The 70,412-nt window shown below is 56.9% G+C and overlaps 2 protein-coding genes across 2 annotated transcripts; both read right to left on the bottom strand.

The window, feature by feature from the left end:
* Positions 1 to 12,067: 12,067 nt before the first annotated feature.
* Positions 12,068 to 43,673, bottom strand: LOC119091068 (Usher syndrome type-1G protein homolog). The gene is made up of 10 exons (XM_037213784.1): positions 43,561 to 43,673; positions 33,582 to 33,725; positions 22,935 to 23,160; positions 22,473 to 22,571; positions 20,215 to 20,382; positions 18,620 to 18,757; positions 16,203 to 16,320; positions 15,513 to 15,612; positions 14,113 to 14,246; positions 12,068 to 13,215 (listed from the first exon to the last, which is right to left on the bottom strand). The coding sequence occupies exons 1-10, from the start codon at positions 43,581 to 43,583 to the stop codon at positions 12,965 to 12,967; spliced, it is 1,401 nt and encodes a 466-aa protein (XP_037069679.1). The 5' UTR covers positions 43,584 to 43,673; the 3' UTR covers positions 12,068 to 12,964.
* Positions 43,674 to 56,387: 12,714 nt separating this feature from the next.
* On the bottom strand, positions 56,388 to 64,333 carry LOC119090994 (uncharacterized). Its single transcript, XM_037213718.1, has 6 exons — positions 64,277 to 64,333; positions 63,899 to 64,034; positions 62,986 to 63,523; positions 62,094 to 62,244; positions 60,013 to 60,192; positions 56,388 to 58,076 (listed from the first exon to the last, which is right to left on the bottom strand). The coding sequence occupies exons 1-6, from the start codon at positions 64,331 to 64,333 to the stop codon at positions 57,834 to 57,836; spliced, it is 1,305 nt and encodes a 434-aa protein (XP_037069613.1). The 3' UTR covers positions 56,388 to 57,833.
* Between the last annotated feature and the right edge of the window lie 6,079 nt (positions 64,334 to 70,412).

Below are 70,412 nucleotides of genomic sequence, written 5' to 3'. Positions count from 1 at the left end.
ACACGGGTCTGACCTACCCGGACGAGGAGGCGTTCAACGCCACCGACCACACGCGCTTTGCGGCAACCGCCGACGCTGGCGGCGCCGGCCTGCACCGTTGCCACCGAGGCCGACGACTTCGTCAGCTGGCGGGAGGCGGCCTGCAGCCAGCGACACGACTACGTCTGCCAGTACAGCGGTACGACCGGCCGCGGGGACGTGCTGAAAGAGGCGCTCTCCTTCGCCGGCGGACTCGCAGGGTGGCCGACTTGTGTGACACCTGACACGCGTGGTTCGCTTGGTTCTTGTGCGGGAGGCTGCCACGAGGCCTATCATGGAGTTTGGTCTTAAGCCGGCAGCATGTGGTCCCCACTCAAGCGCTGCAGGGTCGCGCTCCAGCGTCCGGTGCCCGAGCAGCCAGCTCGACAAGGCTAGTTGTCTAGCGTCGATGCTGCCTGAGTGTTGTGGATGGGACGGTGATCCAGCGCCCGGTGCCCGAGCTAGCCAGCTCGACAAGGCTAGTTGTCGAGCGTCGCTGCTGCCTGAGTGTTGTGGATGGGACGGTGCTGTGCGGGCGGGCGCCCTGACCGGGGGATCACCGCCAGGCCCGCCCGCCTGCCCCGCCGGCTACGACCCACTATTACACAGCGGCTACAACTGCGTCTCCATGAGCGAACACGGCCGACGGCAGCTACTGGTTGAAGCAGCGCGAACTGCCGGATGGCGGGCCCGAACACGGACCTGGTGCTGGTCACCGTCGTCACTCATGCACCAAGGCTGTGCTGGTACGAAATAGAGGGCCGAGGGTGGGAAGAGTGTGTGTGAGAGGGAGAGAGGGAGAGAGAGAGAGGGACAGAGAGAGAGAGAGAGAGAGAGAGAGAGAGAGAGAGAGAGAGGAGAGAGAGAGAGAGAGAGAGAGAGAGAGAGAGAGAGAGAGAGAGAGAGAGAGAGAGAGAGAGAGAAGAGAGAGGAGAGAGAGAGAGGAGAGAGAGAGAGAGAGAGAGAGAGAGAGAGAGATAGAGATAGAGGGATAAAGAGATAAGACATAGATGAAGATGGAGATGAAGATAGAGATAGAGATAGAGCTAGATATAGAAATAGTGTAGAAGGGAATAGGGTGATAAATGCAGGAAGGAGGAGAGGAAGTAGAAAAAAAAGGAGGGAGGAGGGGGAGGGACAGGGAGGAAGAAGGAGGAAGATAGATAAGGAGGGAGGGAGGGAGCAGGAAGAAGGGACAGGAAGGGAGGAAGGAAGGGGAGGAAGGGAGAGAAAGGTAGACAAGAAGGCCGGAAGCCATCACTCTCTGTACGACTAGCACACAAGCTGCCTCTGCAGGCGCGCCTGGAAGAAAACCATGCAACTCGCCCTCTGCCCCCGCCACAGAACCCTACCCAGCGCAGGTGTAGGAGCTGCTCGTAGATGGCGCTGCTGTCGAGAATGGTGCCTCTGTTGCGTCGCCGGCGGCAGCTACCCGCACCACGCCAGTCGGCTGTTTTCAGGGCTATGTGTTAAGCAAGCAGGGGGCAGAACAAAGCCCCCGCTTGATCCGCGACCGCGGGCCGCGTCGAGGCGGCGACGTCGAAAACGAGCGCACCGGGCCTGGCAGCTTGGACCGCTGGGGACGGCTCGTCACCTTCCAACACGCGCCGCAGCCAGGGAGTGCAGGACATGGGGGCCGGCGCCACACGTGAGTGGTCACCGGCCGCGTGCCGCCGGCGACGGCGGCGGCCGTGGATGTACTGGAACGACGCGTGCGCGTGCATGTGTGTGCGTGTCTGTGTGTGTGTGTGTTGTGGTTGTGTGTGTGTGTGTGTGGGGTGTGTGTGTTGTGTGTGTGGTGTGTGTGTGTGTGCGTGTGTGTGTGTGTGTGCGTGTGTGTGTGGTCGTGGTGTGTGTGTGTGTGTGTGTGCGTGTGTGCGTTGTGTGTGCGTGTGTGCGTGTGTGTGTGTGTCGCATGCTGTTGCGTACGTGTGCGGCGTGTGTGTTGTGTGTGCGTGTGTGTGTGTGTGCGCAGTGTAGGGTGCGTACGGTGTGTGTGCGTGTGTGTGTGTGCGTTGTGTGTGCGTGTGTGTGTGCGTGTGTGCGTGTGTGTGGTGTGTGCGCATGCATGTGTGCGTACGGGTGGTGTGCGTGTGTGTGTGCGTGCGTGTGCGGACTGATTGGCGTGGGCCGGGACTGTACGCCGAGCCATGCACCGAACGGCGGGTTTGTGGCTGTTCTGCCCAGAGAACCCAGTACGCAGGGTAGCGGGACGTGGAAATCGATCAGCTTCATCGATAGGCTCCTCGTGACCGTGCGTGACGTCGCCTCTCGCAAGCGCACCATGCTCCTCAGAGACCTGATGACGCTGTCGGGCTTCTGCGGGGCCTGGCCCGCCATCAGCTTTGGCTGTGGCTGGCTCTCCCATAGGACTTACGTGTTTTGGCAGCTATGAAACACTTGCTATGCGTATTATCCTTTGTCACCCGGAGGACGACTATCAATATGGCTATCAATATGTTTGCACTTTAAACACTGACGCAGAGGGCACTGATCGCCGAAACCCCAACCCTCTCGGTGCCTCGCCGAAAGTGTGACGTCACCGACACCGTCCCCCCTCCCCGCCCGCCGACAGAGGACGACATCTGGAGTGAGAAGTGTGCGGTGCTGGACACCACCGTGAGAAACCACGACAACTGGGTTCGCAAGGAGTGCGACGAGGCGCATCAGGCCGTCTGCGAGCACACTGGTCAGTACCACGACTCGAGCGACCCTCAGCGGGGGCGCGCCCCACTCCCCCCCCCCCAACCCCACACCACTACCTACTCCCACCCCTCTCAGCCCGCTGCCATGATCGAAACACCCGACCGCTCTCCACGACTCGTCAGGCTCACGCCTGGCTTGCCTCGCCCGACTCCGGTGCTTGTGGATGCTGAGCGCTGTGACGGCACGGCATCGCCTCCTGACACGCTGACGCGCCGACACGCTGACGCGCTAGTACGGTGACACGCCGACACGCTGACGCGCTGGCACGCTGGCACGCTGACACGCTGAGACGATGACATGCTGCCATGCTGCCATGCTGACATGCTGACACGCTGACACGCTGACACGCTGACACGCTGACATGCTGACATGCTGACACGCTGACCACGTTGACACGCTGACACGCTGACACACTGACACGCTGGCGCGCTGACACGCTGAGACGATGACATGCTGACATGCTGACATGCTGACACGCTGACACGCTGACACGCTGACACGCTGACATGCTGACATGCTGACATGCTGACATGCTGACATGCTGACATGCTGACATGCTGACATGCTGACACGCTGACACGCTTGACACGCTGGAGCGCTGACACGTTGACACGCTGACACGCTGACACGCTGACACGCTGACACGCTGATACGTCGTTGCAGCGTGCTACTCGGAGCGCGGCCGCCAGTGCACGTTCCCCTTCACGAACCCCGACGACGGCATCGAGTACCACAACTGCTCGTCGCTGAACCCGGCCGACATCTTCGAGCCCTGGTGCGCCACAGGTGAGGCCAGACCGTCGTCACGTGACCGTCGTCTGGAGCCGACAGACGGGCGCCGCAGGTCACGTGGGCCTCTCAGCCCGCCTGCTGTCACGTGACCGTCGTCTGACGCTGCGTGTCTGGGCGGCCAGAGGTCAACGGCACGGGCCACGCCACGCGCCTGGAGCGCTGCCTGCCCTACTGCTACTTCGAAAGACCCATCGTCACCTGCTACGATACGCCGCCGCGGCCGCCGCTGCAGGACGAAATGCCGGCCGACCGGTGGCGCGTCAACTGGACCTCCAGCTGGGACGGCGTCACAGACCTGCAACAGGTGAGACCGGCTGGCGCGGCGACGGTGACGGCGGCGGGCCGCTGCCGCGGCGCCGGCAGTGTGTGGACGGGCCGTCGGCGACGGCGGTCTCGCTGGAGGCCTCACTCGGCCGGCACCGCGATCAGCGCCGGCTTGGCCGTCTGACCTCAGAGCGCTAATGCGCCGGCGGCAGCCGCTGGCACTCCACAAAAACGTCGTGACGACGTGTGCCGCGTCCCATACCAGCAATGGAAGGCAGCGCGGAACGGTAGCGGTGACTCGCGCGGCGAACTGGACTGGGCGTGGCCCTCGCGTTGGCGGCGTGGGGAAGGGGGTGTCCGGGGGCGGGAGGCTTCGCTTTGGCCCGAGAGCGAACGCAGCGCAGTGACAAGGGCCGCCTCACCCGCAGCATCAATCCATCATCTACACCTGCCCCGAGGGATACCACTTTGACTTCAACAACACGCCGGAAGTGCAGGTCACGTGCGGCAACTGGACCTGGGAGGAGGCACCGCAGCTCAACTCCACCTGCCAGCGTAAACAGCTGACGCGCGCGGCCGATGGGGCGCCGGGCGGAGCTGGCGTATGACGTCATCAGCCCTGTTTGTCGCAACTACTTGTGTGTATTGTGCATCTTGCGTATCAGTCCCAACCACTTGTAGTTGCTTGTGTGTATTGTGTGTATGGACACGCTAGATTGCGAACTAAGTATCGTTGCCCAGTTTTCGTACGATCATGACTACGATTATTGCGTGGACGAGATAATCATGGGTATTTCATGGTGTGTTTGGCTATTCTCGCTGCCTATCGGACAAGAATTAACGCACAACACTTTCATCGAGACGCGAGAGCGTAGAGCTGTTAGACAGCTTATTTTCATCACAAATGTTACGTTAGCCATTAGGGCGGGGGTGCTGTACGTTTTTACTTGTTTATATTTTTTACTCCACAGCAATTTCCAGTAGGTTCATGACACCATTCGGCATGTTCTACGAAGAAGCCATGCTGGAATCATGGTCTCGTTCAGAACTGATCAGTTTTCTTCAGGCAATGAACCCTTATTTTTGAAGACCAAGCTGTAGACAGACGGCGTGTTTTTTTTAGTCATTCAGTATTTTCCATTTCGCCGAAGGTTTCTCTCATGACTGAATATGCTGAAAGGTTTCGAACCTGCACTAACAGAGGACAGACCAAATATGATCTGGTGATATTTTCACTTTGGCAGCAGCTTAGCCTAACAACATTGAGGCCGAAAGCCCAAACGTGTCAGTCTTAAATGTTTGAAATGTTTTCGGGCTCAAAAACGTTTTTTTGGGGATTACGACATTTCTTTGGCTGCACCAATCTATTTAAGTATTTGTCCCAATTTCTTAGTTAAAAAATTTTCCCTTCCCAAACGTCCCGCGGAGAACAATTGATTCCGTTTAGAGACGAACCCCTTGTGAAGCCAAGTGCGCGTGCCGGCGCCGACGGCACGTCTGGTCCTGCTCCCAGCGGTCCGGTGCCCGGAGGAGCTGCCCAGGGTGGCGTCCGACTCGGCCTACAACGCCTCTATCCTGGCCTGGAACGAGGAGCACGAGTACCTCACCGAGATCACCTTCGAGTGTCCCACAGGCACGTAATGGCCGGAGGGCTAGCCGGCGGCAGAAGGGCGGGAAAGGGTAAATGTTATCAACAGATGATGTTGGCTGCTTCAAACAGCGCTGAGATTCGATGCAGGTAGTATGTTGCTGACTGAACACAACACCATACATGACTTGCCAGTCAGTACTGAATCGGCATTGAAGTGGGCTGAGCGCTCGGGGCCACGGTTGATGAGGTGCGCTGTTGTTTGTGGCCAGGTCACACGTATGACATGTCCGTTGGTGTTGCCCAGGTCACATGCTTGAGGGGAGATCAGTCCACTGGGCCGCGTTCCTCATTGGCAAAGTACCTACTTGAGTTGCTACCGATGACAACGCAAGTTAATACGCCATACACAAGCGACTATTGCCCAAGCCGTAGCAGCAGTTGTGACAACACTTACCGCTGACGTCATAGGTTGCAACTTGTGGACAGCTGTTGGTAATGGAGAACGCGGCCCTGGTGGCCGTCAAGTCACGTGCTCGGGTGGTGCGCAGCACGTCAATTGGTGTTCGCCAGATCACGTAATGGAGGAGAAAGCCTGCCGCCGTCCTGTAGGTCAGCGTGTTTACACGTCCGCTGCCGTTGACCAGGTCACGTGTTCGAGGGTGAGCCGCGCCAGACGGAGGATGACTGGCAGACAAACCCGTCCAACTGGAGTCAGCTGCTGACGGTGCGGTGCGAGGCGTCGCAGAGCTGGTCAGCGGCCCCAGCTGCCCGCCTGCCAGCCCTTCGACTGCGCTGGCCCGCCGCCGGCGCCGCTTCTCGCCGTCTCCTTCCGACTGGGACAACGACACGCTCACCTACAGCTCCTCCGTACGTCACGCTCGCCTTCGACCCTTCCGCACGTCACGTTCTGTTCCGACTTCTCCAGCATGCATCGTCGACTCCTGCGTGCCTTCCGCTTGCCTTCGACTCCCGCGTGTCTTGCGCCCGCCTTCGACTCCTCCCCTTGTGACGCTCAACATCAGCTCCTGCGTATGCTCCGCCCACTCTAAACTCCTCCGCGCGTCAAGGTCACCTTCGACGCCTGTGCTCCTGTAAGGCTCTATACACTACATGCAACTATCACACCCTCACGCGCAATTAGTTGTGTTCATACACAATTACTTAAGTTTACACACAACCATTGTTGCGTGACTTTCACTTAATCTCGGCACGTTCTGCTAAAATGAATTATTCCGCAGTGCGTGCGCCATAGTCAGCCTGTATCCCTCTTCGTCAAAACCCTGCTTCACACTGGCGCTGTGTGTCTGGACTCCTGCGGCGTGCACAACACACACGCACGCCATCTCGGAGCCAGGTTCCGCGCGCACGTCTGCGCCACGAATCGGCCGGCGCCCGCGGCCGGCTCGTGCTCCGCGTGTGATACGTCACTGTCTGCGCGGCAGGTGCGCTACTGGTGCACGGCGGGTGTGGGCTGGGGCTTCCCCAGCGACGGTGCCACAGAGCGCAGCGTCACCTGCCAGGCGGACGGCAACTGGTCGCTGACCAGCGTCGAGGACTGCATCGGTGAGCCCCGGCGGCCGAGCGTCGCGCCGTCGGATGCCACGACCACCGGGCCTCGTGGTGACCTTCCAGGTTGTGTGCCTTGTGCTGTTGAATCATGCCGCCTTCGCCTACCGAGCTCTATGGAGGCCGTCTTGCCTGGTCCAGACCCCTATGCCCCCGATCCGTGCGTGCAGCCCTGAACCACACCACGTTCTCCCGGCGACCTCTTTGAAAACCTTCTGATGCTGGCCTGCTGGTACAGACGGGGTTCCGGCGCTGCCGCACCCGCTAGCCGTTGATGCGACCTCGGCAGACCAGCCGCCCTGCCTCGCCCCGCCCCCCCCCCCCCTGCGTGACGCGACCCGCGGCGTGCAGTGACGCCCTCCGCGCGCCGGCAGTGATGCCCTGCCCAGACCGCCCGCCGGCGCCTCTGGCCGACCAGCAGCTGTCGTACGGCATCATCGTCAGCAACTACACGTGCCCGCCGGGCTGGGAGTTCCCCGGCGGCGGAGCGCAGCGCTCTGTCGAGTGTCTGCTCGACACCAAGGTGTGGCAGCCTGAGAGCGTGCCAGCCTGCCGCAGTGAGTGAAGCCGACCGATGGACCGGCGGACGCCCGAGGCAGTGGGTAGAGCGATGAGGGAGTGGAGAGAAATGGAGGCTGGCTCTTGTGCAGCCTCGGGGCTGTCGGGTTTGGGGGACGGGCGTGATTAGATGCGCCGGTAGCAGTGGTGATATGTGCCGGTAGCAGTGGTAAGGTATGCCAGCAGCAACGGTGAGATGTGCCGGTAGCAGCAGTGAGATATGCCGGTAGCAGCGGTGAGATGTGCCGGTAGCAGTGGTGAGATGTGTCGGTAGCAGTGGTGATATGTGCCGGTAGCAGTGGTAAGGTATGCCAGCAGCAGTGGTGAGATGTTCCGGGAGCAGCAGTGAGATGTGCCGGTAGCAGCGGTGAGATGTGCGGTAGCAGTGGTGAGATGTGCCGGTAGCACCGCTGCGGCGGGGTGGACTAGACTGGTGACAGTGAGCGCGACCCATGACGTTAGTCAAGCAGTTTTCCAGCGGCAGTGTTCTGGTCCTCATGCTGGCCGGGAACGTGTCCGCTTAGCTGACACGGCCGGGCTTTGTTCACACCACTGAATGAAATGTGATGAGGACTAGTCACATTTTATGGTGAATAGATAGAGACGTATGCTGTAACGGACTTGCCCGGCCTGTAAAAGATCGCCGTGTATTGGTGACATGACGAATGACAGGATGGTAAACGTAACACTATAGCATTCTACAATCTCGTCGGGTGTCAGCAAGCCATCGGGTGTCAGCAAGCCAAACAGTTCCAACAATGCGCTAGCTTGAACCAGCTGTCCACCCGACTGTGGGCGCATGTCTACCCCGTTATGAGTGTAACCGGAGCCGCCGGTCAGCCAGGTGACGCCGCCGCCACCCTCGACAGAGCGTCGCTGCGAAGACGCGCCCCCGGAGCAGCCCGCCGACGACATGACTGTGGACTGGCCGCTGGTCGGCGGCTACCCGGGCCGACAGATGGACCACGTGGTCACCTACAAATGTCCGCGGGGCTTCATCACGTGGGACCTCAACGTCACGAATCAGGTGAGCGGCGCCAGGCGCGCGGCCTACGCGTGCGCCGAGGACCGGCCCGCTCTCTGACGACGCCGGGCGGTAATCACTGCCATCTATCGGAGAAGACTGACAGATGCCGTCGGCCGTATCACGTGCGTTTGCAGCGCTTCGTTCAGTGCTTCTCTGTTGGCACGCCGGTCTGTGGTAGCAGCGCCATCCGCAGCACGTTGACAGTACCTGAACGCGACGATCCGGTGGTCCTGCATGACTTCACGTGACCGATCCACCTCAGCGGGTTCGCGAGCCATTAGTGAAGCCGATGATGCGTGAGCTCAAATTCACGACAGCTGGTGGCGCTCTAAGTCGGCTGCTGACGTCACGTACTGATGCCACCGGCAGGAGGTGACGTGCGTGCACGAGCCGGCGAGTGACGCCATGGTCTGGACCCACCCGACATCGCCGAGTGTAACCGTGAGTGCAGCGGGGTTGGTCACGTGGTCCGGCCGCAGGTCGTGTGACGTCATGCCGTGCGCCGTCGGCTGGCGGCGCGCGCACGCGCGCTGAAGCTGGTCCGAGGCTAATGACGTCACGCTTCTTTAGATGATGTCATTGACAGAGGGTTCTGAATCTGGATGACGCTGCTGTCGATGACGGCTGACATAGATGGCCATATTGACAGCGTCTTCGATCTCTTTGATGCCCACGAGTGACATCTTAGACTCTCGTGGCCAAGTCTCTGTGGGCTTAAACGCGCCTTCTCCGCGGCTGATCGATCAGTGGATTGATAAGTTCTGAATGGCTTCCGCAATAAGGCGTGTTGCCAGTTGTCATTCCGCGTTGTACTGAAGGTCAGTCTCGCGATATGTAATTAACCCATCTGTCGGCATCCTCATCTCCCATGCCGCCGGAGCGAGACACCGACTCAGGTACGTGCTGCAGCTCTGTCATGGTGCTGAGCTTCAGCTCTATCGTGGCGCTGAGCTGAAGCTCTATCGTGGCGCTGAGCTGCAGCTCTATCGTGGCGCTGAGCTGCAGCTCTATCGTGGCGCTAAGCTGTAGCTCTGTCGTGGCGCTGAGCTGCAGCTCCGTCACGGCGCTGAGCTGCAGGTCTATCGTGGCGCTGAGCCCACCACGGACAATCAAGAGTTGTAGCTCTATCGCCTCTGGCTGAAACGTTGGATGATTAATCAGCATTGGCGTTGGGAATGTCTTGGTATAGTAATTCTAAGTCTAAGTAATTCCAGTTTGTTCGAACATATACCGTAGCATGTTAATTCTGAGCAGTGTTGCTATTGCTATTTTGGAGGAAAGTGTTAACTGTGTACATCAGTCGTTGTTATCCTTCCCCTTCCTGTCGCCACGTCCTGCCGAGAATGAATCAGAGTGGACGAATGAATGGGTGAGAATGAATCAGAGTGGTCGAATGAATGGGTTATGTCATGTGCTGACGAGTGCGCGCGTGTGTACGTCATGGGTACATGTGCACGTGCGTGTGCTGAGGGAGCGTTGGCGCGTGGGACGGCCGGTCTGCCGCGGACAAAGACTGCAACGTGAACGTTTGACGACAAAACTGACGAGACGAGAAGACTGGAAAGCCGCGGGAAGTGGCTCGCCTCCCTGTGATCAGCCGAAGAGATGGCCTCGGAGAACCTCGCGTTGGTTGTGGAGACCGAACAGCTACATGAACAGGTGAGGAGGCGAACAATAAGGGGTACCTGGCCATGTGAGTGGCTTGCAACCCATGTGCGGGCTGTTGGCGCGATCTCTTTTGGAAGAGTGTGTGCTTTGGTTTAATACCTATTGGTTAGGATGTGTTTGTGTAATGCGGCAGCGTACAACCAAACGCGTCCAGCAGATTAACACAATAGGGTTGTTGGAGTCTTGGATCTGCTTCCATCAACAGGTTCCATAGAATCTCAAAGAAACTTTGATTATTTTTCCGTCTCATTCTTCCTCGCTCGATTTTCCACGATCGGCCGGCACGCTTCGGGAAGGAGAACAGCCTGTGCTGCGCCTGCCAGCCGTGGCCGACTCTGGCCGGGGAGCTGGCGCCGCGGCCGAGGAGGGAGATCAGCTGTGGCCGACTCTGTCCGGGGAGCTGGCGCCGCGGCTAAGGAGGGAGATCAGCTGCGCCGCGAGTGCTGACTGAGCTAGCCAGACCAGACTGGCGTCAGCAGCCGAGCTACCCGCCGCCACAGACGGAGCAGTCCTGTGTGCTGTCAGCAGAGGAGGACTTCCGGCTGCGTAGCCCTCTCCAACGGCGAGGAGAGAGCCAGCACAGGTTCGCGACAGTCAGACCACGCTCCGGTGCTCCGTCCACACTGATCTGAAGTCTGGCTTCACCCCAGACACGCTTAACAATGTATCATTATGGGCCGCGTGATGTTTGCTCCCAATGTGATGGTTTGTGACGTGTGGCTACCGAGTCCGGGGCCTGGGAGGCGGGGAGCGGCAAGGGAGCCTAGAGTCAGAGTCGGAGTCGGAGTCTAACGCAAACTCCGTGTGGCCTGCCGGCCGGATGGGTGTACCTATACTGGGACTGTTAAAAGTTCTACACTTAAGGCTAAAGCGGAGAATCTGTGTCTGTTCCTTTCTTTTAGCCTGATTGTAGAAAAAACTGATGTGAATAAAGTGACGAAAGCGTTGCAGCTTGTTTTGGAACTGCTATTCAGCGCGTCTCTTGTTTCAGGTTTGATTGTTAGTCTAGGCTTGCGTCTTAACGGATAAGTCACGTACTCGAGCCCAATCAAGACTCACTGCCATGGCCGACCTCGGACGTCACACAGTGGCCCGACCTCTGTCGGACGTCACACAGCGGCCCGACCTCTGTCGGACGTCACACAGTGGCCCGACCTCTGTCGGGCGTCACACAGTGGCCCGGCCTCTGTCGGGCGTCACACGCGACGTGTCACAGTCGACACGTGACCCCGTCAGCGCCGTGACAGTGGCGTCACAGCCGGACAGACCGCGTCCGTCCGGTCCGGCGACCGCTGCAGGGACCGCCGGCGGCGATGGAGGCCGGGACCGAGCGTGGCGACACTCGGTACAGCCAGGCCGGTCGGTGTGGGGACCCAGAAGGGTCGGCAGGGGACGACCTAACGTGGTCTCGATTTACATAATTGATTGCACGGCTGCATGGTTCTCACTAGATTTTTTGCGTTTTCAGACGACGGCTATTTACGCACTCCAAATTTGGTAATTTTTAGCTTCTTCCGACCCCTTGGTATGACATTTGTTCCACTAACGACCTCGAGCCCAATGCAAGTTAAATAGGTCTTCGTATGCTCACATCTGTCCATCTTGCTTTCCCATGTTTCTATGACCAGAAGTTTCGGCATTCTTTCAGGCTGGCCGGTCGCACAGCGTAAAACAAACCACTTCAACATCACAGTGTCTATTTACACCAATCATGCTCATTCCTGCACCCGTTCATAATAGCGACCATCTCACGGATATAGTTACCCCATCTGTCGGCGCGCATACGAACCAAACACGCACGCTGCTTACTAAGCACGCTCACACGGGGACTAGTCGGTGGTTACAGCTAACTGTCGCGTTGCAGTCGCCATGAAGGCCGCACGCGAGCCCGAGACGCTCTGGCGGCTTGTCACGGGCGCAGGACGCAGGGCGCAGGGCGCAGGACGCAGGGCGCAGGGCGCAAGACGCAGGGCGGGACGGCGCTCGCGCGCTGGTCAGACCGATTACTCCGCAGCAATGGCATCATTCAAGTGCTGATGACGTCATCTCGCGCCGTGCCCTGGCTACTGCGGTGACCACACTGGGGGTCATGATGTTGCCATCGCATGGCAAGGGGGGGGGGTCGTTCCCAGCTCATGAACGGCTCCTCCACGTTCTGCAATTTGACTATGCTCCTCTGTCGGCTCGAAGCCGCGCGAACGCTTACGTCGTTTCGTCATTTCGCTTTACGCACCATAGTCATGGAGCCGGAGGGTTTCCGTGAATGGTGCGCTAACGCGGTAAGATGACAATGAAAGCAAAGGGATCGCTAGTACCGGGTTTTGCGCATCTGTGCGCATTGACAACGTCATTTCTCCCCGTCCCTTGAGAGATCTGCTTTCCCAACATACATCCCCGGAATGGTGGGGAGTTTTGCAATAGGGTTTGACTACTGGGGTCTGTGGCATACTGCGGTTCCGACAGGCCAGTTTCAATGGACTTAGTTACGTTTGTAACGTCGGTGACAAAAAGTGATCTAGCCAGAATACACCGCCGTCAGTCCGGTTCTGGCCGGCCGGTTTATTCGGGAACATTCCTCAATGGCCCGCCCAAGTCGTCAACGGCGGCATCGTGCTTCCAGGAGTCCTCACCGAGCGTCACACGACGCTACCGCACTGGCCCGGCCCATGCCGACCGCAGGCCGTGAGCTAGCTCACCTCTCGCCTCCTCTCACACACACGCAGCTCTCGGTTCCCGCGCCCAGCGCTGGCGAGAGTGCCGCCGGCGTCGCGCTCTCAGAGCGGCGTGTCGGTGATCTCGCCGGGCTGCGCCAGCGCCGCCTCCCGGTCGCTGAGCGCCTTGAGCAGCTTGCGGCGCGGCCCGAGCGGCAGGCCCAGCTCGGCCAGGTCGGCCTCGGAGAGCAGCGCCAGTGCCGCCAGGTCGATCTGCTCGCGCGTGAACGTCGGGATGAACTCGGCCAGGCCGGCCGACGTCAGCACCAGGTGCAGCGCCGACGTCTCCGGGTTCATCTCCTCCACCTCGTCATCTGCCGGCCAGCAGGGCCCAGCACGTACAGAGGAGCCGAGGCTGAGCTCAGCACGTACAGAGGAGCCGAGGCTGAGCTTAGCACGTACAGTGGCACCGGGGGTGGCCTCAGCAGGTACAGAGGCACCGGAGGAGGGGGCCTCAGCAGACACAGAGACACCGGGGGCGGGCTCAGCATGCAGTGAGGTATGGCGGAAATGTGTTTAGCTGCAGTGACGTAGGCCATAACTACTTGATAAAACAAATGAGTAGGAAACGTTGGACCTTCTCGATGTCTGTTGGCAGGGAAGCTGGCTGACTTCCTGACTTTGTTTTCCATCGGCGCGGCACAATGCAGCCGTCACGACGCCAGCTAGTGTGCCAGCTCTTCCTTTTAGTCCTTGCCGAACTAGTCAGAGGGCAGAGACTGAAGGCTAAGTAGTAAGGAAAGCAGGGAGAGGTGATATCCATAGGTTACAATATGAGCTCTACCGGGGGACAATTTGCTAGAGGGACGGTCACAGCGTTGATGTTCATAAGGTGTATGCCACTTTCCCAACGTCGTGAACACGAGATCTGCACGACTTTGTCCTCGAAAGGGCATTGTCCAACTCTGTACTGGCGCGATTTCAAGGATTTGGGGCTGTATTTTGTTACCTGTGAGTTCTATTGCCCTCCTCTACCGTCTCGAACTATCTTGTTTGTTATGAATGGTTGCCATAATTACCACCGGCACTACTGGCACTGGTCACTCGCGCACCACTGACCGCCTCTGGCGCAATCAGTGACAGCGGCAGACAGTGGCGCCGCCTGATGGTGTTGGTTTTAGCGCCTCCCATGTGCGTTCATTGGATGCACCTGCCATGGAAATAGTTGTTCTCTGACAGCATTAACGCCAGCGACGCAACGAAAAGCTTACCGCTTGGAAGGTCCTCTTCGTCCCAGGGGTTCTGCTTTCCGGTGAGGCTGCCGGCGGAGCCGATGCTGTCCTCCTGACCTGACTTGACCTCCCGGTCCTCGGGTAGCTGACTCAGCGCCGAGTTTATGTTTCTCCTGACAGAGTTCGACGCCTTAGTCAGTGTAAGTTTATGTTTGTCCTGACAGAGTTCGGTGCCGTCGTCAGTGCAAGTTTATGTTTCTCCTGACAGAGTTCGGTGCCCTAGTCAGTGTAAGTTTATGTTTGTCCTGACAGAGTTCGGTGCCGTTGTCAGTGCAAGTTTATGTTTCTCCTGACAGAGTTCGGTGCCCTAGTCGGTGTAAGTTTATGTTTGTCCTGACAGAGTTCGGTGCCCTAGTCAGTGTAAGTTTATGTTTGTCCTGACAGAGTTCGGTGCCGTCGTCAGGGCAAGTTTATGTTTGCACTGACAGAGTTCGGTACCGTCGTCAGTGTAAGTTTGTGTTTGTCCTGAGAGAACTACGTGCCGTGGTCGGTAAAAGGTTGCATTTGTCCTGACAGAATTCAGTGCAGTAGTCAGTGCAAGTGGCTGAGTGGATGAGTGAACACGAGGCAGGCATAGACATCGAACAATGGAAGAACTGACAGAAAGATACAGATATGTTACAGAAATACGTGGAGGTTGATGCCAACTCGACGAGCAGCTTTTAACCAGCATCAATGCCTGGCGTACCTCGCAGCGTATAAACATCAATGCCTGGCGTACCTCGCAGCGTACAAAATACATCGCGGCAAAATAAGGATGGATTTCAGTAGACGCAAACAGCTGACTTTGGTTTGCTGCTATTCGTAATGGCAGCACGGTGCACGGTGAAGTGGGTGTTCATACGCCGGTGTCATTACAGCCACGGCCAGCGACAGCCAGGGGAGCGCATGGAGTTCACGAATGACAGCAGCGTCAGACGACCCTGCGCTGACGACCCTGACCCTGACGACCCTGACCGTCAGACGACCCAGCAGCGTCAGACGACCCTGCGCTCGGATTGGCTGCAGTTTTTTGTCAAGTAAATGGTGCTGATATCAAGGCGGAATTAAGGCGTGAGCCAGTGGTCGACACGTGTTGAGAGAATGTCAGAGCGGCGGCCGCTTCTCCAGGCAGGGGTGGGGTGACGTCCCTGATGTGGAGACGGACGGCGCGGAGGCCGCTTCTCCAGACGGGGGTGGAGTGACACTCCTGATGTGGAGACGGACGGCGCGGAGGCCGCTTCTCCAGACAGGGGTGGGGTGACACCCCTGATGTGGAGACGGACGGCGCGGAGGCCGCTTCTCCAGACCGGGTGGAGCGGCAGCCAGGTTCAGCGGCCAGCATCGATATGGCGAGAGGCAGGGCCGTCTCCGTCCCCGTCAGACGGTTCGCCACTGACCTGAAGGCGACGTTGCCGAAGCCGGGTCGGTCGAACAGCGACTGCTCGGCAGCCGCCCCCGACTGGTTGAAATCCAGGTCCGTCAGCTTACCCCGCTTGCCTGGCGGGTGACCGGGCACAGGTGTTGGCTTGCAGACGTGGCCCGGCACGAACACCAGCGCGCCGATGCATACCCCACTCATATAACGTATGAATGTTTAACGTGTGGATCATGCACGCCGACGTTTTCTGCCAAGCGTCAGTGTGTATTAATGACGGCGACTGCCTTACGGTAACCCGTCCGTCGATCCCTGGGTGCCACAATCCGAACCAGAGATCCATGCTCTGACAGGCGGTGTGGTGCGACGGATGATGCCCCAGTCCGACCAAGGGCGCCAACGCACATCAAGGGGCACCAAAGCCTAACGAGGGGCGGGGCACAGTCTGCCAGGTCTCAGCACAGCCGGACACAGAACACCACAGTCACCAGGGGGCGCCACGCAGCATACGACAGAGCGCCAACGGTCGCCGGGGTGCGCCACACGGCGTGCGGCAGGGTCCTAACGGTCGGCAGAGTGACGCGCTGTGACGAGGCAGGCGTGACTCTCACCTGGGCCACTCTCACCTGGGCCACTCTCACCTGGCCACTCTCACCTGGGCCACTCTCACCTGGGCCACTCTCACCTGGGCCACTCTCACAGGGCCACTCACCTGGGCCGTCGGCGCCCGAGCCCTCCTCCTCGTACTTCTGCACGTACATGATCTGATCGTCCCGCTTCAGGCCGGACAGACTGCGCACCGACTTGGTGCCGTTGGCGCTGTCGGACACCTGCGAACGGCACCGAGGTCACTGACCCCTGGCCGGGACGCCTCAGAGCTTGCATGCGCTCGCCCCGCGCTCGCCGGCCCATAGAGCGACTGACACGGTGTGGGGTCAGTCGGTTTCGGCCCCGAGATTTCCGAGACGGTCCTAACCCGAATGGCGGGCCCCTCCTGTGATCCAATCGAGGGGGCTCGTTGCCCGTGCACACGGCGCAGAAGCGTTGGCGAACATCCCCCCTCCCCCCGCGACCTTCGAATATTCTGACGCCCAACATCAACATGCAAGTGCTTCCCTGCCCTGGCTTATCGGTGTAATTTCTGGCCGCAAACTGTGACGCCAAAGCTGACAACATCACCGATATTGACGTTTGGACAAAATCGATGACTTTCAACTTGCGAAATTTGGGGGTTTACGGAAAGCCTCTGCCGGAATTCAGACGACAATGGCTGTGAGTGACTGGGTGAATGGGTAAGCAACAGACGAGCGTGGCTGTACAAATAATGAGAAAAGTAAGGAGAGTGCAAATATATCTAAGGTAAAGGTGCTGATAAGGACCTCAGGGTCGTGAACTACCTTATTGCTATAGGCGATGTAATTATATAGACTTCATAGGTGCATGCTCTTGCTAAATGGGAATAGTCCATTCAAACAGCTGACTCATTTGTGCCAAAACAAGGAAGAAGATGGGGTCTACAAAGCACTACTCAATCGCAAAGCGTGACCGACAGTGAAAATATTTCTTTACATTCATCTGTGAATGACAGTGCCGTATTACAATGGCCTTGTGTAGTGTTGTAACGCAAGTACCACTAGGTGATGCTGGCCGGTATCATCGTCCATACCAATAACAAAACTTCGCAAGAATATGGTAGCGTTAAGAGCAAACTCCCATTAAGGGAAAGGGATCACATCGATTACGAGCAGATGTCGGATTCCACGCCTTTAACTAAAGAATGCTGTTTCTGTGGACCTTGTCTCTTTAATTGCGCAGGACAATCCCGGCACCTTGCGCCCGCCGTGTTTAGGTAACTTGATGTTCTTCGACATTCAGGGCGCCTTTAACACCACCTGGTGACCTCACGGCAGCCTGCCCAAGATAAATAAGTGTAGCATCACAGCAGCATGAGGAGCATTGCCCCTGAAGCGCTCTTGAGGTCCAAGTGAGGGGCGTGAGCTCAGGACTGAACCCACGGGGTAACGGAGTTTCGGAGGACACTTACCCAGGTGGGGCGGTCCTCATTTGTAAACGGCCGCCGCCTACACCATTGCATTGCATTGAATGCAGCCTCAGTGGTGCATTAAACCTAGGCCATCCTAGGAAATTTTGATCTTACCAACCCTTCGACATTTTAAATTTTGAACTTATCTTCAGCCCTTGAACCTTTAAAACAGTATGCGTAGGCATGTAAACTGGAGACAAATTAACGTCAGGTACTAAAGTTTGCTCTAAGGTCGCCGTAAGCTGTCCTCTTCGATTAAAACAAAAACTCGATTTTGTATTTACCCCGTCTCGTTGCTTTGGAGGCTATCGGGACGCCTTATGAAAAGTTCACAGACAAGTACAGACTTGGAAATAAAGAGAAGGTAGTCGCCACGCTTCACTGCCCGCACTCCCTCCTCAGCGTGCCTCCCTCGCCGAGCCTCCCACCTGCCTCACCGTGATGTTCCGCTCCCCACCCTTCACTCCCGCTCTCCCTCCTCAGCACGCCTCCCTCGCCGAGCCTCCCGCCTGCCCCACCGTGATGTTCTGCTCCCCACCCTTCACTGCCGCTCTCCCTCCTCAGCGTGCCTCCCTCGCCGAACCTCCCGCCCGGCTCACCGTGAAGTTCTGCTCCCCACCCTTCACTGCCGCTCTCCCTCCCCAGCGTGCCTCCCTCGCCGAACCTCCCGCCCGGCTCACCGTGAAGTTCTGCTCCCCACCCTTCACTGCCGCTCTCCCTCCTCAGCGTGCCTCCCTCGCCGAGCCTCCCGCCTGCCCCACCGTGAAGTTCTGCTCCCCACCCTTCACTGCCGCTCTCCCTCCTCAGCGTGCCTCCCTCGCCGAACCTCCCACCTGCCTCACCGTGATGTTCTGCTCCCCACCCTTCACTGCCGCTCTCCCTCCTCAGCACGCCTCCCTCGCCGAGCCTCCCGCCTGCCCCACCGTGAAGTTCTGCTCCCCACCCTTCACTGCCGCTCTCCCTCCCCAGCGTGCCTCCCTCGCCGAGCCTCCCGCCTGGCTCACCGTGAAGTTCTGCTCCCCACCCTTCACTGCCGCTCTCCCTCCTCAGCGTGCCTCCCTCGCCGAACCTCCCGCCCGGCTCACCGTGAAGTTCTGTTCCTCGAACTTGTTGTTGCGCCGCTGCTGCAGACGACGGTTCACACCGCCCGGCAGCATGCGGTTCCGGTTGGCGGCCGCCCCGGCGTTCGTCAGCTCGGAGAACCTGGGCGTCTGGCCGCTCACCTGCCGCACCGCGCCGGGGACGTGAGGTTTTCTCACTTTTGGAGCTCGCATTCATTTCTGGTACGGAACTGACCAGACCCACCGCATGGCTTGTTTGCCCGGTGTTCCAAATGGTTCGCACGGTCGGTTTGGCTCAGGCTGCATGGGAGGTACCTAACAGAGCTTGTTGCCAGTACCCGGAACGTCGCTGAACTAATGCGATTCCAATTACGACGACAACTTAACTTCTATATGGATCCTCTGTATATACCGCCCGACACTACGACGGAGCATGCGTAGGTTACGTGCAGGTTTATACGTGCCTGTTCCCTACATGTGCTCATCTACGGACTATGGAGTCACCCCGCAGGCGCGTCACCAGTCCCATAAAAACATCTCGATTGATGCAAAAAGGTCTGTAAATACTTTCAGTGTTGACCGGCTGGCGAGCCTAACACATCTCAATAATATACCGAATGTAGGTCAGGCAGCTGAGCTATGACATAATCGTCGGGTTTGCACTGCGACTTGCGCCTCGCCGTGTAGCCAATTACAGTTACCGTTATTGTTTGGCTTGTTCTTTCGACAACTTACAGGACGGTTTAGTTGATTGCCAGCTGGGATCCGTTTTACTGCATGAGGTATTTACTCTGGCGACAAGAGCCACTATGTGATGCATTTCATACGCATAAAAACAAAATGAGCTATGTATTTTGTAGTCAAGAGGTCGGCATAACGGGCAAATTTATCAGCAAATAGTTTGCATAGCTTATGCGAAGCGGATGCAAAAGTCATACCTAATGACAAAGCCCAACTTTGCCGTGACCGGACAATGAGCCTCCATTACCTATGGGGCGCGGCTCTGAAGCGCAAGAACACGCTCTTACGTTAGATGCAGAAGAAAACGCTGTGCAAACCATCTAGTTATGTAAAATATTATTTTAGTTATTTATTTCATTCATGATATCTATGCTTTATTTAGATTCCCCTGGGGTATTTTGCACGGGCTTGGTCGTTATCAGTCGCGTGACGAGTGCCGTGCTGACTGCCCCTCAGTGAGAGTGGCCTGGGCTATCGGCTAACGATCGGATTTCACTGATCCCATGATTAGATCATGAGATACCATGGAGAAGAATTGCAGTCCCACAGGCGGTCGCGTAGACGAGAACTATCGGTTGGCATCGAGCTACCGCTGTCTGTGTGCTGCTGCCACAGGCGCTGAAGCGATTCATCATGAGGAACCCTCAACCTGACAGCAAGATCGCAGCAGGCCTTCTCCTGGCCACGGCCAAGCCTCCTAACTGCATGGATTCAGCAGACACATCGCCGAAACAATGGGGGCCGAGTATACGTCGGTAGGTGTGAAATGGGTGGGAGAACTCGTCAACGCACTCTAGCTAACCTTCCCCGCAAAACCCCGTGTATCATGCCGATCCGTGGCACGATAAGCGGCCAACAGATGGCAGGCCAATACGCACGTGAGGTTTCTCCTTGTGCAGGCCGAGCAGGCCGGCCGTGCCGCGCGAGATGGTGGAGACGATGCTGCGCGTCTTGGCCGGCGCGCTCTCCGGCGCCTCCGCCGGTGCCGCCTCGTCGCCGCCGTGCTGCTCCATCTTCTGCCGCTCCAGCTGCATTCGCTGCTCCTCCTGACGGCAAGATGAGGCCGTCACGGCCGCTCGAGACGGAGTCGTCACGGCCGCTCGAGACGGAGTCGTCACGGCCGCTCGAGACAGAGTCGTCACGGCCGCTCAAGACGGAGTCGTCACGGCCGCTCGAGACGGAGCCGTCATGGCCGCTCGAGACGGAGTCGTCACGGCCGCTCGAGACGGAGTCGACACGCGCGCTCGGGACGGAGCCGTCACGGCCGCTCGAGACGGAGCCGTCACGCGCGCTCGGGACGGAGTCGTCACGTGCGCTCGGGACGGAGTCGTCACGGCCGCTCGAGACGGAGTCGTCACGCGCGCTCGGGACGGAGCCGTCACGGACGCTCGAGACGGATTCGTCACGCGCGCTCGGGACGGAGCCGTCACGGCCGCTCGGGACGGAGTCGTCACGCGCGCTCGGGACGGAGCCGTCACGGACGCTCGGGACGGAGTCGTCACGCGCGCTCGGGACGGAGCCGTCACGGCCGCTCGAGACGGAGCCGTCACGCGCGCTCGAGACGGAGTCGTCACGCGCGCTCGGGACGGAGCCGTCACGGCCGTCAGGGACGGAGCCGTCACGGCCGCTCGGGACGGAGCCGTCACGGCCGTCAGGGACGGAGCCGTCACGGCCGTCAGGGACGGAGCCGTCACGGCCGTCAGGGACGGAGCCGTCACGGCCGTCAGGGACGGAGCCGTCACGGCCGTCAGGGACGGAGCCGTCACGGCCGTCAGGGACGGAGCCGTCACGGCCGCTCGGGACGGAGCCGTCACGGCCGTCAGGGACGGAGCCGTCACGGCCGTCAGGGACGGAGCCGTCACGGCCGTCAGGGACGGAGCCGTCACGGCCGTCAGGGACGGAGCCGTCACGGCCGTCAGGGACGGAGCCGTCACGGCCGTCAGGGACGGAGCCGTCACGGCCGTCAGGGACGGAGCCGTCACGGCCGCTCGGGACGGAGCCGTCACGGCCGTCAGGGACGGAGCCGTCACGGCCGTCAGGGACGGAGCCGTCACGGCCGTCAGGGACGGAGCCGTCACGGCCGTCAGGGACGGAGCCGTCACGGCCGTCAGGGACGGAGCCGTCACGGCCGTCAGGGACCAGCCGCGCACCGTCGTGACATCGGCTGGCCGACGGACCGAAGGACGTGCGGCATCTCCGACTCAGAAGGGCAACACCTGGAATGCCAAGCGTGCGGCACACCTGACCCCAGACGTGCGGCACCTCTGACGTCAGACGTGTGGCACCTCTGACGTCGGATGTGCGGCACCTCTGACGTCAGACGTGCGTCATCACTGACGTCGGACTTAAAACACCTCTGATGCCAGACGGGTGGCACCTTTGACCCCAGACGTAAGGCACCTTTGATTTCAGACGTGCGGTGCGTCTGGCGTCATACGTGCGGCACCTCTGACGTTAGATGTGCGGCACCTCTGACTCCAGACGTGCCATGAGAAGTGAAACGATGAACAAATCGCAGAGAGTCCTGCCTCAGCTCACACCACCGAAAGGGAGACGATGCGATCCCGATTAACGGATCTCTTTAAATATTCAGCTGTGATCTGGCCGTCTGTAGGTTGACGGCCTGACGTCCATTGACGCCAGTTTTGACAACGCAGTTAGTTCCTTTGCTGATTATTACGTCAACAAAGCACAGATGGGCATACAGACAACACCAGTGCGCCGTGCGTAAGCGTCACACCCTTTGATCACCACGCATGATGATAATAGACCCCCCTTGATATCGTGTGGCTTTTGATACCCAATCGAAATATGTCGTAACAGCTCGTGATTGTCGGTTTTGCACTAATTATTTGCACGCACGCCTTAGGGTTGCTCAGCTTCTCAGTCCAAATGGTCGGTATAGGCGCCCTTCAGCGACAGACTTGACACGGATACTGACATCAAAGGACGCTTGTGTGACAGCTGTCGCAATACAACCACCGCACCACACTTGTCGCTAGCGACGGTCAACTTTGAAGTAATGCAAACGCGACTAAAACAGACAAGTGTTTAGCTGATATGTGGCATATGTACGCAGGTCCGGGTATTCTCCGGTCTCAGTTTACCAGGGACAGGCTAAGCTGCTGCTTCTGACCTTGGCCGCCTTACGGTCCAGCTTCTTCTGTATCTTGTCATACTCCTTGACCCTCTTCTCTGCCTCTTTGACGGCCTTCTCCTTCAGCGACCGGGCGACCTGAGCATAAGAGCGCAGCGTAGGGTGGGTGACTGGTCACGTGGCCTTCATAGCATGCAGTGACGCGGCAACTCTCGTGGATCCGAGCCCGACGCCCTGACGTCCGCGCTACGGAGATCACGTGGCCCCAGAGATGCCATGACTAACGTAAAACAAGGACACAGAACACAAGATGGCATGATGAGTGAGCCATACATTGACGCCAGTCTAAATGACGGAATTCTCAGCCCCTTCGATACTCGTCAAACCATCATCAGCCCACAGCAGCCCAGCTACGACACAGCACACTCCGCCCACTGTCTACCCCGCCATCGGCCCACTGCGCGCACCAGCGGCGCTCGCCCGACCGGGCGGCACGCGCACCTTCTTGTTGAGCGCCTCCTGTTTGGCGATGACTGTGTCCAGGTAGCGCAGCACGTCATCGCGGCTGCGGATGGCCGCCAAGTCCTTGGCCGTGTGGAAGTCGTTGTCGAGCGCCCACAGGTTGGCGCCGAAGTTCACCAGGAAGCTGACGCAGTTCATGTGACCCTTGGCCGCTGCGCAGTGCAGGGCCGTGTTGCCGTAGTTGTCGCATTTGTCCGGATCACCCCTGTGCGAAGAGGAAGAGAAAGAGGGCATTTTATTCATACAGCAAGGACTGCGGTGTGAGCCCAGCTGGCCAGTTCTCGAGTGGTCCTCTCCTGCTTGTTGTTTTTTCGGAGATGACGGGATGGCTTATTACATAGAATCTTGAATGCATTTTTCATAAGGTATAGAATATGTTCTCTAGAACCTATAATATTTATCTAGACCCACATATCTTTCTGTACCTATTAGCACATTTTTTTAACGTTTCGCACCAGCTGTGTGAATTTCAGTCGCCGCGTCACTGACCTGTGACAGATTAAACTTGGTGATGTTCTGTAAGGTCAAAAGTGCCGCCGCCCCGTACCATTGCAACCGATTGATACCAAGCGCATATTGTTGAGTGCATCCATGATTCGCAGAAAGTTCGTTTCTTCCAAATTTGATACAGATCAAGTTAAAGGAGTGTTCTACATCTGAACCGCGTTTTGAACTGAAATAGCCATATCAAGACCTTTCGATGCAGCTAACGGCCATGTCCTTTTTAGAAATTGAAACCTTCTGGCTGTTGAGCTCTGCTTCTCGAGCTTAAAGGCCGCAAAGATGTGGGAGAGCACTTGTGGACTGAGTCATTCAAGGGTACGTTGGAATGCATGACGTCGTAATAACGTCATATACATACTGCCACTCCATTGCCCATTCGCCGATCAAGGACAAAAAATATAATTATCGAGTCGTTTATATGTGACGTTTGTTAGTACGATTCAAGACATCAAAGATCGAAAAAGATCAGATCGAAGATCGAAAAAGACAAGATCGAAAAAAACACGTTAAGAGAGCTCCGAAGACAGAACAGTCCTCCGTGTTACCCTTGGAGATTGAGTCGAAGGCCGTTGTCCTTCGACTGGAGTCGGGCAACATCTCGCATTGATTTGGAAAGTTGCTCCTTTGGACGAGGGCGGTCAATATTCTGCACGCTTATTGCTTTGATGTAAAGGCTTTTAGCGGAATTTTGTAGCCATAAAAACCCAGAAATAATAATATGCATCGATGTTTTCAACTTCCAGAGATCGCACACAGTAGAAACTCATCATCTAGCGCTAAATCAAGAACACTTGTTTGATTCCGGTGACACCTTTGACGCAAGATGCGGCCTATCCAGCTTCCTATCAGGCTTGTTCTGCAACTAATACAAGTAAACCGAAGTTCCGAGAAAAATGGGTACCAATGGTAGGTACAACTACCCCCTTACAGGCGTCCTCTGCGCATTTACATGCTATGCCTTTACCACAGGCAGTCGCCATAGGAGTAAACGTAAAATATCATAAAAGTACACAAATTTGAGGTCCCAACCCGCAGGTACATGACTTCAGATCAAAACCTCGTGGTTGGATTTGGCTTGTTTCAGGTGTCTAGAATATAAATATTGATCACATTTGTTGGAACACAATGTCTGTAACCACGGGTGTCGATTCGTACAGTTTGGCGAAGGCCGCGCCCCTCCCCCTATTGAGATCTCCCTTTCCCAATACAACACAAATAGTTTTCTTTGGACACGGCTTACTAGCCATGGCCACAGGTGCAGATCAAAACATTTCAACTGGGGCGCCTCTCTATAAGAAACGTTGATCTGTTTTTTTTTCAATTGCCAACACCTGACACTCCACACACATGCGTGTCTATTACGTGCCATTAGTCTGAGAGATAAAACAGTATGTCAAAAAACAACGGAAAGCGATAAGGGATAAAAAACACATTAATGCATGAACACATAAGCAGTATAAAAACAGCTCTATCGCACAAAAAACGACCTGGCATTGGATTGCGTTTTCAGGCTTCAGGAACGCCGTTAGAGCCATAGTGGGCGGGCCTCCGGGGATTGAGGCACCCTTCTGTCCTTAAAGTACTCTTTCCGCTCTCGCGGCATGTTGTACGTCACGGGCGCGCAGGGGCTTTCGAGGCGCCGCTCCGGGTCAGGCTATTTAGGGACGTTTTTCTAACCCTCGAGACACGATTTCAGACCTTGGGGACATGTGTTGAGTACTTAGGACAGCTCCGCTAGGAACCAGGGCGTCTCTTGATTGTTAGGGGCGCTTTTCTGGACTTCATGGCATATTCTAAGCCCACAGGCACTTCATTCTAGCCCGCAAGCACGTCTTAGCAACGTTTGGGACGTCTCTGGAATGTGAGCGGCGGTCTTTGAGCCCCGGCAGCCCCATCCCTGGGGTTCGAGGCCCCCTTTTATTGCTTAAGGCATCATCGCTTCTCTTGCCCTCAAGATGTAACTTTGATCTTCAGGGGTGCCCTCTGGTTCATCTTGGGCGGTTGCAGTTGCTGGGCACCCTTTAAGTATTATGGGCGTGCTGGTCGTCAGGACCGGCGATCGGGGAGCCGAATGAGCCCTCGGGGAAGGAGCTTCCCAGCCCAAGGGTTTGGGAGTCCTTTCCTTTTTCAGAACATCCTTCAAGACTTTGCAACATATCCATAAGCCAGATGACGCCCTTCTAGTTTTCGGTGATGCTTCCTCCCCTCCCGGCAAGGTTTGCGACATCCTTGCGTCGTTCTGACCAGCCAAACCTTGCCTTGTTCCGCCCGTGCCAGCCGCATCTTCAGGGGCGCCGTCATAGCAGAAGGCCTTCAGCGCCCTTGGGCGGCCTATAGAGGGGCACCTCACTCTCCGACCAGAAAGGTCACGTGCCCCCAGTGCTCCTCCCCTTGGATACGCTCCTGCCTGACTACCATGCTGCTTAAAGTCAGTATTATTTGATACATGAATCACATAGATCCAGTTTCGTCAAAATAGTGAGCAGAATCCAATGAAAAAGTTGGTTCAAGGTTAGGTTGCCACGGGCTCGCCCCCCTCCCCTCCCTCCCCCACCGCCAGTCATATACCAAACGTGACACCTCACAACATGCCACAACGGTCTACAAGCACGCCTCAGATCATCCGGCTTCTCTCCGTGGACTACAAGTACAGAAGCCAGAGGATCACAAGGCAAGGAATTAAGAAGACAAGGAATTAAAAAGATAAGTAAATACAAATACAAGCCAAAAGGTAAGGAAGCGACCACCTACCTAAATCAGGAGACGTGAACAGTAATAAGCAATATATAAAAATTGCGAACTCTAATGAAATTCATGCTCTTATAGTAAAACTCAATTGTCCTCCGCTGTTCCCGTAGGTTCGCGCAACACACAAGGCTACCGTCGGCTATCGGGCCGCTGCCACACGTGATTGGATGTTATCTGCTCACAGGCCATGGTCCATCAGCCGCGCTCGAGCAGGTGGTAACGGACCGCACGATACCGGCAAGAGCACTCGCTGCCCTACTGCGAGCTCGTGCTATGGAAGAGCCCGGAGAACGTGGCTCACGCGATGTAAGATCAGAACGACCCCTTTATTTATGGAGGGCACCACACAAATAGAGAACCAACAGCCATAGATCAACAACAAAACATCAGCACATAAAATAGGAGCAGCGATGAAATGCCTCGTCCTTCATCGATCGGTACCACTTTTTCAAAAAATCTAGAAATTTTATGTGATATGACAGCGTAGCTATGGCTACGCGTTGTGGTCTGCACAAATCAGGCAGCAGCTATCCGCTTTGCCGCCCCTTTAAAACCGCTTCCTTCGTAGAGGAGTCCGGATGGTTCAGAAACATCGGACCAGACGGACACGCCGCGCCAGGCCGGCGGCAGCAGTCGTCAGCCTGCTGTCGGACCGAGTCAGCCTGCTGTCGGACCGAGTCAGCCTGCTGTCGGACCGAGTCGGCCTGCTGTCGGATCGAGTCAGCCTGCTGTTGGACCGAGTCAGCCTGCTGTCGGACCGAGTCGGCCTGCTGTCGGACCGAGCCAGCCTGCTGTCGGACCGAGTCAGCCTGCTGTCGAACCGAGTCGGCCTGCTGTCGGACCGAGTCAGCCTGCTGTCGGACCGAGTCGGCCTGCTGTCGGACCGAGTCAGCCTGCTGTCGGACCGAGTCGGCCTGCTGTCGGACCGAGTCGGCCTGTGACGGGTGGGCTCCTGGGTCACCTCGGCCGGTAGCGAGTGGACTCCTGGACCACGTCGCCTGTGACAGATGGACTCCTGAACCACATCGGTCGGTGACAGATGGACTCTTGAACCACATTGACGGGCGACAGATGGACTCCTGAACCACGCTGGCCGATGACAGGTGGACTCCTGAATAACGTCTGTCGGTGACAGATGGACTACTGGACTACGCCTGTCCGTGACGGGTGGACTCCTGGACCACGTATGCCGTGGCAGATGGACACCTCAGCCATGTCTGTCTATGACAGATGGCCTCTTGGAGCGCAAGAGCTTGCGACACAGACACCGGCCGCAGATCCGAACAAAGAGGCGCACCACCGCTCCCGTCCGCCCCTCATTACCGAGCTTCCGTTCCCACGCGAGAGGGGCCGGAGAAGGCTCATCAGTAGACACGCCTCTTCTCTGTACAGTTATTGTACTTCCGCACTCAGACCACTGCAGTCGAGATGGAAACACTCAGACCGCTGCAGTCGAGATGGAAACACTCAGACCACTGCAGTCGAGATGGAAACACTCAGACCACTGCAGTCGAGATGGAAACACTCAGACCACTGCAGTCGAGATGGAAACACTCAGACCACTGCAGTCAAGATGGAAACACTCAGACCACTGCAGTCGAGATGGAAACACAAAAGAACATGTAACGACGGCATTTGGCATTTTGAAATGGCGCCAAGAACGAGTGGAGGCAGACAGTCTGTGTACTGGACACTATCACCCAAACGGGCCTGTGCACTAATAGCATTATCCAAACGGGCCTGTGGACTAGACAGTATCACCCAGACAGGCCTGTGTATTGGACGGCATTACCCAGACGGGTCTGTGTATTGGACAGCATTACCCAGATGGGCCTGTGTACTGGACAGCATTAACAAGACGTGCACTGGACAGCATCACCCAGACGGAGCTGTGCACTGGACAGCATTAACAAGACGTGCACTGGACAGTATTATCCAGAGGGGACTGTGTGTTGCACAGCATGACCCAGACAGGTCTGTGTGCTGTCACCTTGACGACCCTGTAGACGGCACCACTATCTTCAACTGGTCCGCGGGACCTGCCTTTCAAATGGTCCGCGGGATAGGTCCTCAAATGGTCCGCGGAACAGGTCCTCGAATGGTCCGCTGGACGGGTCCTCAAATGGTCCGCGGGATAGGTCCTCAAATGGTCCGCGGGATAGGTCCTCAAATGGTCCGCGGGATAGGTCCTCAAATGGTCCGCGGAACAGGTCCTCGAATGGTCCGCTGGACGGGTCCTCAAATGGTCCATGGGACAGGTTCTCCCAAATAGCCGCGGGACAGGTCTTCAAATGGTCCGCAGGGCAGGTTCTCAAATGGTCCGCGGGACTGGTCCTCAATTGGTCCGCGGGACCGGTCCTCAAATGGCCCGCGGGACAGGTCTTCAGCTGCTCCGTGAGACCGGTTGGGGGAAATGTCCCAGGTCTGTCATCCGATACCGCGGGAAAGGCCTGACGTCCCTCTCCCCTCCGTCCCTCCCCCCCGCGGTCGGCCGGGCCGGTCTCGTGTGATTGGAGACCGTGGGAAATTTGGAGGCGCTGTGGACCACCTAACGCAAGTCCTTACCCAAGAAGACGCTCGAAATCAACGCATGGTATACACGTGTACGCTTTCACGTCGAAACCGCGAGAAACATCGTCCGATCATTTGTGGATGCCCAACTGCCATCCCGAGGCATGGTAATGCCTTAGTTTGTCTGTTGTTGATGAAGGTGGCCTAGAATGAGATGAAGTCAACGAACTTAGATACGAATGTGAGATAAGAACACTCACACACAACACGGACAATGGTGAGCGAATGGCCTCAACCAATTTTTAAACGTGCTTCAATTGTATCATGGCTGTTGAACACTCAAGCACCGGGTTCGAATCCCATTGGAGTAGCATATTTCCCGGTTACAGGCGGGGCTGCACGGCTAGTCACGTGAAGCCGATAGACTGCAAGATTCGGTGTGCATGAGGAAGAGGAAAGGGAGCCGGTCGGTCAGTGTCCGCTGGCGGTGTGATCGAGACGGGCTTTATGAGCTCACCACGCCTTCCCCCAGCACCTGCAGGCAACCGCGTACGAACGCCAAGACTGAGCCGGGAGTCCAATGGGAAATGCGCAGACACTGGGGCCGCCTCTGGAGTTAAGGAGCAGGCAGGAAGCATGCAGAAGGCATGCATGACCGCTCCGAGGCTCAGGGAGCAGTGTGCCGACGCCCGGACTGAGCCGAAACTCAAGAGAGCATCAAAGCAATCTGCAAAAGCTGGAGCCATTCCGGCACTCGAGAACGAGGTGCAGACGCTGTGACCGTTCCGCCACTCGGCGCCGGAGCAGCCCAGCAGTCAGCACTGCCCCGACACCAGTACAGCCTTGGGACCAGCAGTGACGTGAAGCAGACGCCCCGGCGGCCCAAGGAGTGAGGGAGCGAGGCGCGGAGTGCGGCGTCGTCCCGGTACTCGGAGGAGCCAGCAGCGGCGAGCTGACCGCCCAGGTGTCGCCGGCTCTCCGGCGGCGTCACCGCGGCATGACGGGCCGCAGCCAGGCGGCGCCGCGCCGCACGGAGCCACATTGTGCCGTCGCGTCACGGCCACCGCGTCTCGCAACGCACGGCGAGAGGCGCCGCCGGTGACGGAGATCTCCGCAGAGGGATGCAGTCAGAGGCAGAAGTCACCGCGGAGGGATGCAATCAGAGGCGGAGGTCACCGCGGAGGGATGCAGTCAGAGGCAGAGGTCACCGCGGAGAGATGCAGTCAGAGGCAGAGGTCACCACGGAGGGATGCAGTCAGAGGCGGAGGTCACCGAGGAGGGATGCAGGCATAGCGGAGGTCACCGCGGAGGGATGCAGTCAGAGGCGGAGGTCACCGCGGAGGGATGCAGTCAGAGGCGGAGGTCACCGCGGAGGGATGCAGTCAGAGGCGGAGGTCACCGCGGAGGGATGCAGTCAGAGGCGGAGGTCACCGCGGAGGGATGCAGTCAGAGGCGGAGGTCACCGCGGAGGGATACAGTCAGGGGCGGAGGTCACCGCGGAGGGATGCAGTCAGAGGCGGAGGTCACCGCGGAGGGATGCAGTCAAAGGCGGAGGTCGCCGGGGGGATCAGTCAGCGGTGGAGCTCGCCGGGGAGGGATGCAGTCAGAGGGGGAGGTCACCGTGGAGGGATGCAGTCAGAGGCGCAGGTCATCGGAGAAGGGTCAGTCAAAGGTGGAGATTACCGGGGAAGGATGTGTTCAGAGGCGGAGATCATGCAGCCAGAGGCAAAGGTCACCTGGCAAGGAATGCCTGGACGAAATCGCATCGTTACAGTCGGTGGCGAAATGACGTACAAAAAGAGACAGCAACTGGTTAGAATCGTACAAATTTGTTGCAAACTTCAAGTCGTTATGGTCATGAGCCTCTAATTTGCCTAGCAAAAGGAGCAGGCACACCAGCTGCATTACCGACGCTCAGTAAAACAGTTTGCCATGCCATACTTATTGGATTCGTTAGCAGTTTGGCCACTTTGTGCGCAACGTGTGTTTCAGCATGTTTCGAGAAAAGCACGTCTAGTAGATACGATGCTACTCTCTGCCTGAGCATTGCAAGCCGCATGCATCGTCATAGCGGTGTGGTTCTTTCCGTACTCCAATCCACCTAGGTGACATAAGTACATCAGAATGAAATAATGCACAGCAGAAAAGCACATGGTCGCTTTGAAATTGGGTCGTGTCCCCAACGACCACACGTGTAAGCTGCCAGCAACTGGCATCGTTTCACTTCCGCTGCCATTTTTCGTCGGCCGTCAGACGAAACCAAATTATCCTGGAAGATTGACGACCGTCTGACACGCGAGGCAGTGACGTCACCCCTCTATCATTACGTCCACGCAAGTTTTTTTTTGATGGAGGGGGGGGGGGGAGGGCGGTATGGCCCAGTAAGTGAAGTCGGCCAAGGCACCAGGTGATCAAGCGGTCACCACTTCTGGAGTGTAAGCATTGTCTAAAATAAACGATGCACGGAAGACGTAACACCTGAAGGCCGATCCGAGGACCGATCCGAGGACCGGATCCGACGACCGATCCGAGGACCGATCCGAGGACCGATCCGAGGACCGATCCGAGGGCCAATCCGAGGGCCGATCCGAGGGACCGATCCGAGGGCCGATCTGAGGGCCGATCCGAGGACCGATCTGAGGGCCGGTCCGAGGACCGATCCGAGGACCGATCCGACGGCCGATCCGAGGGTCGATCCGAGGGCCGATCCAAAGACCGATCCGAGGACCGATCCGAGGGCCGATCCGAGGACTGATCTGAATACCGATCTGAAGGGATATGAAGACTTATCGCATGTGAGCTGTAGGCATCCAGTTCCCTTCAAGACATGTGGGAAGAACGGACGGTCTGCTTTAAAGCCTCCCCCGTTGTATCGTGCCTCTTTATACATTCACCAACATTTGCTCTGTTTGTCACACATCAACACCACGAATGTATTGGTGAACTCCAGCTAAAACGCACCCAGGTCATGGACAGAAGCGCCCAAGCATACAACCAATCAGTACCTATCCGTTAGTTTCTGGGTTCGGATGACCTCAGGATGCAGCCACCGATAAGGCTACCCCATACCCTTCGGTACCCTCGAAGTGAGTCGCCAGGCTTCAGCTGCGCGACGCTTCAGCTCTGGAGAGCGCCGATAAGCGGCAGACATCAGTTAGAACGGCATACGGAAGATACGGGCATTGTAAATGGGATGTCTTATCAGCGATGTTGAAATATCAATCCAACCAGCGTGTGGTTGCCTCCGCATGGGGTTACTTCGGAGTTCAGGTAGCTTCTCAAATAAAGTAAATTAAACGTATAGTAGCTGTTTTGCTGTGGCGGAGTGAAAAAGTCTCCAACTGATAATGGACTATCAACGCCTCAGACAAGGCATGGAATCTATCGCACACTGCCCCAAAAGGTAAAAATAACGAGCGACGTGCAGCCTAATTGCGCTCAGGGGAAGCCGCGTTTTGGTTTCCCCGATGTTTGTATCCCACGACTCTGGCAAGCCCACGCGACCTACGGGGCTTCACGCCGAAGGCTCGGAACAATGCACTGGCAGCGTGCGATGCGTCCACAAAGCCTCGCTTCAGTCGGATAAGCTGTGGCCGCCCAGGTTAACGTTCATGCTCTGGCCCTGGCTGCGATGCATCCGATAGTTAAAGGATTTGGGACCGAGAAGGACTTCACCAGATAAGCCAACCGCGCCCCATAAGGCTGAGCCAACCACGCCCCACAAGGCTGAGCCGAGCACGGCTTACAAGACTGAGCAGAGCGTGCATTACAGGGCTGAGCCGAGTACGGCTTACAGGACTGAGCCGAGCACGGCTTACAGGCCTGAGCAGGCCATGCCTCACAGGGCTGAGCCGAGCACGGCTTACAGGGCCGAACCGAGTACTTCTCACAGGGCTGAGCCAGCACGCCTTACAGGGCTGAGCCGAACACGGCTTACATGGCTGAGCCGAGCACGCCTCACAGGCACGCCTCACGCCTCACAAGGCTGAGCCGAGCACGCCTTACAGGGCCGAGCCGAGCATGCCTTACAGGGCTGAGCCGAGCACGCCTTACAGGGCCGAGCCGATCAAGCCTTACAGGGCCGAGCCGAGTACGGCTTACAAGACTGAGCAGAGCACGCCTCACAGGGCCGAACCGAGCACGAGAACTGAGCAGGACGTGCCTTACAGGGCCGAACCGAGCACGGCTTATAGGACTGAGCAGAGCGTGCCTTACAGGGCCGAGCCGAGCACGGCTTACAAGACTGAGCAGGGCGTGCCTCACAGGGCCGAACCGAGCATGGCTTACAGGGCTGAGCCGAGCACGCCTCAGCCACACAGGGCCGAGCCGAGCACGCCTCACAGGGCCGAGCCGAGCACGCCTCACAGGGCCGAACCGAGCACGAGAACTGAGCAGGGCGTGCCTTACAGGGCCGAACCGAGCACGGCTTATAGGACTGAGCAGAGCGTGCCTTACAGGGCCGAGCCGAGCACGGCTTACAAGACTGAGCAGGGCGTGCCTCACAGGGCCGAACCGAGCATGGCTTACAAGACTGAGCAGAGCGTGCCTTACAGGCCCGAACTGAGCGGGACTTGCAAGGCCAAACTGAGCACTGCTTACTCGGCTGTGCGGAGCTGTGTCGGTCGGCTGCCAGCTGAGCTGCGACCCCATTGCGGGGCCATAGCTCGGCGCGTGCCTGCGCTGGAGGGTGTGGGACGCTACCTAGGGGCAAAACTGATCATCCGCAGCCAGCGGTCGCTCGGAGCGCTTACCCGCGACCGGCGATAGTGGCGATCATTGGGAGTGCTTACTCGCGGCCGGTGGGCGATCACTGGGAGTACTTGCCCGCAGCCGGCGATCACGGCGATCATTGGGAGCGCTTACCCACGGCCGGCGATCAGTCGGAGCGCGTCCAGGTGTCCCTCGTGGGCGGCCCACAGCGTCGGCGTCATGCCATCCTCATCCTGCGCATTGCAGTCGCGCTTGCTCGCCTCGTGCAGCAGGTCCAGATAGCCGTCCCGAGCGGCCCTGGTGAGAGGTCGTGCCAAGTCATCAAAGGTCACATCAGGTTAGGTCAGGTCACGACAAGAGAGAGTGCTCATGTCAGGTTCATTTACGGTCTAGGCGGGAAAGAAGGGGAGGCTGGTAAAGCACAGGCTTAGCCGGGTCCGGGAGAGCCTATTGTCGCGTCAGGTGAAATGGCTACCGGTCGGAACAGGTGAAATGGCTGCCGGTCGGAACAGGTGAGATGGCTGCCGATCAGGACAGGTGAGATGGCTGTCGATCGGAACAGGTGAGATGGCTGTCGATCGGAATAGGTGAGATGGCTGTTGATTGGAACAGGTGAGATGGCTGTCGATCGGAACAGGTGAGATGGCTGTCGATCGGAATAGGTGAGATGGCTGTCGATTGGAACAGGTGAGATGGCTGTCGATCGGAACAGGTGAGATGGCTGCTGGTCGGAACAGGTGAAATGGCTGTCAATCAGAATAAATGAGATAGTTGTCGATTGGAACAGGTGAGATGGCTGCCGATTGGAACAGATGAGATTTAATCTCAGAAGTTGGCGTGAAACTCGAAAATGCCCATTCGGTGGCTTTCAGTTTTGCTTGTACAGTTTTATTTTTATGTAAGTTGTTCAGTTCATTAGTGAGGAACGTTATTAACATAAATAAGACAGTAGTGTTAGCCTTATTCCTCGGAGAAAAAAAAACAAGAGAATGGAGATATAGTTGGGTCAAGGCTGCTGCACAAGGCTGCAAGACAGCCTTGTGCAACAGCCTTGGACGACCGGAATTACGTCAGAACCAGCACAGAACCCAACTATATATCCATTCTCCTGGTTTTTCTCTGGGGAATAAGCCTAAGGCTACTGCCTTATCTAGTTGTATTTTTTGTCAGTATATGCAATAGTGCTGGCCAATTCATTACACGTTACGCGTTTAAAGCTGTGTGATGCAGCTCGTGGCGCGCTACTGCTCGTCACACACCTCCTTCAAATATGGCCAAAACAAACGGTGCCTCACAGACCAGGGAGGTAGGCTAAGCAGGGTGGACAGTCGAGCCTGCTCCAGAATGTATGACGCTGGGCACAGCCTTCTAACGACAGTCGGTAACAACAAAGGTGGCGTGTCGAGTTACGTAAAACCAGTCCGAAGCAGTGGGTGAAGGGCGCTGACGGTACAGTTAGAGGTCACACCTGGTGTTGGCCCCAGGTCAGGTCCCTCCGCCGACACGCGGAGTGAGAACTGGCCGGTGGCATGCGGCGCTCTTACAGCGGAGCTGTTCAGCCCTAGTCAAACACCACCGCCAGCCGGCAGCTGAAGTCGACAAACAGTGCCACACTGTCTGCTTTCATCAGCACAGAAGTACAGCCCATTCAGGTCACAAGTACATCAGTACAGCCCACTCAGGCCGCCAACATTATGTATGGTCTCTGATCGTGGTCAGATGGGCGCGGGCCGACATAGGGGCAGGACCCGATGTCGACCCAGGCAAGGCCGACATCAGGTCAGGCGAGCCGGACACACATTCCGTTACCGCTGCCGTTGTCATACAGGGCCCGGTTTTTGCGGTCACTAAACAACGTACCAAAATTCCACCTCATGCAGCATCGTGCCTCTGTGGCGCACCGTTGACACGCCGTACAACCGCAAGCTTTCGTCTCTCGCTGGCCCATTCCAAGACTACCACATCAGTGCATCGTGCCTGTCCCCCCCCCCCCCGACCCCGCGAAGAACAAGCGACGACATGCGTTAAGCTGGTTTGTGGTCCCTGTGCCCTGCTGGGACGCTGTGTTTGCCACGCAGTAACAATGCCTCAGGTTTCGCCTGCAAGACAGCCCTGTGCAGCAGCCTTGGACGGCCGGAACTACGTCAGCGGCAGTGTGCGGCGCTGTTTAAACAACAGGAAGACGCAGCAGCGCGCGAGCCTCAGACGACTCCGCGTCATCAGACCGTGGGGCACTACCACACTCAGACGACTCCACCTCATCAGACACTGGGACACTACTACACCCGGACGACTCCACCTCATCAGACAGTGGGGCACTACTGCACCCAGACGACTCACCCTCATCAGACAGTGGGATACCACTACACCCGGAAGACTCCACCTCATCAGACGGTGGGGTACTACTACACCCAGACGACTCCACCTCATCAGACAGTGGGGCACCACTACACCCGGAAGACTCCACCTCATCAGACAGTGGGGCACCACTACACCCAGACGACTCCACCTCATCAGACAGTGGGGCACCACTACACCCGGAAGACTCCACCTCATCAGACAGTGGGGCACAACTACACCCAGACGACTCCACTTCATCAGACAATGGGACACTAACTCGGACGACCCTACCTCATCAGACAGTGGGACAATTCTTCACCCGGAAGACTCCACCTCACCAGACAGTGGGATACCGCCACGCCCAGACGCTCCCCCCATCGGGCAGTGGGGCACTACTACACCCGGACGACTCCACCTCATCAGACAGTGGGGCACCACTACACCCGGAAGACTCCACCTCATCAGAGAGTGGGGCACCACTACACCCAGACGACTCCACCTCATCAGACAGTGGGGCACCACTACACCCGGAAGACTCCACCTCATCAGACAGTGGGGCACAACTACACCCAGACGACTCCACTTCATCAGACAATGGGACACTAACTCGGACGACCCTACCTCATCAGACAGTGGGACAATTCTTCACCCGGAAGACTCCACCTCACCAGACAGTGGGATACCGCCACGCCCAGACGCTCCCCCCATCGGGCAGTGGGGCACTACTACACCCGGACGACTCCACCTCATCAGACAGAGGGACACTATCACACCCAGACGCTCCGCCCCCCCCCCCCCTCAGGCAGTGGGGCACTACTACACCCGGAAGACTCCACCTCATCAGACAGTGGGATACCACCATACCCAGACGCTTCCCCCATCAGGCAGTGGAGCACTACTACACCCGGACGACTCCACCTCATCAGACAGAGGGACACTGTCACACCCGGACGACTCCACCTCATCAGACAGAGGGGACACTATCACACCCGGACGACTCCACCTCATCAGACAGAGGGACACTATCACACCCGGACGACTCCACCTCATCAGACAGAGGGACACTATCACACCCGGATGACTCCACCTAACCGAACATGATAAATCACCACACTAAGACGTGCGGTCGTGTGAACCGAAAGATGAGCGTGTTCCGGGCTGCTCCGGCCACACATCAGCTGTCTGTACACTTAAACGAGGCGTAAAATTAAGATACAGTCATTACTTTCAAAGGTGGCCCCGATTACGGGCTTTTTCACGAGTTACCGTTACCTGCTGCCGTAAGCTATCCTCGAAAGGCATTTGCCCCAGGCGCTTTGGATCTAAATAGCACATATTCGTTTTTTGTTTGTGTTTCGTATTTAGCTTTTCCTGGACCGACTTATGAGAGAGTGCGATTAGAGCAGAAGAATGGCATTGGTGTTCCAATAAAATGATGACCGATAAAGACGCATTATCCCTTAATTACATCAAGCGCTCTAAAAGCGAATATCCTACAGTATTGCTCCGAGGCGAATGAGACCAATGTTAACATGCTCCAACAATCTTCATCGAGTCTCGCGGCCCTAGACGGTAACCCCTGGTCAGCCCCCTGCGGCTCTGAACAGTAACACCTGGTCAGCCCCCTGCGGCTCTGGACAGTAACCCCTGGTCAGTCCCTGCGGCTCTGGACAGTAACCCCTGGTCAGTCCCTGCGGCTCTGGACAGTAACACCTGGTCAGTCCCTGCGGCTCTGGACAGTAACCCCTGGTCAGTCCCTGCGGCTCTGGACAGTAACCCCTGGTCAGTCCCTGCGCGGCCGGCCATGTCCGTCAGGGCCAGCCACACATAGCTGCAAACAGGGCCATCACAGCCGCCCCATCGGCGCTGACTGTGAGGAGCGTCCCTATAAGGCCACCTCGCAGCGGGTGGGCCGGCTATCTGGCGGCGCCGCGCGCGCCCCGACAGCCGTGCAGGACGACCCGCCCGGATAAGATTGCGACGCTATCGGCTCGAAGCACCGGAGCGACACGCCAGCCGAACACGTCACCTGACCACGTCCTGAGGTCAGTCGGCTGATGCCGGCCGGCGGGCACGCGGATCCGTCTGACGCCAGCTGACGGGCACACGGCTCCGTCTGACGCCAGCTGACGGGCACACGGCTCCGTCTGACGCCAGCTGACGGGCACACGGATCCGTCCGACGCCAGCTGACGGGCACGCGGCTCCGTCTGACGCCAGCTGATGGGCACACGGCTCCGTCTGGCGCCAGCTGACGGGCACACGGATCCGTCTGACGCCAGCTGACGGGCACACGGATCCGTCTGACGCCAGCTCATAGGCACACGGCTCCGTCTGACGCCAGCTGACGGGCACACGGATCCGTCTGACGCCAGCTGACGGGCACACGGCTCCGTCTGACGCCAGCTGACGGGCACACGGCTCCGTCTGACGCCAGCTGTCGGGCACACGGCTCCGTCTGACGCCAGCTGACGGGCACACGGATCCGTCTGACGCCAGCTGACGGGCACACGGATCCGCTGTCAGTGACCCTGAGGTCAGTCGACTGATGATCTTGAATAATTCAAAGGTTTCAGGCTTCTTTGATATACGTGTCGCATGGTGGGTGGCTGATGTCTTGCTCCGTGAGCTGATGTCGGCCGCAAAAAGGAGAAGAGAAAACAGGGAGGAGCCTTTTTAAGGGGGGTGTTTCAACTTTGAATATATTGACGCAAGCATGATGAAACATGATCATGATGAAACATGATCAGACATGATGAAACAAGCTCATTTATGATCATTGGCACATTTTTTAAAGTAGTAAGGACTGTTCTTGGCAGTGCAACTCCGTGTTCAGTAAACGTGACTATCAACGCGCCACGCTCTGATTATGTCATCGTACCTTGAGTAACATTGAGTGCCGGTTGACGGCCGGTATGTCTGAAAATCACTCGCGATCGCTCACGAACTCCAGGCATAAACGCTTCGACCGTTACATATTAACTGGCCTTGATCGCCGCATGGCTTAATAAATAGCAGTATTTGAATGACGTCATTGTGACGTCATGAGTGTCAAGGTGACCCTGAAATACTCTCCCTATTTTCGTGGGCGTGTGGCTCAGAAACTACAGTGACTTGGTTTTAAGAAGGGTGGTATTATGAATAACACCGAAAGGTCTTCAAGATGGTGATTTCAGCTCAAAACCCCATATAAGTATGGAACACTTCCTTTAAGCTATTTTGACATATTGTACCCACGTGCCTTTAGTCTATGATTTAAGTTTGGCATATATGATAAAGGGTAGAATTTCATCCGCCGTCATGTCTATGTAGATGTTTAAGCGTCAGAGGCATATTCTCGGGCGTACATCCCGTACATTTCAACGAACTGTGTCTCTAGATGGCGCAACCAAAGCGAAAATGTAATTCCTTATCCGGATGAGCAGCTTAAGTCTGACACCTTAAAGTTAATTAATGATTGCATAACCACTCAGCAATCCATGTGTTCACTTGATGTTCTTGATATTGATGAGCACTGCATGTCCGAGAAACCAGAGGTCCAGGGTTCGATTCCCCGCGGAGCCCGCTCTTTCCGCCAGGGCAAGAAGCAGGCGACCCCAAACAGCCTCAGCAGCTGAGTGCGCCGTAAAGTAATGACGATGTTCTTGATATTGAACAAGATTGATAGTGCAACTAAATGACACCTGAGAGGTGCTATACATTTTTGCATCCGAGAACCGCTAAATGTCCCATCCTCTGCTGTTTGGAATGTACCAAAGTACCATTTTGAACTTTGTTCAGAATAACACTTTGAGCTCAAAACCAACCATGCGTACAATCAGCCAACAAATATTAAAAGTGAGCAATATCTTTTTCGTTCGACACTTGCAAAGTGACCTCACATGACCTGATGACGATCTGGCGCAATCCTTAACATTGTTGCTGACTTGGGAAAGTCAGCAACAATGACGATGTCGGCCGGAAATAAGAAATTATACTGGGCTAATCATAGAAATAATAATAGAAATAACACTGGGCTTCCAATAAGAAAGAATACTGGGCTATTTCATGCAGAGGCCACAATCTAACTGCAAGCCTTCACTGGTGCCGTCAAACACGTGACCTTCACCTAAAGGCGATGCACTCTAAATTTTTGCAACTGATTATCAATGCAAATGCAATGCAAAGCGGCGCAGATTTGTTGAACCACCTGGCGTACTCGGAAGTTGCTTTCAAATTTGGAGTAATTAATCCCTACTTTACGCCATTGCATTAAAAAACTGTGTCCTAAGCATATTGCCCGGTCCAGACGTTTTTACTCACTTTAGCTACTTAAACCCAAGCACGGAAGTGGAAGGAACGACGCTCGATGTTGAAAAGTTGGCAAGTGGCAGCCATTAGTGTAAACATGCTGTCTAAGTCACGCTGAAGCATCGTCGGGCTATGCGGATCCATGCACGTGTAACCCACATCAGTGGCGTAACATGAGTGAGCTTTGGGCCTTACCCCACCCTCTCCCTAGAAGTGGCGGTCCCGCTGAAGCGGTAGGGCCCATGAAATCTTTGGCCGTTTGAAACGTCCGTAGGGCTTCTAAAACATACAAGGGCTGTGGCGTCACATTGGGGCATCGAGCCCAAAAAGGTCCTAATAATTTTGGCCCCTATAGTGACGAAGACGAGGTCCCTTGCCTGAAAGGGCCCATATGACCCAATTTGGCCCCCTCTTGGGGGAAATCCTGACTACGCCACTAACACCGATGGCGAGCAAGTCAGCAAGCAAGTTATATGATCGTAAGCCAAGTCGCAGGAAAACTGGACAACCCCACTCGACATTCCCACTGGGTTGCACATGCCCATGTCCCCGCTGTATCCAGACTTACGCATGCCGATGTCCTCGCTGTGTCCAGACTTACGCATGTCGATGCCCTCGCTGTGTCCAGACTTACGCATGTCCATGTCCTCGCTGTGTCCAGACTTACGCGTGCCGATGTCCTCGCTGTGTCCAGATTTACGCATGTCGATGTCCTCGCTGTTTCCAGACTTACGCATGCCGATGTCCTCGCTGTGTCCAGACTTACGCATGCCGATGTCCTGATCTTCGCGCGCTTAACCTCTCCCGCCACCAGTTTCTCTGCTCGCTTCGTGCGCGTTCCTCCGTCCGTGCCGACCGTGCCAATAGCCTGGTAATCTTATTTCGGAGAATATCATGTGTGATGCGTGGAGAGTGTCAGACGCGCTTTACCGCCGGGACGACGGGCGTAATCTAGTATACACAGCATGGGTCTCTCCCAAGTGGCCGCGCTCGCACGTCAGTCGTCTAGTGTACACGGAATGGGTCTTTTCCAACTAGCCGCGCTCTCACGTCATTTTTGGTCAGATACGTGAGGCACCGCTAAAAGTGACGTCATTGCCGCTGCCGGGAATCACCCTCAAACCGGAAATACGTGAGCGGTTTAGCTGAAATTAAAACGCAAAGCCACACCTTTGTAAGCGGACGCAGGCTAATTGGGCCACTAACGGCATACATTTTGACCGTATTTTGGGCGGGCGCACGTCTGTCTGCTCCCACCTGTGCAGGCGACGTTTTAGCGAAATCGAAACCGTTGCTCACAGTCGCTGCGCTGTGGTGGTGCCCCAGCCGGATATGGTCCGAGGCGCTGGCGGAGCTGGCGCATGAGGCCGGCTCAGAGGTGTCCCGGTCGGCCCTGGTGTGCCGGTCGTTCCTCACACGTCTCAGAGGTGTCCCAGCCGGTTCTCACACGGCTCAGAGGTGTCCCGGCCGGTCCTCACACGGCTCAGAGGTGTCCCGGCCAGTCCTTTCACGGTTCAGGGGTGTCCCGGCCGGTCCTCACACATCTCAGAGGTGTCCCAGCCGGTCCTCACAGGGCTCAGAGGTGTCCCAGCCGGTCCTCACACGTCTCAGAGGTGTCCCAGCCGGTCCTCACACGGCTCAGAGGTGTCCCGGTCGGTCCTTTCACGGCTCAGAGGTGTCCCGGCCGGTCCTCACACATCTCAGAGGTGTCCCAGCCGGTCCTCACACGGCTCAGAGGTGTCCCGGCGGGTCCTCACAGGGCTCAGAGGTGTCCCGGCCGGTCCTCACACGGCTCAGGGGTGTCCCGATCGGTCCTGACAAGGTTCAGGGGTGTCCCAGCCGGCCCTGACACGGCTCAGAAGTGTCCCGGCCGGCCGTGGCAGGCTCAGGGGTGTCTCGACCGGTCCTCACACGGCTCAGAGGTGTCCCGGCCGGTCCTCACACGGCCCAGGTGTGTTCCGGCCGGTCCTGGCACGGCTCAGGTGTGCTCCGGCCGGTCCTGACACGGTTCAGGTGTGTTCCGGCCGGTCCTGACACGGCTCAGGAGTGTTCTGGCCGGCCCTGACACGGCTCAGGGGTACCCCAGCCGGTGTGAAATTGAAGGCCGTCCTCCGGCTCGAGCCCGGCTCGCATGAGCTACCCCAGACAGATTTAGACCGGCGAACAAACAGATCAAGCGGCAGCAGATGGAGCGTAATCACACATGTGAAAGCACGACTGCGGCTCACAACAAAGCAATCTGTTGTTAGATTTGTTGTGGCGCCCAGCCCAGCTCAGCCCAGCCCAGCCCAGCCCAGCCAGCCCAGCCAGCCCAGCCAGCCAGCCCAGCCCAGCCCAGCCCAGCCCAGCCCAGCCCAGCCCAGCCCAGCCCAGCCCAACCCAGCCCAGCCCAGCCCAGCCCAGCCCAGCCCAGCCCAGCCCAGGCCCTGGGCCACCATGCTAGCTGCGTCGAGCGGGAGCTCATGGAAAACCTGGGATCGAGGCTAACGGCGACATTGGCGCAGGCTCGTCACGTTTGCTCCCGTGGCTCAAGCGTTGTAAGCAGACCACTGTATCCCACGCTGCCGACACGCAGCCGTCACCTCCGTGACGCGAAACCCGGCCTTGTTACGCACTGCCTGAATGCGATAGCTACTGAGTGGAGCGGGGATGTCAGCGCTACGATCCAGATCATTGTTAAGGGGTCCAAGTGGTTGTAGGCTAGGGGCGGCAAGCGAAATTGAGGATGAAACGCTGGGCGTTCTCAAACTGTGCGCGGTACGGATATCTCGCGCGGCACGATCTGAATGCATTTCACCGAATTTGAGACCCGCAAAGCTTGCGCAAAATCTAGCGCTCCACCTGACACCCGAACCCCTATTTCAATGAAACCTTCACATTGGAAAGACGATCTACAAGGGGTACAATATTTCAGGTGATGCATGCCCCGTTGCGAATTCTTTAAGCAGCTCTCCACACTGTCACTCAAGCGTGCAAAACCTGAGAATGGGGCATGTCTATCCAAACTGCAGCGGTTCTTCTGACAAGCAGTGAACATGAGCTCTGTCAATCATCAAAAGTTGTAGTAGAGTCGAGGTTCTGGAGTGATCCTCTTCAAAACATACGGTTAAGCTCGAAAACGTCGAGCACTTGTCTTCTCCGTCACCCCCTCCTCGGCCCCTCCCCTAACCCAACACATACACCTTTACGGTGGGGCCACGGGCACGAACGCGTCCAAATGGAGGGGTCAAAGCTCTGATGCCAATGGAGTAGCGAAAGGTACCTGAAGCGGCCGCAACACTGGACGCTTTATCGTTTCTGCGGGGTTGAGACGTGCCTCACGAGGCGCCGGGCGACCCTCGGTGTGACGTGTGGACTCTTGTGACGAAGTGCAGTCCTGCGCGTCACGCAGCCGCGCCCGCGTCAAATGCCAGCGCCGGAAAACTGCGTCCTCCGCGCAAACCGAGGGCGCACCGGAAACGGCAATTATCCGCACCGGAAGCGGGGTCGGCCGGGTCACTGACCTGTGGAAGCGGTCCTCCTCCATGGCGCCGAGGTGACCGGCGCCGCGTGACCTGCGCCGCGGCTGAGCCGTGCACCGCCTCCGGCAGCCTCTCGCGGCCCCTCCCCAGGTCGTGTCGCGGCGACGACTGGCGCGGCGCCGCCCGCCGCCAGGTGCCGTCACGATCCGCTGGCGCCGGCGTCGGCCATGGCTTTGGGCGCGCGGCGTGACAGCGCCGAGTCGAGCCGCGTCACCGGCCGCCGAACACGGACGCCAGGTATGGGGGGCGATAGTGGAGCAGCGCGCCACCGGAACCGCTCCACTGCGGGGGAGGCGAGGGGGGCGCCTCCCCGGCCCGGCCGGCCAGCGGCGGCAGAGGGGTGCGGGGATGACGCACCGCCCTGCCACGCCGCATGGAGGAGTTTCCGGAGCGTGCTTGAATGCTCCGTTCCCGGCGAGCGCCGAGAGGGCAATCTTGGGTAATGACTTGAAGTGTTGAAATTTCAGTGGCACGCTGCTTGACACCTGTGGTTTAGAATATTACAATAATTTGTGTTGACTAGCAATTACCTTGGCCAATCTTCAGCTCGGGATTGGGACGGACAATACTTATGGACAGTAGCGTGTATGGAACTTGACGAAGTCAAGCATCGAACAAGGAGAAAAGGGAGCCACAATTTTTGGGGCGCAACTGCACTTTGAGGACGCGTTATTGCACACTCCGAAAGTTTGCGCTGCGTCCGATAATCACCCACATACCTATGCCAGGCCATCCACTAAGTAAGAAACTAGACGACTTCTAGACACTGAGCGTGCCATCCAAGTATAGCCTGAAGTCGATGAGTTAGTCCATTATAGATATCACCAGGACTAAGACTGCACATGGTATACTCGCGTCGCTGGACGTTGAAAGCCTATGCACGAACGAACCAGTGGAAGATATTAAAATCATATCGAAAGGGTGCACCGGCACGGCGACTTTCCTCTATCCAAGCTTTCTGAGATTGTGCTTGAGGAATTGTCGAAAATCTTTTCACTTAAGTCATCTGTCACGACGGACATTCGTATCGCCAAAGGGTCGAAGCGTCCATGGACTCCTCGCATGACCTGCTCTCCGCCGCCCTCTGCATGCGTGAAATGGGGAGCAGTGTTGCGGCCGGTCCTGAATCGCGCCCAAGACCTACTGCAGAGATGCGGATGACACATTTGTTGATGTAGCGGGTAAAAGCCGCTCACAAAGGCCCATCTCACGGATTAAGATGCTGCCAGCGCTCAGGATAGCCTGTAGCAAGGTAGCGATACCACCAAAACACTATTGCAAGGTAGCAATACCAACAGAATACTATAGCAAGGTAGCAGTACCAACAAAATAATATTCGGAGACGGTGATGGCACCGGAAATGGCAATGATAACGGAAACTATGTCGCGGTCGTGAACATCAAACTCACAGATATCGGCCGTTATTTGATCGCCTATGACGAGTACCGACACTGGCGCCGACGACCGTCGCAATAGCGTGCATCAAATAAATCATTGAGCCCTTTTCCATGCCCAAAGCATAGGCGTAGGAACGTTCCAAGAAGTGGGGGGCCAAGCTAACGGTGTACTTCAGGAACTTTTTCCGGAAAGTGAGCCCGATGAACGGGGGGGGGGGAGGGGGGATGGAGGTTGTTATCGCTCTTTATTCAAATGTCATGGCTGTTATGCTAGATATGCATCTAGAGCTGTTTATCACTGGAGCACAATCTGGCCTATTCAACTCATCTGTCATTTGGCAAATAAAGTTTTCCAGCTTCCTTAGATTATTCATCCATTTTAACATTGTCTTTCCTGGGGAGGCGAAATTCCACGAGCGGATAGGTATTTTGGGTCATTAAGGAAGCATCTGCCTCCACAGCGTATATGCCAAAATACGGCCTGGACATAGGCTGGTGATAATTTTGGAAACGGATCGATGGCTCACAGTGCGCCAGGTTTTTCATGCGCTTTCATTTCGCTGGCTGCTTTTCAAAAGATAAGACTTGCCGCAGCATTTTATGCGGAAACAAATTCGGGAGCTTGAAACTGCTAGAGACAATGTGACAAAAGCCATAAAACTGGAAATTCTCTCTTAAAAATCAAGTCACATAACAAGGCCCATCTGTCACATGTTCCTTATCTGGGCCCTGCTCCTGTCTGCCGTCGGTAGCCACAGCCCTGGCCCGGATGTCTCCCGCATGACTGACTGCGAACTGATCGTACGGCTGCTTTGTTGCATACTTTGGGACCAGCGTTAGTGCTACATGGTGTATGAAACAGGTGTTGAACACCTGCAGCGGTATCTTTTTTCGAATCATCTTCCCTCACACCACACCATCGCAGAAAAATAGCCTCCTGGAAGCTACCTGCCTTAAGTATGAATTGGCCCAACGGACACTTCATTGCCCATCATGCAGCGTATACGACTTGATTTGATTTTGTGTGTATGCAGAGGCGTAACCAGATCCTTGCCGAGGAGGAACACAAGGTTGACAAAAGTCTATCTTACGGTGATACCCCCCCCAAAAAAAAAATCCCCTGATATGGCTTACTTGCTAACAAGTGGCACGGCTCCCTTCATTTTATTGTTATTTTTACCTTGTAACCGGAGCAGAAACCAGGAGCTACCGTGAGCTCAATTCCGTTTGCATTTTGAGGTCAATAGACTGCAGAAATCAGGCGTTGAAAGACTGTGTGGAAGACATCACCGGCACTCTTAGCTTACAATTGTTAGTTGACTTTCTAAACCGATAGAATTCAGGAGCTTTGTCCATGTTTTATCAGGGTTCTACAGATATTGAGGACATTGCGAAGGTAGATTGTAGATCAATATGCTTGATCCAAATTTGAATATGAAAATTTGATCGTAGATCGAGTGATGAACAATTTGTATTAACATGGCCGAGCCATGTTTGTCCGAAAATGTTTACCATTCAGTCAGAATCGATTAGTGATGTATTTTATGCAACGTGTTTTTTAACAAGCGCACTCGCAAATCTTAGCAACAAAAAACCTAGACGCCAGGCGTTGCAGTCACCGTAGTCCGCGGAGTTTTAGCCCAATAGCTAATACGTAGCCGTGGCCAACCGATGGACGAAAATGATGATGCTTCTAAAATAATTACCTTTAAACACTTTAATCGACTAGTAATACAAGTTATGTGACGTAATTTTGAGCCCGCGCACTCGAAAATTCTAAAAACACGGCCCCAGTCGTTGCATTCTCCGTGGGCCACCCAGCGTCGGTCTAGCAACTAATATTAAATTGTAGCCAACGTGTGGACGAAAATGACAACCCTTGTGAAAAAATATCCTTGGACGCTTCATGATACCAGATCGTGTATTTAGAAGGCAACCTGAGCGTGTATTTCACGTGTGCGATTTTTAGACTGATTAAAAGAACGGATTGGCCCCTAAAGCCCCACGAAATGGAGCTGGAATCTGGTGGTTGAACTAGAAGAGTGAAGGAAAAATATACATTTTTCGTGTTTTCGCAGCTATTTATCTATACAGAAGACAGGTTAACACGACACCCGCCGTCTGGTGGCACTTGCAGTGGCCGACACTTTTCGGTTTTACGGAAGTTGCAACCTAGACCATCCTTGTTCTGGCTCTCGAGGTTGCGGGCGGGCATGTTCAAGCCTTTTGATGTCATATGTTTCAATAATACATCCTGAGAAAATGAGCGGTCTCAGGCAAACATGGTATGACCTTGCTGGTTTTTTTAAAAATTCACTTCGACCCGCGCTATTCAACAGTAATGACAGCCCCACTCTACTCAACAATAATGAGACCCCTTATATCCTTCCGAGTAAGGGGCCTCTTGAGAAGAACACCAGGGGTACATTATCGATCCAATCGCGAAGCGTCTTCTGGCTATCATTCTGGTGGCACGGGGCGGGATCTCCTGGTCGATCCGGAGGCCATTAAAAGGATACATTATGGCACATTGTTCTCATCCCTGACACGGGAGGCCATCTGACCCGCGCAGTTAGCCCCGGATCAGCGCAGGAACCCTCATTAACGCAACAACATCCCTGGTCACCGCAGGTAGTCCGATAGTTGTCACATAGACTCCAGATCCGTGTTTTTTTTTGTGTCCTTCAGAGATTTTGGGTTCTCCCTATCTGTAGATTGTAGATGAAATGGGGCTCCCAGTTTGTATTAACATGGCTAACCCATGTTCGTCTTAAAACGCTCAAGATCCTGTCAGAGCTAATGACTGATAAGAAAACTACGTAATATGGTGTTAAACATGCGTGCTCGCAATTCATAGCAATAACAGTTTCGACGCCCGACGTTGAGTCTCCAGGCTGTGCGGCGTCGGCCTTGCGGCTGTAACAACAAGCGATGGCCAATGAGCAAACGAAAAAGATGACGCGTCTTAAGGGAGAGGGTTGGTGAACTAGGTAAATCGGCATGCATATTTAATGTAGTGCAAAAGTAAGCCAAATGCAAACTTAATCTGAAAAGTGGGGGGGGGGGGCAGTTAACATTGCTGCCCCCCCACTTTGAAAAGTGGGAGGGCCATGCCCCCCCCCCCTGACCCCCCCCCCCCCCCTGTTTCTACACACATGGCCCAAAGCATTGTTTACGGAGTTTCGTCGTCTAAATCATTTGGTTGCCAGCAGTGCGCCTTCAGACCAATTCTATTCATTTCAATTCTATCTATTTTGTGCTGTGAGCGCGCGAGGTGTAAAGTATCATTCTCGAGTAGTTATTGGTATGCCATTGGACATGTCTTGGATTTCATTTTTGTACCCTTCGTCAGCGTTTTTTTTCCTGTGTGCATAAATTTAGAAAAAGTGCATAAATTGAAATTAAAGGGAAGTTCATACTGAAATGCAAACATCTTGCTGTGGGTTTTTCGCACGATCATTTTTGCCTGGGATGTCCTTGTTCATGCCCCCGCTCTGGTGGAGTTTTCCGTAATATTATATTTGTTTTGGTTAGTCACCTCTCAGTTTACGCAAGCAATCGTGTGTAGCCAGTAGATCAGGTGACTGAAACCGAGCATATATGTAAAGCCATCAGAAAACATAAAAGAGGGAAGGCAAACTTGACTCGATACTCGTTTGTCCTTTTTAAAGACTTGCTTTCAAACCAGAATTGCATGCAGATACCACCGCTCTTGCGCAGCATTTTATGAGTGGGTTTTGCGCGACTTTCTTAACAGAGCATTTGAAAAGAAACGAAGCTCAAATTTTAAAGATAAATCTATCTGTCCAAGATGAAATAGGCAAAATGGCGTCTAAATCCCGGTGACCTTCAGCTTATCAAGCTTAAGGAATGCAACGGACTGACTCAAATACGATACGTCACCACACAAAATACCAATATACAAACTCGACCGTCGGTTCCTTGGATCTGTTCCGTTGCATGCTAAAATCAGTCCACCAATGTAGTGGCTTATCCAGCTGTTGTCAAGGGTGGATGGGTACAACTTTATGGAATCCCCTGGAGTTTTGGGTTCATCCAAAAATAAATTCTCACATTCCGGCCACGAAATTGTCAAATTCTTGTACATGCTAGTTGTAATACGAAAAGCCGTCTTCCTGCACGTAGCCTGAGAAAACTAGGCGTGGTAATACGTACATACCTACAACGCTTTCTTTTTCTTCACGTCATTATGGATGCTGGCATTTTGAGGCTCATTATTCGGAGAATATATGTCAAAATCAGCTAGAGTTGGCCCCTAATTGCCACCAAAACCAGTCACGACACTTGATTCCAAGGCTGTTTACGGCTAGCCGGCTCCCGGCGGCTAGCCGTCTAGTGGACGAGACCAGCTGATGGCTGATGTTACAGGGTTTCCGGCTAGCCGGCTTCCGGCGGCTAGCCGGCTAGTGGACGAGACCAGCTGATGGCTGATGATTAATACGGGTTTTTTTCGACTGCAACGAAGGAATATAAAATGTTCCATCGTCCAAAATGCGCTAATGGCGTGGTACACAGGTCTAGTAAGTGGCATAAAGTCATTAGCCCACGGACATGACATATGCGACGTCGTCGGCGCGTAAAATTATCTTCGGCAATTGTGCGTAAAAAAATAATTGGAGCGCATCCGATGGCTGCCTTAAGGCTAGTGCGCCAAGAAAAATCGTCATCGTATAGATCTCGGACTTGTGCGTATCGACTAATTTAGCCAGGTTCGTATTTTTAGCTTTCAGCTACATAGTGAGATCCTTCTCACTTTATCACAAGAGTCCACGATCGATGCGGGGACCACGGAGAGCTCAAGAGTGCCCGGTCGATTCATATTTAGGTATTTGTCAGCCGTGTTATACATTATATACATACATATTATACAGCGTATACATTCGATACAATGGGGAAATCCAAGGCCAGTGCCAATAGGGACAGCGCCTGAGCAACCAAGGGTGGTCAACATAGAGCCTCCCATCGACGGCGCAGGGTCCTCAGAGCCAGAGGGGCAGCTAGAGCCTTGGTGAGGGAGACGCAGGATTAACAAAGGGCCTCCGATGGAGAAATCCCCCCCCCCCCAAAAAAAAAGGTGATGGGTATGTCCCAGCCGTTGATGAAAGGCACGTTTTCTCTTCTGTTTTTTTTTGTGTATTTTTGCATAAACATTAATAATTTTTCTAAGGAAGAGTCCTGGAGATTCCCAACACCAATCAGAGCCGATCAGCGATAAATTGTCTAACATAGTTTTGAACAAGCGCGCTCGTAAATTTAAGCAACAAAAACATCTTTGCCCGGCGTCGCAGTCCGTGGTAAACGAGGTCCATTGTCTGGCGATAACGATAACGTATCTGGCAGAATGACATTTGAACATTTTAGTGCATAAATGTGCATATTATAAGGTAGTCCGGGCGTATATTTCACATGTGCGACTTTTACATTGATCATAAGAACGGTTTATCCTATACGGTGTTGCAAAGTAGTTCTGAAATCTAGTGATGAAACTGGAAAAGTAAGGGAAGAATTTGATTTTTTCGCGTTGCTGCAACCGGTTATCTGCCCAGAAGACAACCTAAGAATTTCAAAAAGATACGCTCTAGAGCAGTAAGATATGCCCCAGTCTAAACTATGAACGTCACAAACCGATTTCGAGGGATCTTCGAAAGCCTCGTTTTACGGCGGTCGTTCTCGCTCACAAGCGGCCGCCTCCTGGGCTGTCTGCAGTCGTCGACGTCATTCGGTGTCACGAAAACTGTAACCCCGGCCATCGCTATTCTTGCTCCTGAGTTTGTGAGCGCGCGGGCTCAAGACCCTTTCATGTAATTTGTTGCGCTGATCGATTCTGCATAAGAATGAACGTTCTCAGGTAAACATTGGTGGGCTTATTTTTTAACTCGCTTAGACCCGCCCTGTTCAAAACTCATGAGACCACTTGTTTTTCCGGGCATAGGCCCCATGAAAAGAACAGTAGGGCTACATAACAATTCCCGGTCAAGGGATGTGAAGCCATCTCACATCACATGGGTCCCCTCCTTAATGAGAAAGGTCTATTGACCAGCGCAGCTGGACCCGGATCGACCCAGAAGCCCTAATTACCACAGGAAGACCCTTGATACCAGCAGGTGTTCCAATAATTGTCATATAGACCGCAGTCCTTCGGGTCCCCTGGGCCCTTCAGCCTTCCAGTTGGGCCCTTTATCTCTGGTCCCGAGTGCCCTTCGTTCCTTCTTCGGGCCTCCTCAAATAGGGCCAGTGACCAACTCAGGCCACTTGCAGACAGATGAGCCCTGTAAGGCACTGTGGGTCCCTGACCCATGCAGGAACCCCTCCTTGTTTCAGTGACACAGGCCAATGCAAATCGCGGCCCCGGATTTTCTTCTGCTTGTGAAATGAGTCTCCAGGGCTCAGGCTGACACGAACCAGTTTATTCAGCATTGGGGTCTCTGACAGGCATATAGGCCAGCATCATCTCACGGTGTCCCCAATCGGTGCAAAACGGCCTCTGACTGATCTTGCGACCCTTCGGGCCGGAATCCTTTATGTGACTTATGTACACCCAGCCCTTCGGAGCCTTATGCCCTCCAATCGGGCAGTTGATCGTCAGTTCCTGTGGCCCCCGCGCCCCCCTCTGTCTTGATCAAACACTGCCCTTGGTCGACTCGACCTCAATCCCACATCGGCACGGATCCGACAGCGCGATGCTGGTGGTGTCTGACCGACATAAACGTTCTTATCAATTCAGAGTGCCCTCGATCGGCCCAATGGGCCCTCTGGCTGGCGTTGGAACGCCCGGCCGTGCGGGCTGGGGCTCCTAAATACGACTTCCGGCCGGCCTTTCGGGCCCATCGGACCATCGAAGTGGGTCCTTAACCATCGGGCCCGAGGAGTCCGACGGACCCTTCGGGAAAGAGTGCCCCGCTGCTCAGAGCGGGCGAGAAAACCCAAGACCAATGTGGTGGCCCCTGAACGATCGGGAGCGGCCCGGCAGGTTAACATACAGAGCCCACCCATCCGAGCAAACGGGAAGCGTACATGAATTGATGGCCTTGACCAAGACCAGCGTACATGAATTAATGGCCTTGGGTGATCAAGAGGTCCTTGACCGATGAGCGTGTTAGGCCATGGACATCAGCGGAGGGTTATGCGAGCTAATATGGAGCGCCCAAGATCATTGCAGCTGGCCCCTGCGCAATCAGTAGCGTCTGGGCTAGTTTACAGAAGCGGCTCCGACAATGTTTAAATGGGATCAAAGGAAAAGAGCCCTAGATTAATGCAGAAGGCCTCTCAGCGTCAAGTGTCTCGGTGCGGTTACCCATATGGGCCCCACCAACAGCGTAAGGCCCTCCGGGCAAATGAAATAAGCCCGAGACCCATGTAAAGGGTCCCTGAGTAACTGTGAATACCCCGGCAGGCTATCATATGGGCCCCGGCAATAGTGTTGAAAGCCTTTCGAGCAAATAGAATGTATCCATGGATGTCCCTGGTCGATCAAGAATGGCCGGAAAATTGGCCAGTAAGGCCCCCAAAACAACGCAAGGCCCTCCCAGCAAATGCAAGTAGATCACGAGCAACGTACAAGGCTACTTAGTGATCGAATTAACCCGGTAAGTGGGCATAAAGGGCCCGCGGCAACAGGACACGTCCTTTGGGCGGTGGAAAGGCCTCAAAATCTCCCCAATCACCACCTTTTTAGTCAGCGAAAAGCTAATGTTGTCAGCTGCCAGCTCAAGGCCCTTCACTTTCGTCCCCGTCCCTGTCTGTCCCTGTCTGTCCGCGACTGTCCCTGGTCCCCTAGGGGCCCAAATATGTCCAATTTTGTTATGTTTTGTGTTCGAAAACTGCGTCCGTTTGTTCAGTTTTGAGTCCCTTTGGGCTGAAGGGGGCGTGGTCTCGTGGCCTCCTTCCGGATCCGCCGCTGATGACGCGTGTGCTGAAGAGTGCTCATCGTCACTTAGCATGCGTGTCACAAGCTGAATCTGTCCTTTTAAAAGATATTGAAATGTTTGACTGGCTGAGCACGACGACGTAACCACTGGACTGATATAAACGTTTGGTGACTTCCAGTGATAATAACCACTGTAGATAATAGCCATTGGATAATGTTTATTGTAGTTGATATATCTAGATAATTATTATTGCGATGGATAAAAGCCATTGTAGAAAACAATGCTAGCAGCACTAATCCATACCAGTCACACAGTAAGTCGTGCGTCGGTTATTGCAATCACTGGAGGCGTACAAGTCACTTCAGGAAACAAACGCTCTTATCGCGGCCATTTTGTGTGTGGGATAGACGTTTCTACATTTTCAATTTTGTTTCGCTCGCTCAATGCTACATGTAGCGTTGCACACAGATTTCCAGTCAATAAAGACGCGTGATACAGGCACAGGAGCGGTCCCCACAGCCCAGCTGGTGTCATAGCTGAGCTTTTTACTCCGAAGTTCGCCCCGTTCTGGCTTGCGCGGCGGTCCCGTACCGGACTGCACCCAGCACATTCTCTGCCGTCCACGCGTCCGGCGGCATAGAGTCCCAATGGTTCAGACGGCTGGAGGGCCTGCCTTCCGGCCCATCCACTCGTTGTAGGCGCGTTAGGGTTGCTTTGGGCGCTCGCTATTTGCCCTTGACAGATATGACCTGCGACCGGTAGCAGCGGCCACACTAAAGGTCAGGTGACGTCAGAGGGCAGGACGGACCGTTCCGAGCATTGCGACACGCTAAACTTCGCACCAAGATTTTGTCGTTAACCTGGTTTTGCGCGATTGGGTGGCAGGGGTCAAAGTTCACACAACACGCATTGTTTAGCGTACGCGGTGATCCCAGAAATTCATTCATTCGAAAGATTTGGATTGAATATCAATGCGAGAAATGCACGCAGTTGCCCAATGCCATGCTCGTCCCCTCTGGGCAAGGACTCTCAAACAAGGAGGAGTGACAGCAGCCCCCGGGGCAAGGCGTCAGCGTTGTTGGACAGCCGGGATCCACTATGCCGGCAGGTGCCGCTGCCGGGGGTATCGGAGGCAGCTCCCACGGCGCCTTGGCGTGCGGCCGCTGGGTGAAGGTGAAGTACGGCTGACCGCCGCCAGGGGCGGCGCTTCGCTCCGAAGTCGGAGGGAACACCGGCGTGATGCTGTCCTGGAGTGCCGCCACCGCGTCCAGGTCAGGCCCCGTGAGGCATGGCGCGCCACATGTCAGGCCCAACACCTGGAATGGGTGGAACATTTCCGTCAGATCCTTGCGCCCAGCATTGTCCTCGACGCGGCGTGCAGGATGTGAAGTCTGGAGCCTGATTACCGTGACGTCACTGGCGCCAGCCGGCGGTGACCGCTGATGGACCACCTCCTGGCAGTCCCGGCCGTGAGCCTTGCTGCGCGGCCGAGCGGTGTTCCTGGAACCGGCTGTCTGACCAGTTTCGGAAATCAGTCCTCGCATCTCCAGCGTGGTGCCGCTCTTACCTCGGCAGCCATCGGACGCAGCGCAGCTGCCGCCCATGGTACCAACGGAGCGGAGAACACTCCTGATTCATGATGCAAGTGAGTTGGATCACTGAAGTTGATGAAACCGGGCGGTTACAGCCTCTCCACCTCTAGGACGATTGGACAAGAACATAAGTTGGCCGGGGCGCATTATTCGCTTTTGGCTTGTGTACGGTAAGGAAAGTCAAGAATACGTCTCGTAGGACCAACTTAGTGCATCTTCGCCCTGCAGGCTTTCAATAATCAGGAGGCAGGTCAGTAACGTGGCGCGTTGAGCACTCGATGCCCGCAGGTCGGTGGTAACACGGCTTCAAGCTCAACTGGCCGAACTATGGCTGGGGTGGGCTGAATGATCCATGGCATGCCTCAGACCCGGGGGAGGTGGCTGCACCCATGTGCACACCCTCCCGACATTGCCAAGGAAACTACGTCAGCTGAAAACGTTTGGTACGATGGAGCTTGTTCCGCAAAGACCAGCAGGCAGTTGATCAAAATTATAAAATGATGCGTAAAACGGCGAATATTTCGTGACGACTGGTATAGCCATCTGGTGCTGGCAAACCCCCGCTTACCTGCTGGGTACTTTGCAACGGATGTGAGACGTTCCCTGACGAAAGCGGACACGTCTCACGTGAACACACCACCTGGATCGCAAGTCCAAAGCGCAAATCAACACATACAATCATCACGTTACAAATCAGTCGATATTGCACCAGCGGATCACAGCGGGGCAGGGCTCACCTGCAGGGCAACGCAGACGGTGTACGCGGAGGCGATCATGGCGGCCGACTGACCAGCGGTCGTGGGCGGCTGTGGGGGCCGCGGACGGACCTGGCCACCTCCGATCGCGCTGGGCCGCCTGCCAGTCCGCAGGCTAGCCTGCATGAGGCCCTGCGGTTGGCAGGGAGCATCCGGCTCAAAGCTCAATGATCAGATCGCGCCGGCGGATCGTGCTTTCCCATCAGCTCTGCTCGGTTGACGAGGGGCTGCCAGGGCCGCGAGGAAGACGTTGCGGCGTACAGGATGCGAACCCACGGCACCGGTAGGCGCGATTCAGGTATGGACAATGGACATCAGTGGGTTTTTGTGGGATTCGTTGTGTTCATGGATTCGAAAGGCAAATAGCTGTGTGATATGCAACCATCAACTGATGAAACCTCTCACCACCGTTTGCGATCAAAAAAGCCATTATCAGACCGAACGCATTTGTAATGAAGACGGACATCATTTTAAACCGTATGTATTACAATGTTGGATGCATAATCAAAAGTCCCTGCACGTCGTGCGTGGAGCGCGTTGGTAATGAACGTCATTGTTATTATCATAAACATGGCAACATACTGTCACCCTGGCCCAACTGTCACTAGTTCAGTTGTACTGACTCAGTTGCCTGGTTATCTGGTTGGCAGCGATTCATTCTCAGGTAACATCTATTGCGGCTCGGTTAACAACAGACCACTCCCGGGTAACAGCGGCCAACCCTCGGGTGATAGAGGCCTACGCTCTGTTGACAGCTGCACACCCTCTGGTGACAGCCACCCACCGTTGGGTGACAGCCATCCACCCTCGGGTGACTGCGCATTTCTAAGTGGTCAACCCCACCATAGGATGATCTCACTTGCCACCACAGAATGAAGGCGTTTCGGGCTTTAGGTCACGCCGACTACCCTGATCATATGGCGCCCATCCCCAGCTACAGGAGAGCGGTGCTCCGAGTACCTGGGTTCAGCTCACAAGACCGGTCCGCCCTATCCTGGCGCCAGGCGGACTTCCGACATTATCCGGGGCGGACGACACTCAGAGCCCGACAGAGCGTGTACTGACTCCCAGGCGTCCAGGGACGCGCGGACCGCGTGCTGACCCCCCGCGCTGACCTCCCGTGCTGACCTCCAGACATCCATGGGCGGATTCGTCGTGTATTGACCCCCCCCCCCCTAGGCTTGCATATTACCGTATCATCGCCCACAACAAATCACACCCTGTGCGGGTGCAAGACACTGCCCAGTGTAGCTTGTAAACGAATTGCAGCACTCATCGGTGAACTCGCCAGAACAAACTGCAAAACAGCCGCCAGCAGCCATCCACGACGGGACCGGTCAGGAGGCCGCCAGCGTGTTCTGTCTATCCCACCTGACAACACAGCGGCGCGCGGCTATTTTCAGCCAGCTATTCCCAAAGCCGGCTTGAGCAGCGGGGCCCCCTGCTCAGCCTGCGGTAGCACTCGCGGTAACATCGCACAATAATAGCAGTGTGTTCTCCAAAATGTTACGAATACTTGGGCCACAGCCATCCCAGCCACAACAGCATCCTGCTCTGTGGTTTAAGCGTGATCACCGCCACACAATCCACGCCACATGATGTGCTAAGAATGAAAAACACACGGTCAAAGGGCATGGTGACGTCAGTGACGTAAGCTGCCAGCACCGTCACACTGTGTGCACACGGTGTCACGTGACGTTCTCTGACATGCGACACACACGGCCCCGCGACTTGTCCTGTGACGCGCCCAGCAGCGGCCGCTGGACTTCGGGTGTGGCAGCAGCAGAGCGGTGTTCAGCAGCAGCAGAGCAGCAGAGCGGTGTTCGCATCGGTGTTACGGTGAGCGGTGTTCGCATCGCTATCACAGTGGTCTCCGCAGGCTCGTCAACCGTTCCCAGCTTAGTCCGCTGCCGCGCTGCCCCGCCGGCGGCGCTGGACTCTCGCTGGCACTGCCCCGCCGGCGGCGCTGGACTCTCGCTGGCCCGCGACACATCGCTGCCGATCTGGTCACCGCCCGATCAGCAGAAGCTGATTGATTGGTTCCTGGCGCCGATCTGTTGCTGATCTGGCGCTGATCTGTTGCTGATCTGGCGCAGGTTTTTCGCTGCTTTGGCGCAAATATTTTGCTGATCTGGGGCTGATCTGGAACTAGGGTTGGACTCTTCCCAAATCGAGTTGGAAGAAAGACTTTAAAAACGCCGTGCTAACCATGGGTGTTGCGTACTGGGCAAGCCATGGGGCAAGGGTAAAATGGCCGCCAAGGAGGCCAAACCTCTGAAGCTCTCCACATTATTTTAGAAGACGTCGTCATTGTTGCAGGGCTTCATTTCATTTGGTGATGTCCACCCAACTCGGAGCTATCCCCGCGATGCTACATGCTGCATGGTCCGGTCTCATGGTAAATCAAGAAGCACCCTATTGCGCCATATCGGCATCAGATTAGCACTGGAGCGAAGCCAGCTCAGCGAAGCACCACATTAGCATCAGATGAGCATGAGACCAGCACTGATCAGATCAGCACCAACCGGCACCAAATAAGCACCAGATCAGCGTCAGATCAGCACTAGATCGGCACAAATCAGCACCAGATTAGCACCAGAACAGCACGGCTCGAGCCCGTCGTCAGCACCAGACCCAGTCCTTGTGGTCCCGTGGTCGGCAGAAATAGGAGCAGTGCGTCTTCAGGCGAAACCCCTTGTCTATCAGGCTGGGAGAACCGACGAAGTCGTGCGGGCTCTTGCGCTGCGTGGGGAACGGCTTGGACATGGGGTAGTACCAGCAGAGGTAGCTGTCGTGCGCGATGAGGTCGCGATGCTTGACGATATGAGGCCAGAGGACCACCGTCAGCACGCGCTGGTCCAGACCCTGCGGACGAGCCGGGTCAGAGGTCAGAGGCCAGAGGACCACCGTCAGCACGCGCTGGTCCAGACCCTGCGGACGAGCCGGGTCAGATATCAAAGGTCAGAGGACCACCGTCAGCACGCGCTGGTCCAGACCCTGCGGACGAGCCGGGTCACAGGTCGGAGGTCAGAGGACCGCCGTCAGCACGCGCTGGTCCGGGCCCCCTAGACCGATCCGGGCCACAGGTCAGAGGTCAAAGGACCACCGTCAGCACGCGCTGGTCCGGGCCTCCTAGACCGAGCCGGGTCACAGGCCGGAGGTCAGAGGACCACCGTCAGCACGCGCTGGTCCGGGCCTCCTAGACCGAGCCGGGTCACAGGTCGGAGGTCAGAGGACCACCGTCAGCACGCGCTGGTCCGGGCCTCCTAGACCGAGCCGGGTCACAGGCCGGAGGTCAGAGGACCACCGTCAGCACGCGCTGGTCCGGGCCTCCTAGACCGAGCCGGGTCACAGGTCGGAGGTCAGAGGACCACCGTCAGCACGCGCTGGTCCGGGCCTCCTAGACCGAGCCGGGCCACAGGTCGGAGGTCAGAGGACCACCGTCAGCACGCGCTGGTCCGGGCCTCCTAGACCGAGCCGGGCCACAGGCCAGAGGTCAGAGGACCACCGTCAGCACGCGCTGGTCCGGGCCTCCTAGACCGAGCCGGGTCACAGGTCGGAGGTCAGAGGACCACCGTCAGCACGCGCTGGTCCGGGCCTCCTAGACCGAGCCGGGTCACAGGTCGGAGGTCAGAGGACCACCGTCAGCACGCGCTGGTCCGGGCCTCCTAGACCGAGCCGGGTCACAGGTCGGAGGTCAGAGGACCACCGTCAGCACACGCTGGTCCGGGCCTCCTAGACCGAGCCGGGTCACAGGTCGGAGGTCAGAGGACCACCGTCAGCCTCGTTGTGATTACGTGGTGTGTTGATTTTAATGCAGAATCTAGCAAGGATAGCGACGATTTCAAGTGCATGGCAACGTGCAGCGATGCCCTTCGGCCTGGTGGTGCTATTGACCTAGCTTCACGGCGAAACTCATAGAACAAAGCACTGGTCAAGCGATCAGTTTACGCTTTCTGCGTCTCTTCGGTGGAAAGATTCGTAATGAAATCTCTGTTTGGTAGCGGAAACGCAATTAGAAGTATTGTTCATAAAAGAGCATAGTTGCGTAACAAGTTGGGTGCGTCCAATACCCTTCACTGGCGCATGAATACTTTTGAAAAACGCGTCATTCGGCGTGGTCGGTATGAATGCTGCACTGCAAGCTTTAAGAAATATATCCTATTTAGGCAGGCATACCCAAACAGTGACATGAGCACGGAATCTACAATCAGCCACAGCCCAGTTGGACCAGAGCAAGCCTGAGCCTGCACCCGTCGTCGCGTGTGATCAGTTCATCTTGCGTCTTCCTTGCAGTGTGCCGGCGCGTCCCGAACGGTTTACTAGGAGGAGGGGTGCGGGACCATCCAGTCATGACTGCTCATCCAGCCCTGCAGCCACGGCGAGCAGCGCGGCCACCTGCTGGTCGGCGGGCGCAGGTGTCTGTCCTCGTTGTGACGTCATGCTGAGCAGCAGCGCTCCGACTGGCGGTTCATGTCGGCACGCTATCCCGGAACAGTCCCCTGCATGCGCCGCAGTATTTTTGCATGTCGTAACAGGTGGCCAGTGAACATCAATGACACCGACCAGTAAACAAAAACAAATAAACAAATTTCTGAGCCAGCACGAACGACTCGAAATGTACAAAATCTCAAGACACGTTGATGGCTTATCAACAGTGCTCTTAATAGCTGGATTTGATCCTTTCCTCACTCACTGTCATATCAACACGTCACCACGACACAAAGCCAAGGTCGCCAGGCCAAGGTCATCATACAGCAGGGTCTGGTGTATCTGGTCGCCAAGGTCACCAGACACCGACCTTGAACTTCCACTGGGTGGAGTTGATGATGCGCTGGCGGACGCGCCGGTAGATGTCGTTGTGCCTGTTCCAGCCGCCCCACATGCCGCCTAGGATCTCGGTGCCGTGCGCAGGCGCGTCCCGCATGGCGTGAAACGTCTTGTTGGAGGCGATCCACTCGTCCACCGCCGCCCGCTCACGCTGTCGGGCAGGTCAAGTCAGCGTCGGATCAGTGCGGGGCAGGTCAGGTCAGCGTCGGATCAGGGCGGGGCAGGCCAGGTTAGCGTCGGATCAGGACAGGCCAGATCAGCGTCGCATCAGGGCAGGCCAGGTCAGCGTCGGATCAGGGCGGGGCAGGCCAGGTCAGCGTCGGACCAGGGCGGGACAGGTCGGGTTAGCACCGGATCAGGGCGGGGGCAGGCCAGGTTAGCGTCGGATCAGGGCGGGGCAGGCCAGGTTAGCGTCGGATCAGGACAGGCCAGGTCAGCGTCGCATCAGGGCAGGCCAGGTCAGCATCGGATCAGGGCGGGGCAGGTCAGGTCAGCGTCGGATCAGGGCGGGACAGGCCAGGTCAGCGTCGGATCAGGGCGGGACAGGCCGGGTTAGCACCGGATCAGGGCGGGGCAGGCCGGGTTAGCGTCGGATCAGGGCGGGGCAGGCCAGGTTAGCGTCGGATCAGGACAGGCCAGGTCAGCGTCTCATCCGGGCAGGCCAGGTCAGCGTCGGATCAGGGCGGGGAAGGCCAGGTCAGCGTCGGATCAGGGCGGGGCAGGCCAGGTCAGCGTCGGATCAGGGCGGAGCAGGTCAGGTCAGCGTTGGATCAGGGCAGGGCAGGCCAGGTTAGCGTCGGATCAGGACAGGCCAGGTCAGCGTCGCACCAGGGCAGGCCAGGTCAGCGTCGGATCAGGGCGGGGCAGGCCAGGGTAGCCCCGGATCAGGGCAGGCCAGGTCAGCGTCGCATCAGGGCAGGCCAGGTCAGCGTCGGATCAGGGCAGGGCAGGCCAGGTAAGCGTAGAACCAGGACGGGGCGGGCCAGGTCAGCTTCGAAACAGGGTGGAGCGTGCCAGCTCAGGTTAAACAAGTGTTGATCGGCGCAGGAAAAGACAGCGTACGCCAGAGCAAGGCAGGCAAGGTAGGGCAAGTCAAGTCAGGTCACGTTAGCGCAGGTCAGGGCCGGGCAGCGCAGGGCTGGGTAGAAAAGGTCATGACATGGAAGGGTCAGCGTGAGGAAGTATGGAGAGTGGGAATCACACCAGTCCAGATTACGCAAATCAGATCGGGGCGGTTCAGGGCAGGTCATGTCTGCGTCAGGTCAGGTCGATGCAAAGGGTGTTGACAGAGAGGGCAGGGCAGCTCAAGGCATGTGGTAGAGAGGGATGGGCTGATCAAGTCAGATCGTTTTAGGACAAGGCATAGCAGGACAGGACAGGGAAATGTATGAATAACGACAAACGACACGCAAACAAAAAGGACCAGACGAAAACGATGCAAAACTAATAATATTCCAGTGCACGTGACATCACTAGCAGCGCTTCTTGGCAAGATATGGATTTCAGAGGCAGCGGCCACAGAAAACTCAGTACCCGCAGACACAGAACACTGTTGGTCAGGGAAACCCAGCCCGCATGAAGCACCGGTTTTTTCGCGGATGCAGGTCGCAAACATCAGCACCGGTAAAGATGTCGCCATCATCGCAGCACCAGCTGCTCTGCTGAGTTCCCTGGTCACAGGCTTCACGGAGTCTCGTTTCCTCGTGAAGTAGTGCTCGCTACAGTATTTAGCAATAGAATTGGCCGTTAAGTCCGTTACCTTCCACCCTCTCACGGCCGAGTCACCTAGTCGCCACACAACGAACAAGATTTGAACTCTAGTCTCAGGGCCGTAGCCGCTACGTGGTGCCGGAGGCGCCATTAGCGTGCGCAGGAGCTGGAGAGTCTGCTACCCACCGAGGCTCCCGCGAGTCCGCCACCCACCGAGACTCTCGCGAGTCCGCCACCCACCGAGACTCCCGCGAATCCGCAACCCACCGCGACTCTTGCGAGACCCACCGGGACTCTCGCGAGTCCGCCGCCCACCAAGACTCTTGCGAGTCTGCCACCCACCGATCCGATGAGCGAGTCGAGGTCGCGGACGATGAAGCGCTCCACGGTGTCGTCGGCCAGCGGCATGAACCGCCAGATCATGCCGAACTTTTTACTGAGATCCCCGAGGCCGGGCAGGTTGCGCACGTCGCAGAAGTCCACGTTGTCGTAGCTGCAGCGGCAAAGAGCTACACTCAGACAGCGCCTACTGGCTCAGGAAAAGGACGCGCTACACGTCATATCGTCTAGATCATGTTGGCGATTGCTTACCCATTGTTATGGGTTTGCACGGATGTATTTCAACTTGCGCATGTGGTTGGGATTATGTTTTGCAGTGTAAAACCATGTCGTTGACGGACGTAACCATCCTTGCGTTATTATCGGCCGCAGTTGTCCGAGGACGTCACGGTGACGTCACGGTTACGTCACGGAGGTGCCGCGTCACGGTTACGTCACGGAGGTGCCGCGCATCTGCGGGGTACACTGCGTAACGGCCCAGACAATGCTGAATGTCTACCGCCGCCGTCAGATTGCTCTCAAAATGTTTGCATGCCCCAACGAGAACAGACACAATCTCCGAAAAAATTATGCCATGCCTCCGCAAAAGCCGTTCCATTATCTGTTGTTGCATAAAAACTGCCGATCAATAAAGCCAGCATTTTCCACACCATTTGTGGTGATAATGTCATAAGAAATTTAAGTCATCCACCAAATTTAAAAATGGGTTTCTCGTTTCTCAATCTGATCCTTTGACAGCTCTAGATGATTGAGCGTCGTACGTATCCAGCACAAAAGAAATAATTAAATTCATACTGCCATGACATGTATGACGCTATACGCAAAAATGGAAACGCGTTACGAGCCGAGCGCAGCGCAAGGAACCACAGTGTGCATGCACCACTTGCCAACTCACCGACATGCCACGCGGCAGACGAGCTGGCTCTGGCCCGGCTGGCTGAGGTCGATGTCGTGGTACACGCGCACCACCCAGCCGGGGTAGACGCTCGGCACCTCGCGCAGGTTCGCCTCAATCCCGCCGAAGAACACGCTTGACGCGTTGCCGTAAAAGCTGAACGAGATGACGTTCTGTCCCGGGCCACGCAGGTCGGCGAAGCCGCCGCAGCTGGAGCGTGTGCCGTTGAGCCGGCGCACCGCCGCCGGGTCGTAGGAGCGCCGGCACGCGCAGCCCGGCAGCTGGTACTGGGCCGTCGCCGAGCTAGGCTCCGCTGCCGGCCCGGGCGCTGGGGACTCCGCCGCACCCGACGAAGAGGCGGCCGGCGGCCCGCTTTGGCCTGGCCCGATGGTGGACCCGCTCAGTTTCAGGCCCAGCAGCGGACGCGCCGCCGCGTTCGACGCGAACAGGTCCCGGTCGACCAGCCGGTTACCGGGCGCCCGAGTCACCGTCTCGTGTGCGAACGTCCTGTCGCGTACTGTCGCCGGCGAACGCACGTCTGCCGCGGACGCAGGCACCGCAGAGGGTGCGGACGCGAGTACCGTGGAGGGTACGGGCACGAGTACCGCAGAGGGTGCGGACGAGGGCACCGCAGAGGGTGCGGGCTCGAGTACCGTGGAGGGTGCGGACACGAGCGCCACTGTGGGGCCGGACACGGTCCTCTCTCTCGTGTCCACTCCCTCCGACGGGTCAAAGTCCACAAACCGCTGGCCGGAGACGTAGCTCCGCCTGGCGGCGTTGTGCAGGGCGGCGGGGGCGGCCTGACGCCGGTCTGCCGGCCCCGCGTCATCGCTGTGCTCGCTGCCCAGCGCCGCGCGCCGCCACACCAGCCCAGCTCCGGTCCGTGCCGCTGGTGCAGGTACCGTCCACCGGCCCACCACCAGCATCACGAGCAGCACTGTGGTGGCCAGCGCTGGCACCAGCAGCGTGCGGCCTTTGAGGCGCAGCACGTTGGCGGCCACCCGTAATGTCTCTGGTGCCGCCATCTCACGGCTGGTCACTAGCGCCACCTACCGAAAGACGGGCACAGACGTCACACAAGAGTCCGGCATAAGACTGGCATATCACATATAGCTATAACAAAAAAAAGAGCGTCAGAGAAACTCCGAGTCAATGAACCCTTTTATCCTCTTGTTTGCCTCATCCTTCATTCTCATGACGCCCCGCTTGTCTGGGGCAGACTGCATGTGTCAAACACGAGTGGGCCGAGAGGCCCCTGGGAAGGGGGACCCCGACCGGGCACCCAACGCACACCCCAGCGCACGTCCCGGCGTGAGCTGAAGTTTGGTGGTTGGCCCCACAGGTGCATATAGTCCTACCCTGCTGTTACTGTTAGCCGTTCTCCTTCTATCCCACAGCCCTGAAATGATCTGTTATGGCTGAAAGAGCCCCGATCTAAACATCCAAACAACCAAACTCAGAGCAAAATGCATATCCCAACATTGCAATATTTTGCGTTCTAGTACACGGAAGATACATGCAAACACAGAAGATCCGCAGGGCGCATGTTCTGCGGCTTGACAGCGATCGCCGGCCGGTCAGCCAAAGGCCGCCACCCCTTGGGGTGGAGGGGCGCACGTGGAAAACTCGACCACTGCTTTGGCATTTTGTGGCAGCACGCCCACGTCTGACCCGGACGCGTCTGTGGCGGCGTGACACCGTCAAATGCCGCGTCAACCACCCCAGTGTTGTGTTGCGCTGAGCCATTCAAAACGGGGTGCGCGATGCCCCATGGGCCCCGTTGGCAGTGTAGTGGGTGCGCAGTGAAGTAGTGTAGGTTGGCAGTGTAGTGGGTGCGCAGTGTAGTAGTGTAGGTTGGCAGTGTAGTGGGTGCGCAGTGAAGTAGTGTAGGTGGCAGTGTAGTGGGTGCGCAGTTGAAGTAGTGTAGGTTGGCAGTGTAGTGGGTGCGCAGTGTAGTAGTGTAGGTTGGCAGTGTAGTGGGTGCGCAGTGTAGTAGTGTAGGTTGGCAGTGTAGCGGGCGCACGAACGGCGGGCCGCGGCATACGCTGAGAGGAAACACTCACATTACAGCCTCAGCACCAGTCCGAATTCATAAAATTTTGCGACATCACTCGTCCAAGTTTCAACAAAGCGCGGCGCTCACTCTCAGCACCACTCAGAGGCTCTCCCTGCCGCGTCACGGACCCAGAGGCTCTCCCTGCCGCGTCGCGGACCCAGAGGCTCTCCCTGCCGCGTCACGGGTCCAGAGGCTCTGCCTGCCGCGTCACGGACCCAGAGGCTCTCCCTGCCGCGTCACAGACCCGACGTTCACTATCGGCGCCACAGCCAGCTCTCGCCACCAAGTGCCGGAAAGACGTCCGGTAGCGTCGCAACGGTCCAGCACAGGGCGCTCTCCTTCCATCTTAATTGGCGGCAGATTCCGTTGCGTCGCCGGTAACCGTGGCAACGGTCGGCCCGGGCGATGGCGTTCCGGTCGCGTCTCGGACGCCACGCTCCATCAGGCCGGTGCCGGCCGATCGCCATCAATAATAATCTGGGCCCGCCGCGCTGGGGAGCCTGCGAGCGCGCGAGCCGGGCGGCAGCAGCGTAGCCAGGCCGGCCGGCGGCAGCGGGAGCCTGCGAGCGCGCGAGCCGGGCGGCAGCGGCGTAGCCAGGCCGGCCGGCGGCAGCGGGAGCCTGCGAGCGGGCGAGCCGGGCGGCAGCGTCGTAGCCAGGCTGGCCGGCGGCAACGGGAGCCTGCGAGCGGGCGGACCGGGCGGCAGCGGCGTAGCCAAGCCGGCCGGCGGCAGCGGGAGCCTGCAATCGCGCGAGCCGGGCGGCGGCGGTGCAGCCAGGCCGGGTACACCTCTTCGGCGCCGGCCGGTGCGCCGACGCCGGCGCGTGCTGCCTGCCGCCGGACACGGCCGAGGCCCCGCCTGACTCCTCACCGCGGTGGGGTGTGCGTGTGTGTGTGTGTGGGGGGGGGGGGGGGTCCCGCCTCACCAGCGACGGCCGACAATAGTAAAGCGGGACGGCGGCGGACACCGCGGAGTCTGCACGGCCGGTGGACAAAGGTGGTGTAAGGACGGCGGCGGACACAGGCTGTGTCCGGACACCGGTGGCATGAGGACGTCGGCGGACGCCGGCGGTATCAAGACGGCGGCGGACACCGGCGGTGTCAGGCCGGCAGACGGACCCTAACGCCGCTGTTGTTGTTTGTGAATGTGACGTTAGTGGTCTCCTGTTCTGCCGTTTGTTTGTTTATATCTTATCTCCGCCTCATTGTGCTTTCTTTTTGTCCCGTTGCCGCCTCCCGTTCTGCGTCGCCTCCTCCTGGCACTGCCGGCACTACTGGGGCATTTTGCCGACCACGACCATCCTGGGGAGGGTTCGTAAAGGCTCGTAACGGAGGTTTCTCGTACCACGCTATGATATCTCAGGATCTGGCTCTGGGCCGTGGAAGTTAAAACGGCAGTTGGTTAGCCCTTGTCACTTTAATCAAAAGAACGGCGCCTTCTTGGGATAGAGTTTGGTATAAACGAGAAAGGGCCTCAGCCCCTGGTTTTTCGGAATTATGACAGAGTTATTTCGCTGAGATATCGATCCTCATTGCATACCGAGCGCAAAATGTCCTCGAAGCTTACGCGCCCTCAAACGCCCAGCCACCGCGACGATACTCGATATACGAACAGGGATTGGCTGAAGCATTTTATGAACAAACATCGGTCATCTGGTAGTACTTCCTCACACTGATACTGCACTCGTGATTGCAAGCACATCTTGAAGCGTAGAGTACTGACAACTTAACCGATGTTTGCTCTATAACGTCGTTTAACCGTTGATAGCTCTCCTTGGTGGCTCCGTGGCCCTGCAACACTAGCCATCTAAATCGAATGGCTGGGTCACTTGGCAGCAGGCGGCAGGACTTTATTACTCTGGCAGGAAAAATACGGCAAGAATGCCGTTCAACGGTCAAGATCATTTACGGTGAAGGTTACCCCAAGCTGGATTCGGGTAAAGATATTACGTGAAGGGTTTTCTTATCCAGCTCCACCTTCGCGTATGTCGCAGCCAAACGCAACAGCTTGACTTGGCGCGTGAAATTTTAGCACAACGGCCAGCAAAGAAAAATTGATAGGCAAGGCAATACTTAAAAGGCTATACCGCACCACCTCGGCCCCCGGTCCACACTCGATTCTCCCTGCCCAGCCCAGCCCACTCCAGCCCCGCCCAGCGCACCCCGTCCGAGCGCAGCGCACCCCGGCCCGCCCAGCGCACCCGGCCCGCCCAGCGACACCCCGGCCCGTCCAGCGCACCCTGGCCCGCCCAGCGCACCCCGGCCCGTCCAGCGCACCCTGGCCCGCCCAGCGCACCCTGCCCGCCCCAGCGCACCCCGTCACAGCCCAGCGCCACCCTGCCCGCCCAGCGCACCCCCGTCCCAGCCCAGCGTACACCGGCCCCGCCCAGCGCACCCCTTCCCAGCCCAGCGCAACCCCTTTCTCAACCCAGCGCACCCTGCCCGCCCAGCACACCCTGCCCGCCCAGCGCACCCCGGCCCGCCCAGCGCACCCCTTCCCAGCCCAGCGCACCCCTTCCCAGCCCAGTGCACCCTGCCCGCCCCAGCGCACCGGTGCGCGGTCACCGGTGCTCTTACGGCCACCCATTGGCGTAGCGTGGCCATGATCCTCTGCAGCACGCAGCACCGCTGAGCGCGCCCGCCGGCTCTGACCGCGTGCTGCGGAATACGGTACAGCCTCTGACTCCGTACAGTCTCGGACACTACACTATGTGAATGATTTACTCTTCTGAGTCATAGGACTCTTGAAAAAATGTGCGTGGTTTGTTAACTGATGCATGGCAACTGGTCGGCAAGTCCCTGGGACTCGGTATATGTAAGCTGACTTGAAATTGCTTTAATGCCGACCGAAAGCGATCTCTCATGTAAGACTGCATTCTGACCACGCGAACTCCAACCAGCTGATGTATTACACCAAACCATTCCATAGCAAGAGGGAAAACTGGACACCGCTGCCTCTGACGTCACAAGCAACCGTACAAGCCTTCTCATATGGTGGCATGTATCCGCGGCTTAGTCCACCATCATAACAGCTGTTCCAGTTTGCATCGGATAACTACAAGGTGTCTGCTAAAAGCGTGTGGTGGACTCTCCTGAGCCGATTAAAAGCTGTTCGAGAAAAGAGAAGGAACGTGTTTTTACCCACCCTTGGATAAGTGCCCTACTTGAGCTAGTTGGTGAATGATTGCACATAGCTTGATCAAAAGGAGCGATATGCATGGCCCCACGTTGTCACACAAGACTTAATGGCAGGTATACGACCATAGAGATCCACGGATGCACCCAAATAAAGGCACAGCCTTTCACGCGAAGGTTAGCGTCGTGACCAAGCATTGGATGCCTGTCTCATATCTAGATAAAGGCTCATCAACACAGGACGGTGTGCGTGTTGAGGGGCTGATCTGATCTCGCATCTCAGATTATACTTCGTGATGGATGTGTAAAACACGTGGTTATTTAATGCAGCGACCAAAGCCAACCACGAATATGGGCAAATGGCAGAGATCAGTTTTGTATGCACGTTCACACACATGCGCACCACACACACGCACACTCACGTGCAACACCAGTGAGGCAAAAACACCACGAAAGCTACCATGCCGCACGTCCGAACGCCGTTGCCCCAGGTGCCCGGTGGGACTGTTCAGCTACCCCTTCCGAGCTGTTCAGCTGCCCCGGCGGGGCTGTTCAGCTGCCCCGGCGGGGCTGTTCAGCTGCCCCGGCGGGACTGTTCAGCTGCCCCGGCGGGACTGTTCAGCTGCCCCGGCGGGACTGTTCAGCTGCCCCGGCGGGACTGTTCAGCTGCCCAGGGCGGGACTGTTCAGCTGCCCCGGCGGGACTGTTCAGCTGACCCCGGCGGGTCTGTCAGCTGCCCCGGCCGGGACTGTTCGCCGGTTGTCAGCTCGCCGTCCCTCCGCAGCGGCTGCAGCTGTAGCAAAGCACACCAGACTCGCAACGATGCAGACCGGGCCCGCGCGACCCAAGGAAGACGGAACGAGTTCTCGCGTGTCTGCACCCACTGGCGCCGACCCTGACCAGCTGCTCCGCTCCGACGACCAAACGCCTGGACCATCCTTCTGCCATGATACCATCGAAGCGCGTTGAGCGATTCCCACACGGGCGGCCGCCGTAGGCTCCCACACCGCCGGCCGCCGCCTGGCGTGGGCTACTGTCCCGAACAGGCGGCGACTGTCGCGTTTTTGTCGCCGTTTACGGGCAAACGTTTCCGTTGCCGCACCGCAACCCCGCCAGATGGGTGCCGCCGCGACGCCGGGGCCTATGCCGTTAGTGAATACGGGTGGCGTCGAGTCAGCGGAGATTAGGCCCCGGTCCAGGCTGCGCAGCAGTGAGGCCAAACTGCAACTCACGCTGTCCCAGCCGGGCACAGCCAGCACTGGGTCAGGCGCCGGCTGCCGTCCCCCAACCCGGACACGGTCGGTAGACGCCATGCAATGCACGTGCTGCTGGGCTGCAAACAGTCGCAGAAGCGCTCCGGTCTGCGCCAGCCGGCTCTATGTCTGACGTGTCTGATCTAAGCGCGGCTGACCTCGGACCCGGATCGGTGGCCCGCTCGGTCTCCAGCGGACTGACAGCAGTCTCCAGCGGACTGGCAGCAGTCTCCAGCGGACTGGCAGCAGTCTCCAGCGGACTAGGCAGCAGCTCCAGCGGACTGACAGCAGTCTCCACGCGGACTGGCAGCAGTCTCCAGCGGGAATGGCAGCAGTCTCCAGCGGACTGGCAGCAGTCTCCAGCGGACTGGCAGCAGTCTCCAGCGGACTGACAGCAGTCTCCAGCGGACTGGCAGCAGTCTCCAGCCGACTGACAGCGGAAGCGGTCAGCGCTGACAGGCCGCTGTCCGGCGCGGGCAGACAGCGTCGTGGCTGCCAACCGAGGTGTACGGCTCCCCGGAGCAGACAGCGCTGGCGAGACACGGCTCCCCGGAGCAGACCAGCGCTGGCGAAACACGGCTCTCCGGAGCAGACAGCGCTGGCGAGACACGGCTCCCCGGAGCAGACAGCGCTGGCGAGACACGGCTCCCCGGAGCAGACAGCCGCTGGCGATTACAGGCTCCCCGGAGCAGACAGCGCCGGCGAGACACGGCTCCCCGGAGCAGGACAGCGCTGGCGAGACACGGCTCTCCGGAGCAGGACAGCGCTGGCGAGACACGGCTCCCCGGAGCAGACAGCGCTGGCGAGAACACGGCTCCCCGGAGCAGACAGCGCCGGCGAGACACGGCTCTCCGGAGCAGACAGCGCTAGCGAGACACGGCTCCCCGGAGCAGACAGCGCTGGCGAAACACGGCTCTCCGGAGCAGACAGCGCTGGCGATACAGGGCTCCCTTGTGGCCGGTCGGGGACCAGCCGCCGGCGGA

This window comes from Pollicipes pollicipes, unplaced genomic scaffold (genome assembly GCF_011947565.3).
Source record: "Pollicipes pollicipes isolate AB1234 unplaced genomic scaffold, Ppol_2.1 Scaffold_3216;HRSCAF=3773_pilon_pilon_pilon, whole genome shotgun sequence".
Lineage (NCBI taxonomy): Eukaryota > Metazoa > Arthropoda > Thecostraca > Pollicipedomorpha > Pollicipedidae > Pollicipes > Pollicipes pollicipes.
The sequence above is the reverse complement of the archived record's forward strand: the minus strand, read 5'-3'. Positions and strand labels throughout refer to the sequence as shown.

What these genes read in the sequence shown, in the direction of transcription:
- LOC119091068 (XM_037213784.1), bottom strand. Translation starts at nt 43,583, where the DNA reads ATGGAGGAGGACCGCTTCCACAG. An exon ending in GAGGAGGACCGCTTCCACAG is followed by an intron (nt 33,726 to 43,560) that starts GTCAGTGACCCG and finishes ACCTCTCACCAG; the next exon opens with GGCCGCTCGGGACGGCTATC. An exon ending in CTCGGGCGCCGACGGCCCAG is followed by an intron (nt 15,613 to 16,202) that starts GTGAGTGGCCCT and finishes GTCACCCGCCAG; the next exon opens with GCAAGCGGGGTAAGCTGACG.
- LOC119090994 (XM_037213718.1), bottom strand. Translation starts at nt 64,333, where the DNA reads ATGCACCTGTGGGGCCAACCACCAAACTTCAGCTCACGCCGGGACGTG. An exon ending in GTCTGCCGCGTGGCATGTCG is followed by an intron (nt 62,245 to 62,985) that starts GTGAGTTGGCAA and finishes TTGCCGCTGCAG; the next exon opens with CTACGACAACGTGGACTTCT. An exon ending in CCACCCAGTGGAAGTTCAAG is followed by an intron (nt 58,077 to 60,012) that starts GTCGGTGTCTGG and finishes GCTCGTCCGCAG; the next exon opens with GGTCTGGACCAGCGCGTGCT.